The 66,436-nt window shown below is 35.7% G+C and overlaps 2 protein-coding genes and 2 long non-coding RNA genes across 6 annotated transcripts; all 4 read right to left on the bottom strand.

Annotated features, from left to right (window-relative positions):
* Positions 1–7,473: 7,473 nt before the first annotated feature.
* Positions 7,474–8,907, bottom strand: LOC116003054. The gene is made up of 2 exons (XR_004094605.1): positions 8,665–8,907; positions 7,474–7,916 (listed from the first exon to the last, which is right to left on the bottom strand). It is a non-coding gene; the product is annotated as an uncharacterized LOC116003054 (long non-coding RNA).
* A 1,766-nt stretch (positions 8,908–10,673) lies between these two features.
* LOC116001170 lies at positions 10,674–15,794 on the bottom strand. The gene is made up of 4 exons (XM_031241060.1): positions 15,655–15,794; positions 15,479–15,608; positions 12,863–13,139; positions 10,674–11,122 (listed from the first exon to the last, which is right to left on the bottom strand). The coding sequence occupies exons 1-4, from the start codon at positions 15,792–15,794 to the stop codon at positions 11,010–11,012; spliced, it is 660 nt and encodes a 219-aa protein (XP_031096920.1). The 3' UTR covers positions 10,674–11,009.
* Positions 15,795–16,146: 352 nt separating this feature from the next.
* On the bottom strand, positions 16,147–30,651 carry LOC116001169 (probable LRR receptor-like serine/threonine-protein kinase At3g47570). Its single transcript, XM_031241058.1, has 6 exons — positions 30,624–30,651; positions 29,990–30,329; positions 29,895–29,901; positions 29,718–29,728; positions 16,806–19,579; positions 16,147–16,674 (listed from the first exon to the last, which is right to left on the bottom strand). The coding sequence occupies exons 1-6, from the start codon at positions 30,649–30,651 to the stop codon at positions 16,274–16,276; spliced, it is 3,561 nt and encodes a 1,186-aa protein (XP_031096918.1). The 3' UTR covers positions 16,147–16,273.
* An 11,428-nt stretch (positions 30,652–42,079) lies between these two features.
* LOC116002609 lies at positions 42,080–44,131 on the bottom strand. Of its 3 annotated transcripts, none has more exons than XR_004094518.1 (3): positions 43,575–44,131; positions 42,776–42,816; positions 42,080–42,434 (listed from the first exon to the last, which is right to left on the bottom strand). It is a non-coding gene; the product is annotated as an uncharacterized LOC116002609 (long non-coding RNA). The 3 variants fall into 3 exon arrangements; XR_004094519.1 differs by having other exon boundaries at positions 42,080–42,431; XR_004094517.1 differs by having other exon boundaries at positions 42,080–42,421.
* Positions 44,132–66,436: the final 22,305 nt, after the last annotated feature.

Here is a 66,436-nt window from a genome sequence, read left to right as displayed (position 1 = left end):
AAGTTAGCCTAAGAAACTACACTTTGGATTTTTGGTAATTTTTATATACATGTTCATAGCTAATTTATGCATGTATATGTTGAATTTATGCCCATATAGTCTTATACTTGTGAAAATAGTGAAAAGAAATCAGGATAGATTATGGCAGTAACTTCCGAGATTTATTGGGAAAAATTGGTAAGGTATTTTGATCCTTTTTTTTTTAGGCATGTAGTTCTATAAGTGTAGAACCCGCATATAAAATTTCATAATGATCGGAGTAGTATAAGTACGGTTTTCGAATTTGTTTTCCAAAACTGGTCCAGAGAGAGAAATTCTGGACAGCACANCTGCAGAGCGAAGTCTATTCGCTGAGTGATGTGTGAGATTTTGTATGATTGATTCATACTGCAGAGCGAAGTCTATTCGCTGAGTGATGTGTGAGATTTTGTATGATTGATTCATACTGCAGAGCGAAGTCTATTCGCTGAGTGATGTGTGAGATTTTGTATGATTGATTCATACTGCAGAGCGAAGTCTATTCGCTGAGTGATGTGTGAGATTTTGTATGATTGATTCATACTGCAGAGCGAAGTCTATTCGCTGAGTGATGTGTGAGATTTTGTATGATTGATTCATACTGCAGAGCGAAGTCTATTCGCTGAGTGATGTGTGAGATTTTGTATGATTGATTCATACTGCAGAGCGAAGTCTATTCGCTGAGTGATGTGTGAGATTTTGTATGATTGATTCATACTGCAGAGCGAAGTCTATTCGCTGAGTGATGTGTGAGATTTTGTATGATTGCTTCATACTGCAGAGCGAAGTCTATTCGCTGAGTGGAGTTGTGAGAACTAACTGTCGGGTGTCTCGAACAGTAGTGTGGGTGTTGTGTTTCTCACGTGTGAATTAATGGCTGTGTTATGTGTCGAAGTTACTTATATAATGTGGTATTGCTTGTTGTTAGAATGATTGCAGGTAGACTGCGACTGTTGGGTAACGTTTATCTTACCCTATTTATTATTAATTGTTGTTTTTGAAAACCTTTGTTTACTTTCGAGTGACAATGGATTTCCTTACTTAGCCGTCGCGCTAACTACACTTCATTGTGTCCTTTATTAGATGCAGTCTAGCGTGGGCCCCTGTGGCCGATGAGCTCTAAATAGGATGGGAGTCGAGGTTGAAGATTACTCTATCCTAGAATAGACACCCTGGAGGGATTATTTCCATATGTACATATCTGGATATTGATATGGTTATTTGAGGTTGTAAGTTTAGCCTTAGCGTTTAGGTATAGGAAAGATACCTAAGCGTGGCGGTAACACCCAGTTTTCTGCTGGTTAGACGCTTCCGCAATGTATTATATTTTAAGGATTTTGTAATAAATCCAAGATGTGAAAATTGGGGTGTTACATACATAGTCACATACGGCAATTTGAATAAATAAACTAAAATAAATTTGAATTTCATATGGTACTAAGTACATAAATACCATACTTACATATAAGTTCAATTAATTTCATACGGTAAAACATATACGTATAATGCACAATTATTCATATATATAAATATAATATATAAAATCATATATCTTTACTAATACACTCATATATATAAATATAGGGATTTTAATATATAAAATTTATATACATACATACGTACAGTACATGATGACATACATATACACAATCATACATTTACTAATGCACTTATATATATATATAAAGATAGGAATTTTAATATATATAATTTATATACATACGTACGGCATACAATTATATATATGCACATATTTCACATTAAATCCTCTCATCTATACATATATAGTCTATATACGTATATTTACATAAATATATATACATAAAATCACACACATAAGCAAACATGATATATACGTATGAACACAAGAAATTACATATCTTATTTCATACATACTTATACTTGCAATTACCTTCATAGAAATAAGAATTTATTTTAATAAAATAATCCTGGATAGGAATATAATTTCTTGGATCAAAAGATTACTTGATCATCACAAGCATGATATTCATATAACAAATTATACCACTAAACATATTGTACAAAGTTCATAATCTCTACAAGAAACTTTAGGGTAGCAAGTAAGAAAATCAAACCACTTACTCACATTCAATATATAACAATTTACATAATAATAATAATATTATATATTATCACATAAGCACATATTAAATAATTTAATTGGGGTAAATCAATTTTGAATGGGCATAAATCTTACCTCAATATCTCAAAATCAACCTCATGAACCACCTAGAATTGAAGGGTCAACAAGAACGGAAATTTTTTTTTTTTCTCTAGGGACTTCAAAACATGGATATAGCTAAGAGTGATTCTATAATCATAGAGAAAGAGAGAGATGGTGAGAAATGAAGAAGGAGAAGAGCTATATTTATAGGCTCAAGAGGAAGGTATCTCATCATCCACTAATTAATTTCAAATAATTTTAATTCAATGGTGATGGGTGTAACTCCAAATCACCTATCCAATCATCCAATCCAATAATAACAATAATAATAATAATAATAATAATAATAATAATAATAATAATAATAATAATATATACGTACATACTAATAACCCATCCTGCCACATATATATCTATATATATACCCAATATATATTTATATGATTATAATAATAATAAAAATAGTAATAATAATACTAATTACAATAATAATAATAATAATAATAATAATAATAATAACAATAATTAAAAATAGATTTGTAACTCCCAATTACCTCTTAAAAGATATGATATTTATACATATATTAGATATATACATATATAATAAAATATATTTTATTTTTTTTGACATTTGTAACATATGTATAAATATATATACATACCAACCATATATCATTTAGATACCAATAGTAATAATAATACTACTAATAATAATAAAGGAGTATACATATACATACGTACCAAAATAATAATAATAATAATAATAAATGATGATGATAATAAACATTCATATGGATTTCAAAGGGACAAAAGGTTCTGATGGCTTAATGGTTAAGATCTTAAAATTCCAAGATAAGGTTTAGGGTTTGAAACTTCTCATGAACACATTGGTATTATTTTTTTTTCCAATCAGATAATTATTTTCCTAAGCAAAAATCAGGGTGTTACAGTTAACAAGGTAAATTACTTGCACTTGTTAGTGAAAATAGGTGCACAAGTGCATGTAAAGTGTATTACATGTGCAAATAAAATGTACATTGAACATCAATACTAATGGTATAATTAGTTGCACCTAGGTGCACGAATGTTAACCATGTAAATTATTTGCACTTGTAAGTGATGTTTCTTGCACTTTTTACTTGCAAATGTGCACCAACTACTTGCACTTATAACACATTTACTTGCACCAAAGTTCGAGTTATTTACGAAAATGCCACCGAGTCGTTTTTTTTTTAAAATTACATCTGATTCGTTGATCTGGAGTCTGGACACGTGGACGGCTATGGGTAGTTCTTATTTCTCTCCTGGGCACCCGTTCTCATATATATATATATATATATATATATATATATATATATATATATATATAGGCCCTTATTCACATGAGGACACTAATATATAGAGGATTATGAGATCACATCATAACCATTCATAGCATTATAATCAATGGTTGAGATTAAGTAAATATTACACAATGATTCACACTACTTTTATAGATTAAGGGCAAATAAGACATTCAAATTGTAATTAAGGTATGATTATAATTAACAAATAAGGAGTTGGAGATCGTTAATATATATGATAGTGAGATGGCATTGGTGCAGGCTGGTTTGGACAGCAAAAATATCCGAAAATATGGCGGCTATTTTTTTTTTTTTAATCAAAAGGAGGGGGGAAACCCCGACTAGCTAGCTAACTATACTAACAATCCGTTGTCGAGGGAGTCATCAACAAGCAACTCAAGAATCCAGTCTCCGATTGAGACAGCATACTGAGACCTCGGCTTCCAGCAAGAGCTTTTTTAGCCAACCAGTCGGCCACATTGTTCTGCTCCTATGTATAACCCGCACTACCCAATCTCTACCGATCCACCATTTACATTCACTTATAATATTAGCCACGTTCCCAATTGGAAGATTATTCCTTTCTCTAGTTGTAATCCAATCCACCACCTTCTTTGCATCACTTTCAATAATCACTTTCTTGTAACCATGATCCCATGTGAGCTTGAGCCCTTTGAGAATACCCCAGGCCTCTGCTTCCATGATCGATCCTTCCCCAAGGTTGCAACTAAAACCCCAGATCCAGTCCCCGTTGCTATCACGCAGCAAACCCCCACATCCTATCTTTCCCGATTGCGCATCTCTGCTGCCATCAGTGTTAAGTTTGTACCAGCCATCCATCGGCTTAATCCAACGAAGGAAGCTTCTCAAGCTTCTGCCAGCAACGTTACCTGGTTTCTTCCTATTCTGGAAAGCCTCTTTTACTTCTGCAACTTGCAATTTAATCCAATTCCCCTTATTAGGAACATTACTAGCCAATCCTTTGAAGATCTCTTCGTTTCTCCACTTCCAAATCCACCAGATGGCTACAGCAAACAACGTCGGACCATTCTCCACTTCCATGCAAATTCCTTTACCCGCAATGCTTCTATCTAGCCAGGTAGTGAAATCCAGGCTCCATTCCTTATCAATAACATGTTTGGGGATTAAGCTACTCCAAACTTCTAGTGCTCTGGGGCACTTCCTAAAAATATGGTCGATCGTCTCAGTGGAATTACGGCAATGGTGGCAATGGTCGTCAATTTTGATCCACATTCGAATCTGCAAAACCATTCAACATATTATACGCAGAAGAAACCGAAAACTTACCACTACTTTCAGGTGCCCAAAGCAGCTCATTATGCACATCTTTCTCTGTTGACAAAGTAAACGCCATAAGTCTGTCGAGTACAACGTTCGGAAGAATGCCTTGAAAGAGATATTCATCCCACCCTTTCTCCTCGTTCCAGTAATCCTGTACCCTTGCTTCACGTTCTTCCACTGGAATATCCACAAGTGCCAACCACTCTAAGTTCTCCTCCATTAACCAAGGTTCAGTCCAGAATAGGGTGGTATCACCACTTCTAACCCTCTTCCGAGCTCCTTCCTTAATGATGTTTTTTGCCTTGACAATACCCTTCCATGCGTTAGAAGCCCTGTCTCTATGGTCAATCACTTCCATATCCCATTTCCCGTTCATGTACTTGTTGCTTAAGACCTGTGCCCAGAGTGAAGATTTCTCATTTAATAATCGCCAACCCAATTTCGCCATAAATGCAATATTCATCTCTCTCGCCTTCCTAATGCCCAGGCCGCCTGCTTCCTTAGGTTGTGTCACTGTTTCCCAGTTAACCAAGTTGCAGGAACGCTTCTCTTGTGACCCCCTCCAAATGAATTGTCTAATGCGTTTGTCAATATTATCACACACCCCTAGGGGAAACAAAATAGTTTGCATGGAATAATAAGGTATAGAACTTAGCACAGTTTTGGCCAAAATTTGTTGACCAGCAAACGTGAGTTGTTTTGCTTTCCACCCTTCCAGCCTAGAGTTTATTCTTTCCAATATATTGTTAAAATCTCCCTTCGTAACACGACCATGCATGGCTTGTACACCAAGGTAGCGTCCCATATTTTTCGTTAATGGAATGCCTGCTTCATATGAAAGCTGCTCTGCAACACTTTGACACACATTAGGGGAAACATAAATTTGGGATTTAGCAAAACTTACCTTTTGACCAGATGACGCACAGAAAATATCTAGGCAAGATTTAATAACCTCAACCTGCTCCTTTGTTGCTTCTCCAAACAGGACCATATCATCAGCGAAAAATAAATGAGAGATGATAGGTCCTGATCTAGATAACTTAATGCCCTTCCATCTCTTTTTTTTTACTGCTTCATTAATTAGGTGACTTAATCTTTCCATGCAGAGGACAAAGATATAAGGGGACATTGGATCCCCTTGTCGAATTCCTCTACCTGGAGAGAAATAATCTGTTTGTTCGCCATTCCATATAAAGGACAATCTGGTAGACTCAATAATGGCGGCCATTAAAACTAAAGAAACACACAAAACCATGAATGAACAAAGAAAAATAATACGTTAGTCAGAAATAAATATTAATTAATTCCCGAAATAATTGAAGGTTATGAACATGGGTGCGTGCCTATTTACTGCGTATTGTGTGCCAGTAACGAATGAGTTGTGTGCCTACGGTGGAAACTAATAGAAGTAGAAAAATTAATAAAGAGGCTTACTCAGTAATAGCAGAGCATGAACCCACATGGAACTGGATAGCATAGTTTGAACTAATATTTGGTATGAACATGGAAAAATAATAAGTTAGTCAAAAGTAAATATTAATTAATTCTCGGAATAATTGAAGGTTATGAACACGGGTGTGTGTCTATTTACTGTGTATTGTGTGCTAGTAACGAATGAGTTGTGTGCCTACGTCGTATTCAAATGCTTTGTTTTGTATTATTATTATTATTATTTTTTTTTTGGAACAAATTTTTTGCATCAGTTTCATGTAGATATTTGAATTACCCGTGACGTATGAGTTGTATGCATAGCGTGAATAATAATAGAAGTAGATAAAAGAAAAATTAAGGAATATTTTTTTATTAAAAAAAAGTGTTAGATTGATTACTAAATGCTTATTTATTTATTTATTAATTTTTGTAATTGGTAGAAATTTGTGCATCTATTGTACTTATAGCCCGTATGCGCAAGGAAACACAACAGAAATGCAAAAAATGTTGAACTTTAATGTTAATGCACATCGTACGAGCAATGTGACGCGTGCGCTATGCTTTCAACCAACTTCTTCGTGTGGCACTTGATATACCCACGTCATTCATTGCAATTTGTTTTTATGTTCTTTTGGTGATTTGATATGGGATAGCGATACTATTGGTGTGCTCATCTTTTCATTGTACTGTCATGTTTATTCATGCAACTAGTATACTTTTGGTTATACTTTGGTTTCTGTTACTTTATATGTAGTGGATTCGCTTTTTGGTTATAATATTAGTTTTCGTGCCATCACTTATATTTATTATGTGCACTCTTGGTTTATTGTTTGCGTTAGTCATGTTTTTTTTTCCGAGCTTTGGCAGTGAACATGCACTCGATAGTAAAGGGTCAGACACACAACTTCTTATATTATTATTCAGGTTATCCACACAGCTCATATGTCACACGATAGGAAATAACCACACGATATGAAGGGTCGGGCACAAAACTACTTATATTATTATTCACGTTGGGCACATAGCTCATACGTCACAGGCACACAACATTTAGGAAATATGCACATGATATACTATTCAGGATTAGGTACACACTGATGTTCATAATCCTTGATTATCGTTTGCACACACATTAAGGCCCATATAATTTTGTTATTACTTTTGTGCACAAAATTTATTTTTTCAATCACAACATGCAAATAAGAATATAAGTCATTTCATAAATCAAATTGTAGTTGAGATTTAAATAGAACATGTATTTTTGATATAGCACTACATTTCATAAGTCACTTGCTATCCCTTCCCGCTGTTCTTCAGCTTCTTCTTTGTATGTTTTTTCGCGTGCATTCTTTAATCACTTTCCGCTTTCTTTGTTCTTTGATATTTTCTTTTTTGCGTGCACAAACCAGACTTGAAAGGTCACCTACTTGTTTAAAATACTCATGCAACAACAGTTTATAAACAAAGCATAAATATAACAATGTCAAAACTCTAAACCATTAAAGAAAAAAGATAGTAAAGTCAAACGTAATCGAACACACACCAATATTAAGGAACAGGGCCTTCAACAAAATCATCATCATCACCAGGGGATGGGGACAAAGACGCCACCATGTGTGCAACCATAGCCCTTATTGCTGCCACCAATAAACCATACACACATGAAAACCAACCGTGTCACATAATATATTAAATTAAACATTGGCACACAATTAATATCAAAATTCACTAACTTGGTTACAAAAGAAACACAATAGTGGCACACACCCCACTTGGCACACCATCAAATGAACCACGAAACCACCACATTATAAATTTAGGCACACAATATTCGCGCAATAGCACACAAGAACATACCACTTGGCAAAATATAATTTAACAAATAAATAAACAAAAAAAAAAGCTCATACTAAAACGTGTTAGTCATTATATGCATTGGCACACAATATTCCAACATTGGCATACAATTACATACCACTTGGCACACCAAAAAATGAATCTCAAAAACAACAACATTCAACAATAATTAATAAGATAAGTGAAAAATATCTAAATTGATGAAGAATACATATTAAGCACAGAAACTCACAAACTACCATGCATTTACAGAACACCAAAAAAACACTAGAAACCAAATTAATGAAGAATACATATTAAGCACAAACTTTGAATTTTTTTTTAAAAACAAACCGACATGAATATATATATATATATATATATATATATATATATATATATATATATATATATATATAAAGGGAGAAACAACGACACCCTACAACCCTAAAACAGTCGCAACATCCAGTGATTCAAAAAAAAAAAAAAAAGCATCCAAAACACCAAAAAAAAAAGGAACAAAAAACAAGAGAAACGCAAAAATTTGACTTGGTTCTGACGCTGACGCTGAACCTCCAGCCCGTTTGCCCAGTCGCGACCCTCCTCGCTCCACCATTAACGACGACGTCGCCAACACGTGCTATTCAACCGCGAACCTTGCCTTCTACAATGAACTCCCCGTCGCCGATGACTGGCCTTCAACCGCCAACCTTAAGCTTCCAAAATATCAAAAGGAGAGAGAGAAACTATGCTGCAATGAGAGAAGGAAGAGAGACGGTTGGAAAATTGAAAAAGGATACTGAAAAGCCTTAGGAGCCGACACTTGCGTGTTCTACCATAATTAAAACATCTCCTAATTAATCACACGGTTCAAAATACGAAAATACCCACACCAACTTAATTCAGCTTTAAACAAGCCTTTTTAAACTTAAAATAATATAAAATTACAATTAATCTACACCATTAATTTTTATAAATCAATGGCTAAGATGAGTACTAATAATCCTCTATAATCTAATAGTTCTCACCTGAATATAGTTCTATATATATATATATATATATATATGGGCTGGATCCAATGAGATCACCATCTAAGATGAGATCATGAGATTCCATCTGAGCCATTTATTAAATTGGAATAAATTGTTAGGATTAATATTTAAATATGAATTATTTTAGGACATAATTAAAAGTAAATGATAGAGTTGTAATTTGATTAGAATGTATTATAATAGGAAAATAATTGACCATAATAATCCCCATATATTAAGAAATCCTAATCATGGTAACCAAGTAGAAGTTTTATGGGATGCTTTGTCTGATTTGAACACACACCGTGAGAAAAGTGAACAAATTAGTCGTAGTGGTTAACAGAGACTTCCATGGCTAATAGCTTTGCCGGTATGTTTTTAATAATTTCTATTTTAATTTTGGTTTTTTGTTTCTGCTATGGAATGTGTGTGCATTTATAGCGCGGGGTGTGTGCATATTGCTGAGTTTGAGCCATGCCACATACTAATTGCGCGTGCAAACGTTGCCAGGGGTGTGTGCGTTTCACCAGAATGGAGATTACAACATATGACCACAAATTAAATGGGAATTTAATTTGAAAATCGAATAGAAATGATGACGTATGAACTGAGAGTGCGTACCGTTGGTGTTATTTTTTTTTTATACTGCACTGATATAAATGAGTTTCTCACACTTAGTAATTATTTTATTCGTAAATACAGAATGGACCCTGTAAAAATAGTACTGGTGTGTGCAGAATTGATTGGCAGTATGTGCATTTCCCTGATGGACCACTAACCACGTTATGGCCTATAATTGTGTGCAGTGCAGGTCAGTAGCGTGGCCTATAATTAATACAGCAGTTTATGTCAATACACATGCAAATAAAATTAATAGTAACAAAATGAATAACGCATGAAGTGACAGCAATGGAGACTGAAGGGTGTGTGCATTTCACTGCAATGGAGATTACAACATATGACCACAAATTAAATGGGAATTTAATTTGGAAATCGAATAGAAATGACGACGTATGAAGTGAAAGTGCGTACCGTTGGTGTTATTTTTTTAAACTGCACTGATATAAATGAGTTTTTCACACTCAATAATTATTTTATTCTTAAATACAGAATGGACGCTGTAAAAATAGTACTGGGGTGTGCAGAATTGATTGGCAGTGTGTGCATTTCCCTGATGGACCACTAACACTGTTATGGCCTATAATTGTGTGCAGTGCAGGTCAGTAGCGTGGCCTATAATTAATACAGCAGTTTATGCCAATACACATGCAAAATAAAATTAATAGTAACAAAATGAATAACGCACACAGACCGGTGCACATACTATTTGCCTAACGAGTACAAACTGAAATAATAATACAAATAACTACTATAGCAGTTTATGCCAATACAAATTTGAAATAAATTAATATTTACAAAACCAATAACGCACACTGACTGGTGCACACAATAATTGCCTCAAGAGCACATACCCAAAAAACGTAACCATAAAAGCTACATCAGTTAGTGAGAATATGACATATCGATTTGAATCACAACGTGAATTAACTATCCAACAAATGAGACAGTGTACCCATATCCCTGATTTATTCGAAAACATTAAAGACAAAATCTGTTCGGTACAAAGTGAAGAGCATAACAAACCAATATCTAATAAATGAGAAGTTAATTAAGAAAAGCATAAAACTACTGAGTTTCGTCAGCCAACATTAGCAGCAAATTCGTCTATAGAAGTGGCGTTGGAAAGACGATGTGTGTTGCTATGAAACAATAATAGATCTGACAAGAAACACACATGAAGTTCACGCAAACACCGGGCATCACCCCTGCGAATACCACAATCCCACGCAGCCATCGACTGCCCTACAACGGAGGGTCTGGTTGGGCACTAGGGGGCAACACGACCGGGGGAGATACGAAGTCGTCAGATGACGGACTATCCACCAACCCATTTTGATTACCTTGATCAACGTACCCTGTAAATCAATGCATATCAAATTAAATAACACCAATTCACAAATTAAAAATTATTATTAACAGAATGAAAAACGCACACAGACCGGTGGATACATGAATTGCCTAACGAGCACAAACCCAAATACTAAAAAGAATAATTACTAAAGCAGTTTATGCCAATACACATTGAAATAAAATTAATATTTACAAAATGAATAACGCACACAGAATAGTGCACACACTAATTGCCTAAAAAGAGTACATAGCCAAAAAACATATAAATAATAACTACAACAGTTAATACCATACACATTTAAATAGAATCTCTGTTTCAGAATAAATACATATGTGAATTTCACAACGATAGGAACTTCAAAAGTTTAAGATCACAGTTTTCAAACTCATTAATTTTTCCCAATATTAAGAATTCCCAATCCTAATTAGCAATACCATTCAGGTGCACACACTAATTACCTAAAAAGAGCACAAACCCAAAAACATAATAAAGAAACACCATACTGGTGCACACACTAATTGCCTAAAGAGAACAAACCCAAACAGTAATAAAAATGAATACTACATAGGTTTGTACCAATACATTTGTAAGTGAAATTAATATTAACAAAATGAGTGTCGCAGACAGACCGGTGCACACAGTAATTGCCTAACGAGCACAAACTAAAATAACAGACCCAAACAATTAATACAGGATTTTATGCGAATACACATTTAAATAAAATTAATATTAACAAAATGAATAACGCACACAGACCGGTGCACACACTAATTGCCTAACGAGCACAAAATGCAATAATAATAGAAATAATTACTATAGCAGTTTATGCCAATACACATTTAAAATAAAATTAATATTTACGAAACCAATAACGCAAACTAAATGGTGCACACAGTAATTGCCTAAAGAGCACATACCCAAAAAACATACCCATAAAAACTACAGCAGTTTATACCATACACACTTAAATAGAATCTTTGTTTCACAATAAATTTATATGTGAATTTCACAACGGTAGAAACTTTAAAAGTTTAACATCACACTTTTCCAGGGGATTATTTTTTGAAACTATTACGAATTCCAAATCGTAAATAGCTATACCATACTGGTGCACAGACTAAAGGACCAGAAAATACAATGTATTACTTGCTGTGCCATCAGGGATTAAACATAATATCAACAATCAATAGTTTTAACTTTTAAGAGAAAAATCTGAATTAGAAACCTATAGTTTAAATGCTATTTACACTTAATAAACTACATTTTAAATGCAGCAAGATGCAACCTCTTTTTTTCTTTTTTAATCATTGTAAAATTGATTAAGTTCATGAGGCTATTTTACCCCCTCCGTAGACATACAAACACAAACTGCACATGACAACCAACAGCCCAAACCCCAACTCCCATTCTGGGCAATTCACTCATTCTCTGATAGGATTGAGATTGTTAGAAGCATAAAGGATTGAGTCAATACACATATATGTAGTATATAAACACATTTGAACTACTTGACTACTTCCTTCCACTTATAATAAAACATATTAAGAATTGAATATAAAAATTTGAGTTTTTATTAAACCAAAAACACACCCAGCCCACGGACCGAATATGCCAATCGGAACACCACCCACAGCCCCAAAACAGAGTACCCTGGAACACCAAACCACCGAACCAATGCTAACCCTAACCAAAAAAACAGAAAGCAGATAAAGAAATAAGCAACAAAAAATTGAACATGGAATACCTTCAACACCATTAGTAACAACCCTCCTCAGACGCTTCGACCTCCTAATAGAAGAGCCTGCCATGGAAATGCTATCTTGTGCCAATGTCGACAAGCGATAGGGAAGGCGAATACGCGACGGCGACGGATGGACACCGGCGCCAAATCGTGGGAGGATATCACCTAAAATTCGGCCCCAAGGAACTGCTAGCTTGTGCCTATGTCGACAACCGAGAGGGAATGCGAATACGCGACAGTGAGGGATGGAGACCGGCGCCAAAACGTGGGAGGAAATCACCTAAAATCCGGGTAAACGCAATCGCAAAAAGGTAAAAAAGGAGTAAAAAATGGGATACAAAATACGTAAATATGCAAAGAAGGGTTAAAATTACCACCATGCCCTCCTGAACCCAATTCCGGACATTAAATCAAAAATGATTAAAATAAAATCTGAACCGTTAAATAAAAACAATGAATGGTCGAGATGTAATCTCACGATCTCGTCTAAATATGATGATCTCACTGGATCCAAATCCTATATATATATATATATATATATGGGCCGCATCAGATGCGAACAGCCTCCCCAGTACGGCTGTGGGTCGTTCTTATTTCTCTCCACGGCTGTGGGTCGTTCTTATTTCTCTCCTGGCACCCGTTCTCATTAGAGCGCGCCCATATATATATATATATATATAGGCCGCATCCCCCGTGCGGCTGTGTGGCCTGATATGCACCATTAGATTCCATGATTTAAGACTTCATATTAATCCAAACAATATAGGCGCTTGGTCTTTAGTTACGCGAACGGGAAGGATAATGTTGGCAATTCACTACAATTTCAAAACTAGATCAGACGACGACGGAGACTTGAAGTCGACGAGCACTGAACAACGAACACCAGACGAGCGTAGAAGGACTCCATCACCAGCAACGAGCGCTCCGTTCCGAACAAAACGCACAGGTCGACTCCAACAGAGGAACGAGAATGGAGTAATTCGCAATAGTCTGTGTGTTATTAACATTAATCTGGTTCATATTTGAGATAATATTGGTGTAATTCGCAATAGTATGTGTATTTGGTGTGTGGTGGTCAAGTGGTGTGTTTTAATATGAGAATTGGTGCATTTTGTAACGTATAATGGTGTGTTTTAATTTGTCCAGTGGTGCATTTTATACGTAGAATTGTGTGTTTTAATACACATGGTGGTGAATTTTACGAGAGTAGTTGCATTTGGTGTGTGGTGGTTAAGTGGTGTGTTTTAATCTAAGAATTGGTGCATTTTATAACGTAGAATAGTGTTTTTTAATACACATGGTGGTGAATTTTACGAGAGTAGTTACATTTGGTGTGTTTTAATCTGAGAACTGGTGCATTTTACAACGTAGAAGTGTGTTTTAATCTGAGAACTGGTGCATTTTACAACGTAGAATGGTGTGTTAATCTGAGAACTGGTGCATTTTACAACGTAGAATGGTGTGTTTTAATACGTTTGTTGGTGCATTTGAATTGACTAGGTGTATTTGGGTATGGTGGGAAATGGTGTGCTTTAATTTGTGCAGTGGTGCATTTTAATACAAATGTTGGTGAGCTTTACGAGAGTAGTTGCATTTGGTGTGTGGTGGTTAAGTGGTGTGTTTTTATATAAGAACTGGTGCATTTTAGTACGTTGAATGGTGTGCTTTAATACATTTGTTAGTGCATTCTGTACCTTAACATTACCTTCCCCACTTACAATTACCATAAAGCCCCCACTTAAGTTACGCGAATTAAATTTCCTAAATCCTAATATATAACATCAACCGTCAGATCACCTCAATCCAGCTGTATATGTTGGGTCACACGACCGCACCTACTGTGCAGGCCGCATTTGAATTAAATTCTATATATACATATATATATATATATATATATATATATATATATATATATATATATATATATATATATATATATATATATATATATATATATATATATTATTGGCATTATGGTGTTCGCTTTCTGGTATTTATTTATGGTGGCTAAGTGGTGAAACATAACTTTCATATTTGAAAGTTACGAGTTTAATTCTTACCAACTCTCTTGATCGAGTCCGTCATGCAAGATTTTTAGTGCAGTTTTATTTTCTTATGAGCTTATGTTAGGTTAATTAGTTGACTAATTGTGCATATCATACCTTAGGATCGTATTACATCAATTTAATAGAAATAGTTATGCTCTACTTAATATACAAAATTTCAACCAAATCACAACATTTAATATGTAAAGAAGGACTTCTTAATCTTGTGTAATTCCCTGGTCACTTTATTCATGTGCATGTGATCCATTGGTGATCTACTAGAAGCACAAATGAGACCAATTTTAAAAATGGAGATGAAGAATGTGTGGGCCTTGATATCCCAAAGTCTTTATGAAGTAGGATGTTACTCGGTTTAGATAACAATGAATAACCATTGATTTACAATCATCATAGAGATAACACAATGTAGAAGCTATGTCAATTGCAATATTTAACCTTTAAAGAACACTGAGAACATTTGTCTTTGCTCTTGCATCAACAGAATGTGTATGCAACCACATATCTAGATCTCTATTTTCCATAAATTCATAAACTAGAGCTTTGAATTCATTACCTGCAAACAGAACCAATCAAATTTATCGCAGAGATCCTTCAGTTGCTCGATGCAAATCCCTATAAGGGATTTTGGAAAGCTTTTCAACTTTAATTTGGATAATTTAGCACGCTCCCTCCTTTTGTCTTTCCTCCGATTCAGTGCAATGTTAGAAAAGCAATGATTGATGCAAACACCAGAGCCACATAAAGATAACAATCATAGCTTTAAGCTTTAGATGCTTTCTCTGTTTTCTTTGCTTCAGTGCACATGGAGGTAGCTTTAGCTTAGGTATACCACCACAAACTTTTTTGTTTCCAAGCAACCAATGATACATGGTTTGCCTTAGCAAAAATTCCATTTGTTGGCACCTCACCTTCTAGATCATTAAAAGAAAGATTCAAATATTGCAAGAAATTAAAGAGAGTTCTTGGATAATGTTCGATTTGAAAGTCAAGAGTTTAATTCTTACCAACTCGTTTGATCGAGTCCGTCACACAAGATCTTTTTAGTGCAGTTTTATTTTCTTGTGAACTTATGCTAGATTAATTAGTTAACTAATTGTGCATATCATACTTTAGGATCATGTTACGTCAATTTAATAGAAATGGTTATACTCTAATTAATATAAGAACATATAGATAATACTTGGAGCTTGTTCCCCATCGTACAACAAAAGAAGATTCCAATCCAAGAAAAGTTTAAATCAAAATTAAGGAAATTTAGAGCAGCATGTATTTGGCAAATTGGAAAGCAAGCTTTTCTTAATTTCTACCCATGGAAATATTGTATGTCACAAAACATGTTTGCTTAATTTTATGCAAAGAAAGCCTTCTTAATCTTGTGTAATTCCCTGCTCACATCATTCATATGCATGCGATCCATTGGTGATCTTGAAGCACAAGTGAGTCCAATTTTGAAGATGAAGAGGAAGAAGTTTTGCACCTTGCTCTCTTCAATTTCCACCAAATTGCCATCATCCTCCAACTCTACCTCCGGTGTTATTCCACGACTGCTTTCTAGGCATGCTGAAAGCAATGGGTCTACAATCTCTATCACTTCATCTGGCAACGCCATCTCCACATACTCACAAAGACTGCTACACTCACCATTGAATAAGTCATCCGTGGGTCTCTTAGCTGTGAACATTTCTAACAAAAGGATTCCAAAACTATACACATCTCCAAAAGTTGATGCGTTTGCTCCTATTCCGTACTCTAAATCCAAATTATTTGTGAAAACAAACAAAACAAGTAAAAAAAATAAAAATTAATAGAGCATTTTAATTTTTGGGAAAGAACTTCTTCATCAACATAAGATATGATATATGAATATGACTTATTCATACCTGGTGGAACATAACCAATTGACCCCTTTAATCCAGTGGTACTAGTTTGTTCACCAATTGGATCTTCAATTGTACGTGAATAAAGTCTTGATATACCAAAGTCTCCAACATGAGCAGTTAAGTCATTGTCAAGCAGAATGTTACTTGGCTTTAGATCACAATGAATAACCTCCGATTCACAATCATCATGAAGATAATGCAACGCACAAGCTACATCAATTGCAATGTTTAACCTTTGAAGAACACTTAGAACGGTTGTCCTTGCATTAGATGAATGTGTATGCAACCACATATCCAAATTCCCATTTTCCATGAACTCATAAACCAAAGCTTTGAATTCATTACCTGCAAAATCACAGCTCGAGCAGCAAGTCAAAATTGGAACAAGATTTCGGTGGCGTATGTTCCTTAACACTTTACATTCTGCAAGAAAGCTCTTTGTAGCTCCATTTTTTAAAAGGTCAAGTACCTTCACCGCAATTGTATGTTCTCCTCCACTTTGCTCAAATATTCCTTTGTAAACAGAGCCAAAACTTCCCGAACCAATCAAATTTGTCTCAGAGAAACCATCAGTAGCTTGATGCAGGTCTCTATAAGAGATTTTGGAAAGCTTTTCAACTTTGGATGGCTTAGCTGACTCCACCCTCTTTTGTTTCCTCCAACACAATGTTAGAAAAGCAATGAATGATGCAAACACCATAGCCGAGCAGATACATGTGAAGATAACAATCATAAGCTTTAAATGCTTTCCGTGTTTTGTTTTCTTCACAAGACATGGAGGCAGCTTTAGCTCAGGTATACCACCGCATAGCTTTCTGTTTCCAAGCAATGATACATTGGTTGCCACTGCAAACACTCCAATGGTTGGTACCTCCCCCTCTAGATCATTGAAAGAAAGGTTCAAATATTGCAAGAGTGGGAGCTTTTGGAGGTCTCTTGGTATCTCTCCAGTCAACTTGTTCTTTGAGATATCCAAATATGTAATGCTTTTTAAGGAAATCAAAGAAGGTGGGACTTTACCTTCAAAGAGATTATCATGCATATCAAGATACTCAAGGCTCAAACACTCTCCAATTGTATTTGGAATTTCGCCCGACAATTTGTTTCCAGAGACGTCAAAGGCATTTAGTGTTTTCAATTTACCCACGGCGGGAGATAACGGGCCAGTGAATGAATTACGGGAAAGGTCAAGGTACTTAGACAAAGATGGCACATTAAAAACTTGTTGAGGAATGATGCCATCTAGTTTGTTATTGTTCATGTCCAATTCATTCAAATTCTTGAGATTTTCCACATTTGAGGGTATATTGCCATCAAAATTGTTGTTATACAAAATAAGAGAAGCTAGATAAGTAAGGTTAAAAAGAGTGATTGGCATTTTTCCAGATAATTGGTTTTCTTCAAGAATCAAAACTTGTACGTTATGCAATTCACCTAGCTCACTAGGAATAATACCTGATAGTAGATTGCCTCCTATATCGAAAGAGATCAAGCTAACTAGATTTTTTATTCCTCCGGATATGTTACCAAATATCTTATTATCTCCTAGACGTAGGAGCTGGAGTTTGGATGAGAGGTTAGCTATGGTGTTTGGCCATTTACCTTCAAATTTATTTTCATAAATGGAAAACTCCTTTAAATTACTACAATTGGACAGAGATGTTATAAAAGCCAAGTCATTGAAGGGATCATTGCTACCAAGAAGATTGTACCCAAGGTTCAAAAGTAGAAGATCTTTTAACCTTCCAATATTATCTGGAACTTTACCTACAAGATGGTTGTCTACTACCTCAAATTCTTTAAGCTTAGAGGCGTTGGGAAATGAAATAGGGATAGTTCCATGCAATTTGTTGCCACCAAAATAAAATATTTCCAAGTTTGGCATGGTGTCTCCTATGTATCTTGGAATGGTCCCTTCAAGTGAGTTTTCAGATAGTGAAAAAGCTTGTATAGAAGTCATATTGAAGAAAGAAGGAGATAGTGTACCAGTGAAATTGTTGTCACTAAGTGAAAGGAAATTTAAACCCAAACACCGCGTAATCTCATGCGGAATACGTCCCTTCAAATGATTCATCTCCAAGCCCAACAGTTGAAGTGATGACAAATTCCCAAAAGTGGGAGGAATTCCACCTGTCAATCTGTTACTACCCAGAGTTAGTTGTTGTAGCTTCTTCAAATTAGCTAGGACTGTCGGGAGCTTCCCCTGGAGGCCATTTTCAGAAAATTGGAGTTCCATAAGTTGTACGCAGCTGCTGAGATTAAGCTTAGCCAGTTCTCCCGTCAGTGCATTCGTAGCCAGGTCGAGATATCTTAGTCGAAACAAACCACCAATCTCTCCTGGAATTTCACCTTGAAACATATTGCTATGAAGATCAAGAAGCCTGAGGAAAGTAAGATTTCCAATATGAGGGGATATGGTTCCCACCAACCCCTTCTTAGGAAGCCTCAATGCCACAACTCGTGGGTGTCGACGACCACACCTCACTCCTTGCCAACCACAATGGTGCACAGAGTCATTCCAGGAGTTAAGAAGTACTCCATTGGGATCATCAGAAATCCGGTGTTTAAACTCTAAAAGAGCAATTCTATCAGTCTCATTTGAGTAAAGAGTAGCTGATGATGATACAAAGGAGGAGGAGTAAGTGGAAAGGGTAAGAGTACATATTAGGCAAAACAGAAGGTGATGGTGGAGAGCAGATGATGAGAAGTAATTATAAAAGAGTGAGGTGAGGGTTCTGTGATGGCTCATCTTCATCTCCTCAATCTCTACAATTCTATTCAATAATAAGACCACAGATTTAGATAAATAAGCTAAGAGAGTGATCGATCCGATGTGTTTCTCTCACTGATTACTCCACGCAATTTAAATAAAAGAATTTAATGGAGTAGTGAGTCACCCCAATTCACAATTTTATAATAAAGTACTTTTGACAAAATGATGCTAGCTTAGCTTAGTAGACTTGGAAATTCACCACTGCCAATTCCATAGTAGTTTCGTAGTCCACATTGTTCTAGAAGTCATCACAAACGGCATGTTTGTTTGCATTGTTATCTTAGAAAGTATAATATTTTCTTTTATAAGCAATAAACACTTGCTAACATTACTGATGAAGAAGTATAATATTTTTAATAAAAAATGTAATACTTTTAACCATTTGCCAGTATAAACACTAGGCCCTTGTGACAGGCAGAAGATACACAAAATCTTGTACTCAGATCAGAACTATCGGCAATACTACTACTTGTGTTTTTACTTACTCCTAATTACTTTCCTGTAACTTTATTACCTTCATCATCAACCTATAAGGTGAGGATGAGATGGTGTGGATATCTTCTAAACTTTTGCCGCCCTTGAGGTCTTATTTGACACAAACATGCATGATTAATCTCGATGTATGATTGTAATTAATTGATTGGTTGATAAATTAAAACCTAGTAATCAAATGAAAAAAAAAAAAAAAAGCAAAAAACAAACAAAAACAAAGGGGTAACCTAGTGGATTGAGCATTATTTTCATACCTAAAGGTTACGAGTTCATGAATATATACCAATTATATATTTTGTAAAACTTGGACCATAAATACCAAATTATAAATCCATCAATAAATATTCAAATCCATAATCACTTTGTTTTCTTTTAGGGAAATGACTAGCTTAAGTTGACTTGACGTCAAGGAAAAAAGCTAAGATAAATTAAACCACAAAGTGGAAGACTTGGAATTTGGTGGTCAAAACTCAAAAGCACTTTGGAAAAGATAAACCCCATACATGGTGCAAGACTGGAATTTGGTGGTGAGAAATTGGAGGTTAATTTCCCCGAGTTCACTACACTAATTCAAAGATTTGCATTAAACTTGAAAGGCCTAATTATTTTTTCGTATAAAATTCATAAGCATATTTGATGATTTTCCTTGATATATAGACAAGTACATATTATCGCGCATAAAGTTGTCCTCATCCCAGCAAGTTTATAACTTGCTAGATGAGCTGAAAAACCAAAAAGTAATTTTTTTTTTAATGTCACCTATTTAGCAGACTTGCTAAACAGCAACTTTTGCTGTCAAAAGCTGCCATTTGGCAACTTTTTTATTTTTTATTTTACTTTTATTATTATTATTATTATTATTATTATTATTATTATTATATTTATTGAGAGAAATCGTTTTTGAAAGTGAGAGCATTAAAATGATGGAAAAAAATAGTGAGAGAATAACAAATTTGATAATGTGAAAGTAGTGTTCATCTTTGAAAGCAAGAAAGTATTGCAGGGATAAAGATAGTCTAATCTCTACAATGAGTTTTGAAGAATTCTGTACATGTATGTGAGCTTTAATACCATATGTTACAATGTAGTCATAGCATGCATTGCGCTATAATTGGCGTAAAATTTGAAGTTTAAAAGTAATTTAAGTAAGATCTTGAATTTGAATTATGTAGTGCTTGAGCAACGGGTGCTATGAGAGCTCTATCATAATGGAAAGAAAAAAATTTCATTATATTTTTGGTCCCTTGACTATTGTACTTGTATCAAATTTAAAAATATTAATAGTCAAGGACTAAATTTGATACATGTGCAATAGTCAAGGAGTCAAAAGTGAAATTTTTTGCCTTTGAACATAATTTGATGTTTCCAATAAAAATAGAAGTATTTGTTATGAATTTCTTAGCTAGCTTTAGAAATATGTGAAAAAGCTTTTTTTGATAATTTATATCTATATATATACATAAGCAACAACTTTTTGGTAAATAAAAAAATTTTCAATTTCTCGCCCATAGAAAACTACGTCGTTTGGTCAATTAACTAGGTTAGCTGTTTGCATTAAATTCATTTGGTCTTTTGAGGGCTGATATTTGTTACATTTAATTAATTTAATATCAAACTTAATGATTAAACCTTTTTGGATTCCAAGTAACAGGTTGCAATACCTATTTGTAATCGGCGTGACTCCTCGATTACAATACCTATTTGAACATATTGATTTCAACCTATTTCTACAAATATAAATACATGTTAGACCTTTATACTTTCATTTACACATTTTCAAATCGAATACAAAAAACTTCAGAATTTCATTTGCAAGTCGTAGGCCATGGCTCCCTTGTACATTGTTGTTCGAGAGATTAAGAGGAACAAAACCTCTACTGCCCTGAAGTTGAGAGTTGTGCGTACGTACGATGTTCTGCAGAACAGAGGCAGTGAAGAGATCAAATCAAGAGTGTGTTTTTCATGACGAAGAGGTAATATTAGTATTTTTAAACTGGATTGTAAAACAGTAACATAATTGTTTCATTCGTAATACAATGTACAGTAAGTTATATAGACGTCAGTTATAAAACCGACGTCATATAACTATTAATTTCTCTAAAAAAAAATAATATCACAACGTCCTGACGTCGTAACATTAATTTAAAAATAAAAAATAATGTAAATATATAGACGTCAGTTATACAACCAACCCACGTCATGTATTTTGTTAAATTTTTAATTTAAAAATGAGTTATAATGCTGATTTTTCTTAAAAATCAATATTAAAACCCTTTTTAATAAATTTATAAATTTATTTAATATTTTGACTACAAAATCGATATGTTTGATGTTGTAGGTGATTCTGTAGCACTAATGGGCTGTTTGGTTCACGGAATAGGTAGGGAATGACATAGCATTCACAGTAATAACCTATTCCGTTGTTTGGTTCGCATTTGTATTCTAATGTTCCTGGGAATGAGCTATTACCCTTGCAAGGGTAATAGCTATTACCAGGGCCCATGGTGCTCCCCTTTATTTGAATACCCACCTACGGCTTTGTTTGTTATTACTTTTGTAGGAGCTATGATGTCATTCCTTGCGGCAACCACTGGAATATTACAGAACGATCTAAAGAGGGTCATAGCTTATTCAACTTGCAGTCAATTAGGCTATATGATCTTTGCTTGCGGTATCTCTAACTATTTGGTTAGCGTCTTTCACTTAATGAATCACGCGTTTTTCAAAGCATTACTATTCCTGAGTGCAGGTTCGGTGATTCATGCCATGTCGGATGAGCAAGATATGTAGAAGATGGGGGGGCTTGCCTCCTCGTTCCCTTTTACCTATGCCATGATGCTTACCCTTGCAAGGGTAATAGCTATTACCAGGACCCCCTGGTATTAACCTATTCCTGAGAGGTCAGGAATAGGTATTTCATTATAATTTCTTTTTTACCCTTTTTAAAGCTAAAATTTTTTACGCTCATTTTTACAAATTAAATTCATCGCATCACCCTGATTTTAATTATATAATAATTATTGCGACTGCGCGACACCACGCCGCAACAACAAATATATATATACACACATACACACACACACACACACACACTATATTATTTATTTATATATAAAAATTTGTAACTAAGAGCAATTAAGGCTCCTTAAATGATGGAGCTTTTGGCTCTTTAAGGCATCATCATCATGTTGTTAATTTTAAAATAGAAGCAATGATTATCTTATATAGAGAAGCTCAAATGAGTTTCCCTTCTTGAGTTACCAATGTGGGATCAAAAACTCTCATTTGTGTGTTTTTTAAAAATTAATTATTTTATATATAATTTTGTTTTGTATTATTGTTATTATTATTATTATTATTCATTTTTTCTTATTATTGTTTTTAATATTTTTATAAGTTTTATTTTATTATTACATAATAATAATATTAATATTAATAATAACATTATTATTATTATTATTATTATTATTATTATTATTATTACTACTACTACTACTACTACTACTACTACTACATAAGGGTATTTATGTCTTTTAAAACATATGTCATTTCTATTCCTTAAACCAACCAAACACTGTAATATAATTCCTAAAGTCTATTCCTTCCGCGAACCAAACAACAGAATACAATTTCTATTCTATTTCTTACCTATTCCATTCCTTATCGAATAGCATTCCTATTACCTCAAAATTCATTCTGTGAACCAAACGTGCTGTTAAAAGTTGTTGTTTTGCTATCTACACTTATAATAAGAGCCAATAATGTTAGACCCCTAACTGGAACTAAAAAAATGTTGGTGTAATAGTCTGCTATAACATATTGTACTTTGTGTTCTTCTTATTGTGCAACCAACAATTAAATTCCTAATATATCCTAATCTTTTATAATTTTACCAAATTCTTTCCGTTAAATATAACGGAAGTTTAACATTAAATTCTTTAGGCAATTTGTTTTTTTATTGCAGTTTTCAAACAAATTGACAATATTCTATAATACAATTCTGTATAGATTCCTAACTTAAAATTAGAATATTGAAATTTTAATAGGATTCTATAATACAATTTTTTATAGATTCCTAACTAAATCATTATTCTACCCAAAACAACAGTATATAAACCCCTCCCCTTCTCATTGGTATTCACCCAAAACTAAACCTAACATATTCTGCAACACACCATCTACTTGACATTCTATAGGTATTATTGTCAAAATATTATCATGCTAATTCTATTATTTGTATTTGTACTCATAATGATTACAGTTTTTTTTAAAAAAAAATCAATGATGGTATATATACTCATTAATTAGTATAAATTCAATATCGTTATGTAAATATATCTATTGTATAATATGTTCATCTATACTTGTATCCTTGTATGTAATGTTGTGGTTCTCATTATATTCCTCTATAATCTACACATTTTAGATACTCCTAACTCCCTAATCTATGGTTTTTGAATTTGTGTTGTGGTTCCCATTATATTATTTTATAACATCCTTTATGAACATATATATTTCCATGGCACAAGGATATATATTAGTCATGACAAATGCAGTAAAGTTAATTGATATTGACACACAAACTGTGGGCTGGAGTTGTACAGTTCATGTCATTAAGAAAAACGAACCAAAAAACGCTATTAGAACGCTTGAGAAAAAGTATATGCTCATCGTACTTGAGGATAAAACAGTAAGTAAATGGTAAAAAATTTCTCTCTTTATTATTATTATTATTATTATTATTATTATTATATTTTTATCATTATTAGTGTTATTATTATTATTATTATGAAGATGCTCTCATTCACCACCAACATCATTGTAAATGCTATATCTAAATGCAAGGAACTCGAGTTCAATCAATAGTCTTTGATAATGACATTGGAATGTATGATATCACTTTACAAACCAACAAATGGTACATCATCTCAAATGTCATTGTCAAACCTGTCCAGACGAACTATAAAGTACTTGATCACAAATACAATTACACATAGATTTTAAATGGTCGGACCGGTGTCCAAACAAGTAACAATGATGACACGTCATTTGCTCCCATGTAAGTGGTTTATTTGTTTCTACTTACTTTAGTTGCAATTTAGCTATTTACAATTTCGTTATGTTTTATTAAAATATATAAGCATCGAGATGATTTCTTTGATTTTTATTAATTTAGCATTTTTTTTCTTTCATTATTATATGACTACTTTAACCAATTAAGGAACACTAATTTAAAAATACGCATTGAGAATTGGTTTAATCGCGCAACGCGCGTGTGATATCTATATAAGGGTGGGTGTTTAAGTAATTAGTATATAAAAAATTCATAATTTGAGGAAAAAGTCTTCCTTATCAATTGCTTTTATATATTTTAGTATTTAATTTCTTATCAAGAGAAAAAGATAAATCTCATAGTGGAAGACTAGAATATGGTGTTTAGAGAACTATATTCATTTTATGCTAATTATTTGAAGTGGGGCTAGTCGTGATGGACGGAAGGTAAGACAGCAAGAAGACTGAAGACTTTCTATTAATTATTAATATAGCAGACACATTCTTCGGAATTGGAAAATGATAAGTGGATTACCAGAGAGTAAAATTTTGTCATGTATTTTAATTTTATTAGAGGAAGAAAAAAAAAAGTATGAAATAAAAACTTATATTTTTTTTTTTTCGATAAGAGTCAATACCATCTTCACTAGAGACTGAACCCATAATTTTTCATTTGGAAGAATCACTTCGTGCTACTAGGCCACAAGGTTATTAGGACAAAATTAACAACTTAGCTTGCTGCTAATTAAAATGGACTCCGTCTAAGGCGTCAACCATTAATTTTTTTTTTTAATATAGTGCGTTTTCAACAAGTTGGTAATACTTTAGTGGCCTAAGTTGTTATATAATTCATGCTAACGTGGCACTAATTTATTGCATTAAAAATATTTCTTTGAGTGATTAGGAAACTCTCAATCACTATTCGCTATTGTATAATATCTTGCAAAAAAAGTAAAACTCTAATAAGAAAACTGTGTGATAAGTTGAATCGAGAGAGTTTTGGGCAAATTTTTTTTTATTTATCTTTTAATTTGAGTTGATTTCAAATTATACGACTCCGATGAGCTAGCTAGAAGCTTAAAAAAAGGCCTTGTATAAAAATAAGCAAGCATGTTTTGAGACACGGAGGAGCTAGAAGCTTAAAAAATGCATAGATCAGAGTTGCATTTAGTATTCTTGGTTTAAGCTGGTCAGTTATGAACAACTTAAGTTAATTTACCACAGTGAAGAGCAATAAGCTTAAAAAATGCAGATAACTTTTTACTATTTTCTATATTTTTCAATAGCATATTGCACTTTACTATAGTGAGGTTAATTTAGATTTAGACTAATTGACCCACAATGTTTGAGTCTTACTAGCATGGTTCACATATATAAGAATTGATCATCCACTTTGACAATATTGCATACTTGCATTTAGCAAATCGCTGAGTGTGACATTATATATAGAGAAAAATGTCTCTTAAGAGTTCTGAAGATGGATTGGAAAACTCAGATATCCATTTTTCTATCTATGCTTCCATTGGTGAATTATGTATCATCTGCTGATGAAGACTCCCAGCTAAGCCATAATCAAATCACCCCTTCATCATCTGTTTCATCTCACAGTTTGGTTTCTGGGGAGTCTTTGCCCAGAAACTACATTGCGTATAATAATGATATTTTAGTGATGCTATAATGAAACTATATTGTGTATAAAATGAAACTAAATAACAAATCTCACATATTCGTTGTAATGATGAAATTATAGTGTGTATAAAGATAAACTAAATAATGAGAGAAGTTGCTATATGAACCATAACGGAATTTACTGTCTATCATTGTTAATGGGAAAAACATCAAATAAAGTTATTTTTCTACTTGGTTCATGTCGCTAAGGGACCACGGTCCAGAGTAAAATTTGTCCGTTGATGGACAATTTTAATAATGTCATCGTAAGTGCACGAGTCAATTGTAGTTTAGCGTGCAAAGCAAGGGTGGAACCCACAGGGAGTTGATACTTTGCAATTTACAGACTTAAAATTAATTAAATTGAATGCAATAAAATAAAACCGAAACTAGTAAAGTCAGGAGAAATAAAATAATTAAAGACTTAGAAAGAACGAGATAGCAACAATTGAGTAATTAACAAGTAAACCAAAGCTGTAGGAACATAAATCACCTACGATTAATCGCAATGCAAAATCGTAAGATACAATTTAATTTGATTGACAAATTGAACATAAACTAAAGCAATAATTTAGTGGCAATTTCTTCACACTCCTAGAAAAAGCAATTGGCAGTGAATTTTAATTAACAATAAATGAAAGCAAAAATTGACCTCATCTCCCACAAAGTAATATAATAATGAAAAGGAGAAAATTGCCATTTTAGCCCACTGACTATAGGGGTCCTGTTAATTTCAGTCCACGACTTTCAAAACTGTTAATTTCGTATCTTAACTATTCAATTTTTATCAATTTCGATCACTCTGGCCAAATTACCAGCCAAATCTCGTCAGAAATTAGTAAACCCTAAAATAATGAAGGTATTTCAGTCATTCCACCCCTATTTCTTTTTCTCCAGCGAATCTTTATATTTTCCGGCGGTTCTTCATATTTTCCGACGATTTAACTTTTCTACTATTAATTCTGTAATTAGCCTTTTGTTAATTTTTTCCCTCTTTTTACTCCATTGCCTTTTGTTTGTTTTCATCCAACCATGAAGCACAACGTTCCGTGCGTCCTCCATTGCCTTTTGTTTGTTTTCATCCCTCTTTTGTATAATGTACACTCAGTACAAAAATAATGTACATTCAGAACAAAAATAATGTGCATTTAGTACATTAAAAATGTACATTTTATTATGGTCCACACATCTCAATAATTTGCCCTTTAAACGGTATTGGGCCTCAGAACATATAATAAAAATTGGGCCAAATTAAACAAACTAAAATAAAGAAAAGAATTTGCCCAACTCTTATTAACAAAAGTACTCTGTATATTCCTAATGGCTCAAAATAATCTTTAAGCTTAATTATTTAAATAATTATTATATTAGTACATAATATAAAATAAAGTCCAACATAAACATAATGAAAAATAAATAAAACTAATTTATTATAAAAACTAATCTAAATTAAATATAAAAATAGTGCTTATCACTACTTATTAATCATAAAAAGTTTAACGAAACTCATAATACAAATAATGTTTATCAAAATTCCGCACATTTATTTATTTGCTTGTCCAAAAGCAAATGCATTATTAAAAGAAAATCAAATCAAATCAAATATTAGATCGAGCTTTACCCACGTAGTCATCCAAATGTATTGTCTCATCAATGTAAGTTAGTGTCAACTCATAGAGTGTATGAAACATTTGACCAGAAAATAAAAAACATTAACATGTTTATTCACTAAATAAAACTTGTGCTCGTGTATTGATTCCCCTTATATGAACTATGCAAAAACTCAATAAAATAAATATGAAAATATCACCAAATACACCCTAAATCAAATTCAGAAATATTCTATCATAGTGTAGGTGCAAAACATGAAGGTATAAGGATCAATGCATTTATTAAAATTTAAAATGCAAATATTCGTTTCTTCCAAATTTCACTCATTATTTTTCTATTTATGACTTTTTCCAAAAAGAATTTCCCCAAAAAACCTCGCCATTTTACGCTAGGCATATTTGGGTTTTCAATTTTAATTTGTGTGTACTCATGAACCAGACCACAACACTTATTTATTTATTTATGGTACATGTGTAGGTGATTGATTCAGTAGAGTAGAACCCAAATATATGAATAAACACTCTCATTTATTTTTTGAATATTTTTTTTCAAATATTTTAGTTTTTTTTTATATTTTACACCTCACTTATGCCACAAGAATGATCCGTGAACCAACAAACTACACCACAATTTATAGCACTCAAGAATTGTTTAAGACTTTGAAAAAAGGTATATAAAGTGAAACCAAGATATAAACTATCAAAGAAATTGCATAGAACATATAAGGATTTTTGAGAATTTAAATTCTAATTATGTTGTTGTTTCTTTTTTTTTTTTTTTTTTTCTTTAAAAAAAAACAATAAATAACAATAACAACTAGTCACATGCAATATACACACTAAGAGCTGCCAGAACTTTGCATTATTTTCATCATAGGCTATTCAAAAGGCTTATTGGGTAAGAGCTCAAGTTCAAAGCTTTTTTTTTTTTTTTTTTTTTTTTTGGTAAGAATGAATTAAAATAGAAATCTCTTCCCCACACTTATTTCAAGCATTGTCCTCAATGTTGAGAACACAAATTATGAGAAAACAACACCACATAAGCAAGAAGAAAATAAAGAAAAAGGGAAAGAGAATTGGGTTGCCTCCCAATAGCGCTTCAGTTATTGTCTGTAGCTAGACAACATGGGCATTCAAAATCGTGTAACTCTACCTATTCAACAATATGGGTTGATGGTTCACCCTCAAAGTATTGCTTAAGTCTTTGCCCATTTACCTTAAATTGTTCACCTGTTTTTGAATTTTTAATCTCGCAGGCACCATGAGAAAACACTTCAACTACCACAAAAGGCCTTGTTCATCTAGATTTTAACTTACCTGGAAACAATCTTAAACGAGAGTTAAATAACAAAACTTTCATTCCAGGTGCAAAATTCTTCCTCAAAATAGACTTATCATGATAGGCTTTGGTTCTCTCTTTATAAATTTTTGAGTTTTCATAAGTCTCATTTCTTATTTCATCCAATTCATTCAAATTCAATTTTCTTATCTCACCAGCTTTCTGCAAATCAAAATTCAGGAATTTAATAGACCAATAGGCTCTATGTTCTAACTTCACTGGCAAATGACAAGCTTTGCCGAATACTAACATGTACGGGCTCATACCAATCGGGGTTTTGTAGGCTGTCTTGTAAGCCCACAGTGCATCATTCAATTTGACGGCCCAATCCTTCCGGGAAGAATTTGCCGTCTTTTCCAAGATTCCTTTAATTTGTCTGTTACTCACCTCTACTTGGCCAGAGGTTTGTGGATGGTACGGGATAGCCACTCTATGAGTAATGCCATATTTTTTCAGTAGACCTGCAAAAAGTTTATTACAGAAGTGGGTATCTTCATCGCTAATAATGGCTCTGGGCATCCCAAACCTGGCAAAAATATCTTTCAAAAACTTCAAAACAACTTTACTGTCATTTGTCCTAGTAGCTACAGCTTCAATCCATTTTGACACATAATCAACATCCACAAGAATATAATTATAACCAAAGGAAGTAGGAAAAGGCCCAATTGTAACACCCCACTTTTTCCACTTAAGAAAATACGGGTAAAATTTTTTTTTATTATTACAAATAACTTTTACAATAGCGGAAGCTTTCAACAATAAAATGGAAAAAGGGGCGTTATGCCACGTTCAAGTATCTCATACTCAAACGCACAGGCTAACTAACTTACTACCGATTACTAATACAATATTTGATTTGATTTCTAAAGGTATAAAATCTTTACATTTAATCGCTCTCATGCTCAAAGCCATGTAATCCAAACCTGCAAAATAACTAGAGAGGGGAAAAACAATATCAGCACGACGGCTGGTAAGACTTACTCCACCCCGTAAAACATTTTTGCACATAGCATCTTGGAGCACATAGGAGCATATAATTTCATATTAACCCCTTAAAATATTTTATTCTCATAGATATCAATATTCTTTAACCAATTAAAATGTAATTTGAGGAAATCACTCAATAAAGTATATATTAATATCCACAAAATCTCTAGGATACCAATGCATTGCCTAACCATAATCCAAAATTATTCATCCACTCTCTTCTAAATATTCATCAAATAATGTTTTCCTCAACATTTGTATATGACCAACTTCTCAAAACATTTCATAATACCATCATTGCTCAAAATGTCATTAACTTTTCAAATAACCATCCAAGAGATAATTCCAATATCTCATAAAAATAATAATAATACCAAATAGGATAGGGAATTCCAATCTCCCAATTATTTTCTTTCCAAGAGGAAACCTTACAAGAGTACATATTGAATTTCTCAAATTCATCCACACTTGATAGAGAAAATGCCCAAAATGGTCCCTTGACTATGGCCTTTTCTTAATTTAGTGCATTGACTTTTAATTGCACCCAATGTGGTCCCCAGACTATGGAATTTTAAGCCAAACAGGTCTCCGTTTGATTTGGCGTCAACCAGGCATTAAACACAAGGGAATAATAGACAATTCAAGTCTTTTGTCATTGAAACCAGTTGACCAGTCGATTTCATCCCAAATTAGCGAACACAATTCGATTGATTCCTTCCCCAAATTATGCCCTAATTTCCGATGTGTTCGCCGTATCCATAGCCATCAACGGAATTCTCAAGCCATCAACGATTATCCATTGCCGACCACGAATATGCACAGCCATTGACGAGTTTCCCCAACCAAGGACAATATGGTTTGCCAACGAAGAAGTCTGGGTTCCGATTTGCCAAATTACGGTTAGTGCTTTTGTGCTGCTTTATAAGTTTCTTTATAGGTTAGATATGCTTTCTATGTTCGTGTATTTGTAGCTTCCATGCTTTATATATGTTCTTTTGTGCTGCTTTATAAGTGGATGTCCATGTGTTTTTGGTGGGTGCTTTTGTTGAGTAGTGTGTGCTCCCAAATGGATTGGGGACCACTATGTTTGTTTGTTTTATGTGCTTTTGTTCCCTGTATGTGAAAATCAAGAGGGGACCATTGTTTGCACATTTTGAAGAATGTATTGTAAATGAAAATTCTGGCAGTTTCTAATACGGAGTAGCATTTAATTTTTGACTGTAAAAGTATCCTCCTCCTTGCCATGAAACCATATTTTATTCTCCCACAGAATGACAACAACTTTAATGATGTTTTGGTTTTACTTATAAAAAAAAAAAAGAGGGGACCATTGTGTTGGTGTGTATTACATACAAAAGGGTCCCACTATCTTTATCAAAGTTGTTGGTTTTGGACTGCATTACTGCCCATTTTACTGCACTGCTTAACACATATTATTTAATACTACACAATGTCAGTTTTAGTCTTGTTTAACACATATTGTTTAATACTGCAGTTTACTGCACTGCTTTAGTCAGTTTTAGTCCATTTTACTGCACTGCTTTAGTTACTTTTAGCCCATTTTTAGTCTTGTTTAACACATATTGTTTAATACTACACAATGTCAATTTTAGCCCATTTTACTGCATTGCTTTAGTAAGTTTTAGTCCATTTTACTGCATTGCTTTAGTCAGTTTTAGTCTTGTTTAACACATATTGTTTAAAAGAGTAAATGCCCATTTTACTGCACTGCTTAACACATATTGGGCATTTTCTCTTGTTTAAAATACTGGCTAGTTTACTACCTTATTCATTTATCTATTTTTAATTTTTTTAAATCTTTTTTTCATGTCAAAAAATCAGATGACCATGATGAAAGTGACCTATTTACACTTAAAATAAGACATGGTGGTAAAGTACAACAACCTGAATCAGTAACCTATATTGGAGGGCAGATAGAATATTTTGATTATGTTGATGTTGATGAATGGGGTTATATAATTTTGCAAGAAAAACTTGAAGAATTAGGGTACAATAGAAATGAGAACAAGTTATATGGCTTAGGGGGAAATGGGTTGATTGAGATTCTATCTGATCTTGAAGCATGGGATTTAATTGACTTTGAAGGTAAGCCAAGGGAAATAGAAGTTTGGATAGATAATGGTGAAAATGGGAGGGAAGTTAGTGGTGGGGAAGTTAGTGAGAGGGAATTTAGTGGTGAAGAAACTGATGGAGAATTTGATTGTGAGGATGAGTTAGAAGAAGAGGCAAGGATTGATGATATTGCATTTGATAAGGCAGTAGATCCTACTGTAGAGTTTCAGGGGGTTGGATCAAGTGCTAATGTGCAAGATAAGGAAAATCAGTGTGTAGTAAATGAGGAAGTGAACTTTTCTAATGAAGGGACTCCTCATGGCAGTGATGAGGAAGTTGAAGATGACATTTGGCCACAGTTTAGGGCTTGTGATATGGAATGTCCTCAATTTACTGTGGGTATGACATTTGGGACTAAAGCTGAGTTTAAAGAAGCCATTGTAAATTATGCATTCAAAGATGGTAAGGATTTAAAGTTTGTAAGGAATGATAAAATCAGATTTGTAGCCAAGTGCAAACAAAGTGACTGCCCATGGTACATAACCCTTAGGAAGAATGAGAATGATAACTGTTGGAGAATTTCTGTTTTTAATGATAAGCATGAGTGTTCTTGGGTGTATGAGAACACAATGGTTAGCTCAAGAAGACTTGCAAAGAAGTGGAAGAAAGAAATTGGTAGCAATTCTGAATGGAAAGTAAGTGAGTTTAGAAACAGAGTGGCAATAGATCAAGGGTTCCATATATCTCAAAAGGTGGCTTATAAGACTATGAAATTTGCTAGGGCTAACCTAACTGGAGGAATGGAGGACTACTTTAAAAAGTTTTGGAGCTACTACCTTGAAATCCAAAGATCAAATCCTAACACTACTTCTATTGTAAAGACGAGTGAATTTATAGAAGAGGGAGGACAGAAAAGATTCTTAAGATGGTACATATGTTGGGAGGCTTGCAAAATTGGATTTTCACATTGTAGGAAGATTATTGGTGTTGATGGTTGCCACTTGAGGTCTACATATGGGGGTTACTTGCTTACAGCAACAGCAATGGACCCAAATGATGGAATTTTTCCTATAGCTTATGCACTTGCTGAGGGTGAGAGTAAGGAGTCATGGTCCTGGTTTTTAGCACTGCTTAAACATGATCTACGTATTTCTGAGAGTGAAGAACATAGGTACACATTTGTGTCTGACAAGCAGAAGGTTTGATTCCAGCATTTCGTAGTAAGCTCTCCCATAATAGACATTGAATGACAATGTCATAATCTTAGTATTAGGCTGTTTTGGAATGACCATTGACAATTGATTTTTATTTTGGATTGTGTTTTGTGATGGCCATGTAATATGTTTTAGATACTTGACAGTTGATGTTTATTTTGGATTGTGTTTTGTGATGGCCATGTAATATGTTTTGGACTAGTCATGTAATCTGTAACACCCCAATTTTCACATCTTGGATTTATTACAAAATCCCTAATAATACAATACATTGCGGAAGCATCAAACTAGCAGAAAACTGGGTGTTACCGCCATGCTTAGGTATCTCTCCTATACCTAAACGCTAAGGCTAAACTTACAACCTCAAATAACCATATCAACATCCAAATATGTACATATGGAAATAATTTTTCCAGGGTGTCTATTCTAGGATAGAATAGTCCTCAACCTCGACTTCCATCCTATTCAGAGTTCATCGGGCTTCATGAGCCCACACTAGACAACATCTGTAAACACATCGAAGTGTAGTTAGCGCGACGGCTAAGTAAGGAAATCCATTGTCACTCAAAAGTAAACAAAGGTTTCGAAAAACATAATTCTCAGAAAACTGTAGCTTTACCCAAAAGTTGAAAATCTACCTGTAACCAAATTATCAACAAAAGAAAAAGTTGAAAATCTACCTGTAACCAAATTATCAACAAAAGAAAGTATAGTAGAGTATATGAGTTGCATATTATCAACAAAAGAAAGTATAGTAGAGTATATGAGTTGCATCAGCATATAATAAGAAAGTATAGTAGAGTATATGAGTTGCATCAGCATATAATACTTTTCATTTCCGAGAATTTCCATCAGTTAACTCAAAATAGAGAGTTCAACAACAAACTTTACTGTTCAAAACTCGTGACATTTTATTCTTCGACATAGTTACGGAGTAACTAGATTTCAATAATTAGTAAATTTTTTACTTAGTTTCCCCCTGGATAAGTACAAGGCATTCTTGGAATATTTTCAAGAACCTCGGGCCGCGGCACTCATGCCTCCCGCAGGTCAAACATCTCAATAACTTCCGGGCCACGGCTCACAGGCCTCCCGCAAAGTTAAACATCTCAATAACTTCCGGGCCACGGCTCACAGGCCTCCCGCAAAGTTAAACATCTCAATAACTTCCGGGCCACGGCTCACAGGCCTCTCGCAAAGTTAAACATCTCAATAACTTTCGGGCCCCGGCTCACAAGCCTCCCGCAAGTCGATCATCTCAATAACTCCGGGCCCTGGCTCACAAGCCTCCCGCAAGTCGATCATCTCAATAACTTCGGGCTCACAAGCCTCCCGCAAGTCGATCATCTCAATAACTTCGGGCCAACAAGCCTCCCGCAAGTCGATCATCTCAATAACTTCGGGCCACGGCTCACAACGCAAGTCGATCATCTCAATAACTTCGGGCCACGGCTCACAAGCCTCCCGTAAGTCAAACATCTCAACAACTTCCGGGCCCCGGCTCACAAGCCTCCTGCAAGTCGATCATCTCAATATTGACTCGGTTGCCCGTAGGCCTTCCAAACATCACCACATTCAGGAACAAAAACATCGGAAGAAAGTTCGGTCGAAAACGGAACCGCGTCGCGCAGACTCGCGGATGTCCGTAGCGCCAGACAGACGATGGACGCGCGCGTCCGGGCCGCGTCCGCTCGTTCGGCTGTGACGCCGAAATTCTGGGCACCCACGGACGCGCAGCGGACGCGCGTCCGTGGTCGCGTCCGGCCTTTCGGCCGTGACGCCGAAACGTTGGGCGCCGATGGACGCGCGGTGGACGCGCGTCCACGGTCGCGTCCATCCGGATCTGCCAACTTGAGCCAACTAGTAGATCCACAAGCTTAACACATGATTTTCACATAAAAATTCCTAGTCACATAATTTACTAGCATTTGTTCATTTCCAAGTGACTAAACCAACTTAAGGGATTCCTTACCTCCCAAGTAGATTTTAATACCGTAGAAAGATGGTGATCTTCTCCTCCAAACTTTTCACCGAAGATCCTAAACAAAATCACCATAATAACAACATTTTCATGAATCCTTAGCTTAAACTTAAGTTCTAGGAAGGATTCTAGCCATATTAACCGAATAAAACCAAATTTTTACCTATTATGGAAGCACTTGTGTTGAAAAAAATAGCTATGGAGTTCTTGGATCACAAAGTAGAAGAATGAAATTTCCTTCCTCCTCTTTTCCTCTTCTATTAATTTCGAAAATGAGAGAGAGAGAGAGAGAGTGAGTGATGGGAAAGATGGCTTGAGGCTTAAGTTAACAAGTATTATCATCCCATACTTCTTATGACAAAACACTATTTAATCACCATGTGGTAATAAGGGCGACACTTGTCAAAATCCCATAGTATGCCTTGTAGTGTAAGTTTGCTTTGCCAGTTAGGGATTAAATCAGATAAAAGTTCGGAGGAATATAACTTAATTCGGGAGAATTCTAATACCAAAATTATTCTAAAAATAATCCCGTCATTAACCACTAAACTTGGGAATTTTCCGGTATCTCGCGAAATACAGTGGTACGAAGGTTCGTAACAAATTCACTCTTACAGTCCGTTTAATTCTCACTTGAACTAAATAGGAAGTTCAGGCTTAATCGTACCATGCTTAATAATCCATTTCTTAGGGAAATTCGAACTGTATATACATCCTCAAAAATTTTACGGTTCGTGACCGGTACGTAGATCGCAGCTTATTAATAACTAGTCTCACTTATAAAAATCCTTCTGAAGTACCGAGAGATCATCTCACAAATGTCATAGCCTAAAAAAAATATTTTTCGAACCCTAAACTTATCGGAATAGACGAGGGGTTACAGTCTTCCCCCCTTAAAATAGTTTCGTCCCCGAAACTTCCTTCTTGTTATCCATGGATTCAAAGTAGATCATCACTTAATTCTTATCTCCAAAATTATCAACTTAGGCTCTAATATTTTCTTATTTCCAACATCTCATAGCCTAAGCTTCCCAAGGTTCGAATAGCTTTTGATGTCACTTTTGGAGCACATAAATTTCCACATAATACATTTCAACCCCTTAACACGGCATTTTTAATCTCATCAATATAAATCACCTTTAATCCATTAGAAGTATATCTTGAGGAAATCATACACATTCAAATATGTATAAAAATGCATACCAAAAGTATCTATAAAATTTACAGGAGATAAGGTCATTGCCTATTTCATAATCCAAAATCGTTCAACAACTATTTCCTCAAGATTCACCATATACAATCTTTATATCATTATTTCCATATAACAATTTCCTCAATATATATCATAATATCATTACTACTCAAAATTCCTTTAAACCAAAACTTATTCACCAATAGAGAGATTTCCAACTCTCAAAATAAATACCAAAGGAATAACTCCAGTGTCTCAAAATAATTATCAAATAGATAATTCCAATATCTCAAAACATCCAAAGGATAATTCCATTATCTCAAAATAAATACCAAAGAGATAATCTCAATCTCTCAAAATAACCACCAAATAGAGAGTATCCAAACTCTCACAATAACCACCAAAGATAATTCTTCAAATAATTGATTAAACTTTTCATATATCCAAAAATAGGTATTATATAAAATATCAAGGGGGAATGGATCCAAAATGGAAGGTTTCAACTTTCAAACCAATACCGAACCAACCGGACGAATCCACGAACCGGTGGCCAAAACCAAATCAAAATCAAATCCACACCAACCGGACGATTCCATGAACCGGTGGCCAAAACCAAATAGAGAGATCTCAACTCTCATCATCATAATCATAATCATAATAATAATAGTCATAAATGATAGTTCAAAACCTCCAAGTATCACCACCCTTCGGGACAAAATATATAACTAACCATATCCTACAAAATATCATATCTTGCATCTATAACTCAAAATTACTTATTCAATGTCATATCTTATGTCTATAACCTTCATATTCATAATATCCACATACCAATATTTTCCTTTTCATAATCCATATACCAATAATTTCATCACCAAATCTCTTCAACATCATAATTCCATTACTTATCATAATCTCTATAAATCTAATAATTTCACTAACCATCACAAGAACAAACAATATGTATTCACATCAAATAATTTCACAAGACATGTACTCACATTTTCACAAAATCATTTAAACATAATATCACATAAGCACGTATTAAATATTTTGATTTGGGGTAAAATAAATTTTAGATAGACTTTGTAACAGAGCTTATAACTTTAAGCTTTGATTCTAAGATCTTATAACCTTAAGCTCACTCGTAACAGAGCGTACCAAACTTTATTTCCAAGACCTTATAACCTTGAGCTCATAACAAAGATCTCACAACCTAAGCTCTGATCTATCTCCAAGATCTTATAACCTTAAGCTCTGATACCACTTTGTAACACCCCAATTTTCACATCTTGGATTTATTACAAAATCTGTAACACCCCAATTTTCACATCTTGGATTTATTACAAAATCCGTAACACCCCAATTTTCACATCTTGGATTTATTACAAAATCCCTAATAATACAATACATTGCGGAAGCATCAAACTAGCAGAAAACTGGGTGTTACCACCATGCTTAGGTATCTCTCCTATACCCAAACGCTAAGGCTAAACTTACAACCTCAAATAACCATATCAACATCCAAATATGTACATATGGAAATAATTTTTCCAGGGTGTCTATTCTAGGATAGAGTAGTCCTCAACCTCGACTTCCATCCTATTCAGAGTTCATCGGGCTTCAGGAGCCCACAGTAGACAACATCTGTAAACACATTGAAGTGTAGTTAGCGCGACGGCTAAGTAAGGAAATCCATTGTCACTCAAAAGTAAACAAAGGTTTCGAAAAACATAATTCTCAGAAAACTGTAGCTTTACCCATAAGTTGAAAATCTACCTGTAACCAAATTATCAACAAAAGAAAGTATAGTAGAGTATATGAGTTGCATCAGCATATAATACTTTTCATTTCCGAGAATTTCCATCAGTTAACTCAAAATAGAGAGTTCAACAACACACTTTACTGTTCAAAACTCGTGACATTTTATTCTTCGACATAGTTACGGAGTAACTAGATTTCCATAATTAGTAAATTTTTTACTTAGTTTCCCCCTGGATAAGTACAAGGCATTCTTGGAATATTTTCAAGAACCTCGGGCCGCGGCACTCATGCCTCCCGCAGGTCAAACATCTCAATAACTTCCGGGCCACGGCTCACAGGCCTCCCGCAAAGTTAAACATCTCAATAACTTCCGGGCCACGGCTCACAGGCCTCCCGCAAAGTTAAACACCTCAATAACTTCCGGGCCACGGCTCACAGGCCTCTCGCAAAGTTAAACATCTCAATAACTTTCGGGCCCCGGCGCACAAGCCTCCCGCAAGTCGATCATCTCAATAACTCCGGGCCCCGGCTCACAAGCCTCCCGCAAGTCGATCATCTCAATAACTTCGGGCCACGGCTCACAAGCCTCCCGTAAGTCAAACATCTCAACAACTTCCGGGCCCCGGCTCACAAGCCTCCCGCAAGTCGATCATCTCAATAACTTCGGGCCACGGCTCACAAGCCTCCCATAAGTCAAACATCTCAACAACTTCCGGACCCCGGCTCACAAGCCTCCCGCAAGTCGATCGTCTCAATAACTTCGGGCCACGGCTCACAAGCCTCCTGTAAGTCAAACATCTCAACAACTTCCGGGCCCCGGCTCACAAGCCTCCCGTAAGTCGATCATCTCAACAACTTCCAGGCCCCGGCTCACAAGCCTCCCGCAAGTCGATCATCTCAACAACATTATCCAGAACTAAGGTTTTCAAAACATTCTTTCTTTCCTTGAGTTAATTAGTATTCTTCACATGATGTCTCAAAACAATTATTCTCATCCAAATATGTTTCCAAAATGCACATATTTGTCAATGACTTTTCACCATGAAATTCCAAGTGACAAGGGTCAAACTTGTTTCTTAAAAACACAATTTTTCTCCGAATTAATGAACGTAACTTACAAAATAATTTTTGAACTTTCAAAAATATTGACTCGGTTGCCCGTAGGCCTTCCAAACATCACCACATTCAGGAACAAAAACATCGGAAGAAAGTTCGGTCGAAAACGGAACCGCGTCGCGCAGACTCGCGGATGTCCGCAGTGCCAGACGCACGATGGACGCGCGCGTCCGGGCCGCGTCCGCTCGTTCGGCTGTGACGCCGAAATTCTAGGCACCCACGGACGCGCAGCGGACGCGCGTCCGTGGTCGCGTCCGGCCTTTCGGCCGTGACGCCGAAACGTTGGGCGCCGATGGACGCGCGGTGGACGCGCGTCCACGGTCGCGTCCATCCGGATCTGCCAACTTGAGCCAACTAGTAGATCCACAAGCTTAACACATGATTTTCACATAAAAATTCCTAGTCACATAATTTACTAGCATTTGTTCATTTCCAAGTGACTAAACCAACTTAAGGGATTCCTTACCTCCCAAGTAGATTTTAATACCGTAGAAAGATGGTGATCTTCTCCTCCAAACTTTTCACTGAAGATCCTAAACAAAATCACCATAATAACAACATTTTCATGAATCCTTAGCTTAAACTTAAGTTCTAGGAAGGATTCTAGCCATATTAACCGAATAAAACCAAAGTTTTACCTATTATGGAAGCACTTGTGTTGAAGAAAATAGCTATGGAGTTCTTGGATCACAAAGTAGAAGAATGAAATTTCCTTCCTCCTCTTTTCCTCTTCTATTAATTTCGAAAATGAGAGAGAGAGAGAGAGTGAGTGATGGGAAAGATGGCTTGAGGCTTAAGTTAACAAGTATTATCATCCCATACTTCTTATGACAAAATACTATTTAATCACCATGTGGTAACAAGGGCGACACTTGTCAAAATCCCATGGTATGCCTTGTAGAGTATGTTTGCTTTGCTAGTTAGGGATTAAATCAGATAAAAGTTCGGAGGAATATAACTTAATTCGGGAGAATTCTAATACCAAAATTATTCTAAAAATAATCCCGTCATTAACCACTAAACTTGGGAATTTTCCGGTATCTCGCGAAATACAGTGGTACGAAGGTTCGTAACAAATTCACTCTTACAGTCCGTTTAATTCTCACTTGAACTAAATAGGAAGTTCAGGCTTAATCGTACCATGCTTAATAATCCATTTCTTAGGGAAATTCGAACTGTATATACATCATCAAAAATTTACGGTTCGTGATCGGTACGTAGATCGCAGCTTATTAATAACTAGTCTCACTTATAAAAATCCTTCTGAAGTACCGAGAGATCATCTCATAAATGTCATAGCCTAAAAAAAATATTTTTCGAACCCTAAACTTATCGGAATAGACGAGGGGTTACATAATCTGCCCATTTATATATAAGAATGAGCATGCTAGAAGTTGATATGAGCAGCTTAGTTCTATTTTGGATTGTGTTTTGTGAACTTGGTAACTAACCATTAAGGTTTCTTAATGGGTAAACATTCTGACCAACCAACATACTGACAAACCAACATTAACAACATTAAACATTAAGGTTTCTTTTATTCATTACATACTGAAAATACATAATTTACACTACAAGAAAACTGTTCATTAGTGAGAGGTAAAACCGTCACTAAAAGATCAAAAACCATCATAAAAGACTTTTAATGACGGGAAATTTACCGTCGCCACCCGTCGTTATTTCTTCCGTAGATAAAAACAAATAGTGACGGGATATGATACCATCATTAATAAGCATATTGTGATGGTATATTTACCGTCACTAAAATATTCTTTTTGTGACAAAAATTCCCGTCACTAATACAACTACTCACTAACATAATTTACTCTCATTATATTCTTGTAATGATGGAAAATCCCGTCACTAAAAATTATAATGTATTGTCAAATATTATTTTTTTTAATTTTGTATATATTGTTACTTCTCATTAAATATTAATTTTTGTAATACATTTTTTTTTATCTATATCGATATTATATTATGTTGTAGCTATAGATATTGCGTTGGTAAAAATTTTGCAATCAAAGTAAGCTTCATCGATATATTAAAAGAGTTCATCATCACTACCAAAATAAAATGTTTCATACAAATTTGTAAAGACTAAAGTCAACAAAACTGATTATAACAAATAGCCATAGTAATGTATTTGTTGGCTATTTTGAAAGATGAGACTATACAAATAAACATGTTGGCTATTTTGAAAGATGAGACTATACAAATAAACATGTTTCCTAATGGAGAACCGTTCAACAATCAATAATGGAGAATCCATCTCTTCATTTTAAGGGAAGTTCCTGATCACTAGTCTGAGCCTCAAAATGACAAATGCCTTTGTTCTTTTCACACTGATCTTCCCTATCAAGACCTGCTATATTAGAAAGGAATAACATAGAAACATATCTAATATGTCTTCTTATTGAAAGTAAACAAACAACTCTGATATGCCCAGTTCTAAAGTGCTAATTAATTCATGTGAAAACAATTTAAGCAATGATCTATACCTAAGCAGCATCTTAAGAATGAAACCCAATGAAGCAGCAAAAAGCATATATTTAGGCACACAAGAAATTCTAAAACAAGTCAGGAGCTGCTAGAGAAAAATAAGATCTTTAACCCTCTATCAAATAAATCCAAGTTCATCTGAGCTAAACAAATGCATGTGCTAATCCATTTCAGATGATCAAAGAGTATAACAAATAGAATGGCTACCTTTATATCCATATGGAATGCAGTGATGCCATCAGTATTTCCTGCAACCAAAACATAATAACAAAATCTGAATAAGTTTAACACATTCAACAAAATTCACTAAATTTTCTGGTTCATAATGGTAGACATTATATACTCTTTAAATTAATAAGGATTAATTCACTAAATCAACATTGTGGTAGACATTATATACTCTTTAAATTAATAAGGATTAATTCACTAAATCAAAATCAAAGTGGAGGATTCAAATGGGAGGGCAGCAGTGCAGAGACCAAAGTTACTACTGCTATAATAGTATTGTAGTTGCCATTTAATCTTTCTTCTCTATATTCAAAATACTCTGCACAGTGAGGGTGCAAAATTGCATATATGGCATACCTTTACTTTGGAAATTTTCTATAAGGGTTTAGTTTTATTATCTACTTATCTCCAAAAATATAAGGAGTAAATAAGTTCAATCCAATACATTAAAAACAAGAAGCAAGAAAAAATTGGAGCACAAGGATTAAGTTATAGAGCATTTGTTTGCAAGATATGTCATTCTCCCTTTGTTTCTAGCAAATACAGAAAATAAAAGGAATACAACAGCAATGACAACAAGCAGGCAGAAGCATTAGGAATCAAACAGAAAAATAATAATAATAACCCAAAAGAAGAAATTTAAATAGTGGAAATAAGAAACACATAGCAGAATGCAGTGAAGTCAGAAAACATTTATCAAAATAATAATAACACACAAATATATTATTAACCATGGAAAAAAGAAAAAATAATAATAATAAAAAAAATAAAAACGAACTTGCAACTGCAGTACGCGGACGGCAGTGGCTGGGGGCGGAGGCGGTGACGGTGGCTGGTAGTTGTGGCGTCGCAGGGGAGCCGGAGGAGGGAACAACGAAGCAGATCGGAAGGGTAGGCAGTGGAGATCGACGACGCGCTGTTCCGAACGACGAAGCTGTGGCGTGGCGGCTCTGGCGTCGTCGCAGGGGAGGCAGATTTGTCGGCAGCTGCTTGTTCTCCCATCAGATTCGTCAGCGGCAGCTTATTCTCCCCCATCGGATTCGTCTGCAGATAGACAATAAAAAAAATAGAAAATAAGAATAAGAAACACTTACCGGCGGTAGTGGGCGGTTATCGTAGGGGAGACAGAGCCCTCATCGGCGACTATCACAGGGGAGGCGGAGCCCTCGTCGGCAGCAGGTTCGTCGCTCTTCGTCGGATTTGCTTGTTGGAATCGACTGGAGTATGGAGGAAGCGAGAAGCAGAGTAGCAGACTTAGACTTGGAGACTTTAGGGTTTCATTTTTTTCAGAATCAGATTAGACTTGGGCGCCCAAAAACAAAATTTTGGTGGGAATGAAATTTTAGTGATCAACAGTGAGAGTAACATCATCCTTCCTACTAATAGTGAGAGTATAGTTTTAAAATAAAATTAAAATTAAAATTTCGTCGCTAAATCATAAACCTTTAGCTAGAGTAACTCTTAACCGTCACAAAAACTATACAAATAATACATTTAGTGAGGGATTTTTCTACCCGTCACTAATTTTTTGTCACTAAAAATTGTTTTTCTTGTAGTGTTATGGCATCAATCTAGGGAATTTACTAGCCAATTCCACAGTACTAGACAGGGAAAACACAAAGATTATTACTATAATTACAGTGAAACATATGAACCTAAGCCTAAACCAAAACCATCTTCTACTGCCACAGTTGCAAGTTCTTGGGAGAGTAACATCACCACTGTTGACAATTGCCCGTAACCGCTCAATTTCTTCCTCATTTCGGTTAATTCTTCTTAATAGTCCAGGAATTATCTTCTTTGATCTATAACACATTGGAGGGTCAAACCATTCTTGAAATCCACAACCAACCCTACCCTGTAAAGATAATTTCTCAACATTATACCGTAAAATTAATAATAAAAATAAATAAATAAATAGATAATAGTTTTGACTAACATTACTTCCTCCACAAACCCAGAATCTCCGACCGGGATTTTCATTGGTCCATGATGTTTGGATACTCCATTCTGACCCACAGTGACAAAAACGAATAGGAACATCTCCATAGCGAAATCTTTGCCTTGGGAAGTTTGTAGATGAAGTTGAAGATGATCTCTTTTGGCCTTCTAAATTATTTTTCGACATTTTGAATGCAACTTGAGAGAGAAATAACCTAATTTGAAGAGAAAATTGCGCAATAAGCTGAGTTGGGGACGCAGGTCGTTTAAATTGGGGAACAACACTTGATTTACCCATTTTGCCCCTCTTTTTAACACCCAATTCACGCCACAACTAACGGCTGACCAGTTTGGCTTAAATTTGAATAGTCTGGGGACCACATTGGGTGCAATTAAAAGTCGAGGCACTAAATTAAGAAAAGGCCATAGTCGGGGGACCATTTTGGGCATTTACTCCACTTGATATATATAGTGTCAATGAGAAATGGGTACTAAATGAATAATTTTTAAGTTCTCAAAAATAAATTTTCATAAACAGAGAGTTTTCTGGCTCCCTAGTGAGTCAGCTTTTACGTCACTGCTCACTCCTCAAAATAACAGGGAAGTTATAAAAACCTAGTGAGTCAGTTTTTACATCACTACTCACTCCTCAAGATAAAAATATCAAATGGTACCATCCTCATGACAAAATATATATGCATAACCAAATCCTTCAAATTTCACATCTTACAATTATACCTCAAAAATCATTTATTCAATTTCATACCTTAGGTCGATAAAACCTTCATATTCTAAATATCCATATACCAATAATTTCCCTTTCATAAACCATATACTAAAAATTTCAATCCTTTCACCATTCAAAACTTAATATGCCAATATATATATGACACTTTCAAACTACTACACATACAAATAATATGTATAAACATCCAAAACATGTCACAAATTTCATAACAATCTATATAATTGCACAAATCACATAAGTCCATAATAATCAATTTAAATATTACAAATCATTCAATAATCACATAATCATTCAAAAATTATATTAAAATAAATATGGCACATAATCACGTATTAAAATGATTTTAATTAATTTGGGGTAAATAAATTTTAGGTAGACATAAATCTTACCTAAGGAGTCATTATCCATCGTCTATCAGAACTTGCTCACAATTGGAATTGAACTTGCAACCTTCTAAGCATTAGCCCACACTTTAACCATTAAGCTACCAACACCTTTGATATAAAATTTATAAATTAATCAAATATTCATTTACACTACTAATACCATGCATTATTATTATTATTATATTTATTTATTAATTACCGTAGCCTCATCATCCATCCATTATCAATCCAGAACCTTATGATCATCACCTTCAACCAGGACGAAATCATTTTCTCCATCAACTTCATCCACTCATCAGTATCCTCATCATCACCTTATCAAACTTCCATCATCTTCTAGTCATCAACATATAAGTATTATTATTAATATAATTAGTAATATTATAATTTTATACCATGGGCAGTAGTGGTCTCCATCGTAATACTAACATCACCATCATCGCCGGTCAAAAAGCTTGCCGGAAAAGAACCAAAGATTGCCAGCCACGAAGCTGCTTCGTCGGAGGAGATCCAATTGCATTGCCCATAGTCCAGTTTGCTGGAGTTGCTGGTCACCACCATCGGCCGCTGAGGTCGCAGCCGGAGACACCATCGAAGGAACTCGCCAACCACAGTCTCTATTCACCGCCACTGCTCGTCAAAGGTCGCTAGAGATGGAGGAGAACACCGCTGTCAATGACCATCTCCGCTCTTCCTCACTCTCTCTCTCTCTCTCTTCTTTGGCTTGGCCAAAATGAAGAAGAAGGTGACGGATGAAGGTTATAAACGAAGGGTTATATAGCAAAGAAGAAGGAAATGTTCAGCCCGTCACTAAGCTCACCGGAATCTATGGTTGAAACTGCGTTCTCTCTCTCTCTCGGCTCTCTCTCTCTACTGCGTTATTCCCGTCAAAGAAGAAGAAAGAAGATGAAGGACGCAGGCTGGTATTCTGGTAAGCTTCCTCTCATTTATTCACATACTATTGTTATTGTTATTATATTAATATATTAATATTAATATTAATTATCATTATTATAGCATATGTAACCCCTTTCAATTTAATTATAATTATTAATATTATTTCTAATTTATCATTATAATTGGAGACAATCACTCTTAATATATATATATATGTATACACTACACGCCACATGCCACATATTTTATTCCATAACAAATAGACTATACAAACCCCTGTGAAAACTCTTCACCACATTATATATATATATTTAAATATATACGAATTCCAATATATGGATTTAAAAAAAAAAAAAATTTGTTGCTATATAGATTCGAAACAAGGACCTTTTATAGAAATCTTAAAGTTTAGTCCAGAAAGCCAAATCAATTCTTGTAGACCATTTTCGAAATAAATATATATATACATATAGGTTCGAAAAAATATATATTATCTCATAAATAATAATTTTCAAAAATACTTTTGGGCAACACAAATATTTTGAAAATAATAATAGTATTTTCTCAAAAATACTTACAAAATTTCAGGGTGTTACACTCTACCCCCGTTAAGAAAAATACTTCGTCCTCGAAGTATAAAGCACATCTTCCAAAAATGGTCACAAAACCAAAAGCATATATAGCACAACCAAAAGTCAAACCATATAAGAGCACTTAGTCATCCAAAACAAATAATCCATATAATTTTAACACAATAGATATATAATCAATAAATATACAAATGATATGCAATATCACACTTCATCACCGTGGATTATTAAATATTTAAATCCTAGCAAATTTTTACTTATAACCAAATTCCTAACTTAGCCTTTATTACCACTTGGTAACGCCTATCCCAACGGAGCGTACCGCTCTGATACCAACTGTAACACCCCACTTTTTCCACTTAAGAAAATACGGGTAAATTTTTTTTTATTACAAATAACTTTTACAATAGCGGAAGCTTTCAACAATAAAAAGGAAAAAGGGGCGTTATGCCACGTTCAAGTATCTCATACTTAAACGCACAGGCTAACTAACTTACTACCGATTACTAATACAATATTTGATTTGATTTCTAAAGGTATAAAATCTTTACATTTAATCGCTCTCATGCTCAAAGCCATGTAATCCAAACCTGCAAAATAACTAGAGAGGGGAAAAACAATATCAGCACGACGGCTGGTAAGACTTACTCCACCCCGTAAAACATTTTTGCACATAGCATCTCGGAGCACATAGGAGCATAAAATTTCATATTAACCCCTTAAAATATTTTATTCTCATAGATATCAATATTCTTTAACCAATTAAAATGTAATTTGAGGAAATCACTCAATAAAGTATATATTAATATCCACAAAATCTCTAGGATACCAATGCATTGCCTAACCATAATCCAAAATTATTCATCCACTCTCTTCTAAATATTCATCAAATAATGTTTTCCTCAACATTTGTATATGACCAACTTCTCAAAACATTTCATAATACCATCATTGCTCAAAATTTCATTAACTTTTCAAATAACCATCCAAGAGATAATTCCAATATCTCATAAAAATAATAATAATACCAAATAGGATAGGGAATTCCAATCTCCCAATTATTTTCTTTCCAAGAGGAAACCTTACAAGAGTACATATTGAATTTCTCAAATTCATCCACACTTGATATATATAGTGTCAATGAGAAATGGGTACCAAATGAATAATTTTTAAGTTCTCAAAAATAAATTTTCATAAACAGGGAGTTTTCTGGCTCCCTAGTGAGTCAGCTTTTACGTCACTGCTCACTCCTCAAAATAACAGGGAAGTTATAAAAACCCCCTAGTGAGTCAGCTTCACCACATTATATATATATATTTAAATATATACGAATTCCAATATATGGATTTAAAAAAAAAAATAATAATTTGTTGTTATGTAGATTTGAAACAAGGACCTTTTATAGAAATCTTAAAGTTTAGTCTAAAAAGCCAAATCAATTCTTGTAGACCTTTTTCGAAATAAATATATATATACATATAGGTTCGAAAAAAATATATATTATCTCATAAATAATAATTTCCAAAAATACTTTTGGGCAACACAAATATTTTGAAAATAATAATAGTATTTTCTCAAAAATACTTACAAAATTTCGGGGTGTTACACCAATGAAATCAATTCCCCAAACATCAAACAAATCAACAACCAGAATATTTGAAAGGGGCATTTCATGACGTTTACTTATATTACCAGTCCTATGGCATCTATCACACTTAACACAAAATTCAAATGAATCCTTCACAAAATTCAAATGAATCCTTGAACAAAGTGGGCCAATAAAAACCAGACTGCAAAATTTTCAGTGCAGTTTTCTTCCCACTAAAATGTCCTCCGCAACTTAAAGTGTGGCTATGATTCAAAATATTTTGTTGTTCAAACTCAAGAATACACCTTCTAATAATTTGATCAGGATAAATTTTAAACAAATAAAGCTCATCCTAAAAGAAATGTTTTGCTTTGGAAAGAAAATGATTTTTTCCTTGTGAATTCAAGTCTGGGTGAATTTGACCCGAGACTAAATAATTCACAATATCTGTATACCAAGGTTTATTTTGTAACGAAAGCAACTGTTCATCAGGGAACCTGTCATTTATAGGAATATCAGACTTAGGAAAATTATTAACTGCATCAGGTAAACAAGACAAATGGTCAGCTACCACATTCTCGCATCCTTTCTTATCCCTGATAGTCAAATCAAACTCTTGGTGCAATAAAATCGATCTTATTAGTCTGGGCTTAGCGTCTTTTTTAGCTAACAAAAATTTCAAAGTAGAATGATCAGAATAAACAATCACCTTAGAACCAATCAAGTAAGAACGAAATTTTTCTAATGCAAAGACGGCTAACAACTCCTTTTCAGTAGTTGTATAGTTAACCTAAGCATTATCCAGAGTTTTACTTGCATAATGAATCACATAAGGCAGTTTATTAATTCTTTAGCTTAAAACAGCACCTATGGCATAATCATATGCATCACACATTATTTAAAAAGGATGCTCCCAATTAGGTGCAGCAAGAATGGGAGCAGAAGTTAATTTTTCTTTCAAAAAGTTGAAAGCAGACAAACTTTATCATCAAACTTGAAAACAACATCTTTTGCTAACAAGTTACACATAGGTCTACAAATTTTTGAAAAGTCTTTTATGAAGCGCCTGTAAAAACCTGCATAACCAAGAAAACTTTGCACTTCTTTTACAAATTTAAGGGGAGGTAATTTAGAAATAACTTCAATTTTTGCCCTGTCAACTCTATTCCCCTATAAGAAATTATATGGCCCAAAATAATGCCCTCTTTAACCATGAAATTACTTTTTTTCCCAACTCAAGGTTAAGTTCATTTTAACACATCTTTCAAGCACAGAAGATAAATGAGTAAGACAATCATCAAAAGAATCACCAAACAAAGAGAAATCATCCATAAATACTTCAACGTATCTCTCAATCATATTAGAAAATATCGACATCATACACCTTTGAAAAGTCGCAGGTGCACTGCATAACCCATATGACATTCTGTGATACGCAAAAGTGTCAAAATGGCATGTAAATGTCATTTTTTCCTGATCTTCAGGTGTAATAGGAATCTGAAAATAACTTTGAAAGCCATCTAGAAAACACTAATAAGCATTCCAGCTAATCTTTCTAACATTTGGTCAATAAAGGGCAAAGGAAAATGATCCTTTTTAGTGGCAGCATTCAATTGTAAGTTTGAACTTAAGCATAAAAGATCTTCAGAACACATGATTTTCACATATGCTTTAATTAGCGTTTAAAGAACATACCTGGCTCCATGGCTTTTCTGCATATGCTTCAACTGGAGACTTGGTTTCTCCCTCCAGGCCCTAAGTAATTCCCTTTAGTCTAAAGAACTCTGATGGAGAGAGAGTTTTTAGTTTTGCAGAAGGTTGGAGAGAGGACCAGAGTCCTGAGTGGTTGATAAACCATCTCACAGTTCCATCAACGTGAGATGGTTATCTGAGCAGTTGAAACTGCTCCTTATATTATCTAACCAATAAAAGAATTATTATTATTATTAAATATAAATAAATATTTATGAGCCATAGAAAATAATAATGAACCATATAATAATAATGATAATTATTCTAACATTCTCTCACTTGGCTCATAAATCATAAATTTAATAATGAACGTAAAACATAATATGCATAGTATAAGCTAATTCCTTCGTTACATTGGTCAGAACATAAGTCATTATTCAGTTAGAAACTAATAACAATCATGGCGGTAATACGTCACTAATTTAACGCAGTCCCTTCCATGTATCACAATATTAATTTCAAACTTAATACGATTCATAATGATATTTTCAATGATGGTCCACGATAATGTCTTTGTCAAAGAGAAATCCTGTTCATATTGACATAAAACATTCATGTATATATACTTCAAACTAAAACATGATACTTAATATAGAAACGTAACTATATTGAGCTCCAAGTATCAAATATATCAAAAACACAAACCTTAACATAATGTTAACAGTTTTCAATAACGCCCATTCTCTCAACATGCTCATCAAATGCCTTTGGTGGCAAGGCTTTAGTTAATGAGTATGTAATCATTAATCTAGTGCTAATATGTTCAATTGATACTCTTCGTTCCCGAACATCTTCTTTAACGGCAAGATACTTCAAATCAATATGTTTAGCACTACTTGTATACTTGTCGTTTTTAGAAAAGAAGACTGCTGCGGCATTATCACAATAAATTTTCAGCGGCTTGGCAATACTGTCGACAATTCCAAGTCCTGAAATAAAATTCCGCAGCCACAACCCATGATTTGTGGCCATAAAACATGCCACAAACTCAGGTTCCATAGTGGATGCAGCAATGACAGTCTGCTTCGCACTTTTCCAAGAATAGATATCCAAATGTGGACTTCCTTGTGTCCAAACACCCGACAAAATCTGAATCCGTGTATCCTATCACCTCAAGGCGATCGAACCGCTTATAAGTAAGTATGTACTCCTTTGTGCCTTGTAAGTATCTTAACACCTTCTTTGCAGCCTTCCAGTGATCCATACCAGGATTGCTTTGATATCTACCAAGCATCCCGACAGCAAAGCTAATGTCTGGTCAGGTACATGTTTGAGCATACATCAAACTCCCAACGACAAATGCATAAGGAATATTTTCCAGTTCCTTTTGCTCCAATTCATTCTTAGGGCATTGCATAAGACTGAACTTATCCCTTTCTAAATTGGAGCAACAGATGTAGATCACTTTTCCATTCTAAATCTTTCTAAGACTTTGTTAATATATGCTTTCTGAGACAATCCTAACACTCCTTGTGATCTTTAAGATACCGTTGTCGAGAAGCTTGTCTAAGTCCATATATAAATCTGTTGAGTTTACACACCATGTGTTCCTTCCCTTCAACTGAAAACCCTCAAGTTGGTTGATAAGCACCAAGAATAGCTCATTTTAAGGGTCATTTAAGGGCTAGTATTGTAGAGTTTATTACCCATTTCATAAGAATTTCATGCATTAAGACTCGAATGTGACCAAAACCGCTAACAAGAGCTTGGAAGATGCTTTTAAGCTATTTTGCAGCCAAACGGAGGACCTAAGGCCGAAACTAAGCAGAAAATGGAGAAACCATGAAGCAGGAGCCTCCCACGCAGTCTCACACGCGTGTGGAGAGGCGTGGAAACATTCCAGTAACCCCCCACGACCTCCACCACTCGTGTGGAAGAAACGCGGAAAAAGAGTCTTCAAGGCTCGACGCGTCGAGACCCCCAAATCAGCCCTAAAATCCTGCTGCGGGAAAATTACTATGTTGCCCCTATTTTGTTTCCCCTATATAAGTCTCCTTATTTCAGACCTTTGAGGCATTAGTTTTAGGTAGTAGATAGCTTAGGTAGGGGAGGAGACTCCCAATAGTTTAGATCTAATTTTCCTTTCCAATTTCTCATTAGAATAGATTTAGGATTTGAAGATGAAGATGTAGATCCAAGACTTCTTTAGGTATAATTTCTCTTTTATTAATATAAAGTTTGTTCTTTTATGTTTTTGCTTTGTTTCTGTTGCTTTGATTTAATGTTTATTATGTTAGAGTAGATTTGTTTGGGTGTGTGTGCCCTTGTTGATCTATGGATTGATGCTTATAATTTGATATTATGATCTTGGTGTTGTGGGAGTATGATTGATGTTTTGTATGGATGATGTTGTTTAATCTTTGCTTCTATTTCCGGCCGGGGTAGTTAGTAAACCGAGTGGAAGTGAGAGTGTGCGCGATAGCGGCCTCTCACATGCCCAACTCATCTATATCTTCGCTCTTAGTCCGAAAGGACGAGATCCGAGATGAGTGGTAGGCTACGTGTTCGATAAAATGCCTCAACCGAATGAGGATTGAGAGTTTGAGTGTGACGCCACTCAATACAAAGACCGTGACTCCCTAGATCAATCCCGAAACCCAATTCCAAGATACCTACGATAATCAATCCTTTGGCTTAACTTTGGCAGGCACCCCTTCCTTTTACCTTTTGTATTTTCTATCCCTTTTTACCTTCAAAACCAACCATGAACAACACCTCTCCCTTTGATTCTTGTAACTCTTACATAATCAACCTCTTAAATGCCAACATAAATTCGGTTCCCATTCGCCATCCTTGAGAGACACGACACTCGGGGAGTCTTGACTCTTCGTTTTACCACTTCACCTTCACTCCCACTATACAACACAACATCAAAATGGCGCCGTTGCCGGGGATGGCAAACGGTTCTTGAGTTTTGTTGACATTTTCGAAGTAGATTTTTAAGAGTTCTTGAATTTCTTTCTTTTTTGTTTATATTGTGTTCTTATTTTTGTTACTTGTTTGAGAAGTGAGCTATTTGTTATTGTATATCTTGTGCTCACTTGCAACTACTTTTAGTTGCAAATATTTTTGTTGGCTAAGCTATTGTGCAGGAAAATTTTGTTGAAAAATCAATTGAAGCTTGCCAATATGTGCTCAAATGAATCCCCATGATTACCCAGATCATGGAGGACAATCCTATAGAAATCCTCAACCCCAACCATATCCTTATTACCCCCATTCCACCTATACTTACCCTCCACCAACATACCACTACCCACCTCCATACCCTTACCCATTTCCACACCACCACTTACCACCTCCATATCACTATCCATTTCATACACATAATCTTCACCCATACCCATATGACAAACATCAATCCTACTACCACAATTCTCATAGGCATAAGAAAAGATTTAATCATCAATCAAAGGATTATCATGGGCACACACACCCTTAACTACACTACTCAAGCATAGGAAACATCAAGAACAACAAAATAAACAAAGCAATAATGTAAAAGAACAACCTTTATAATGAAAAGAGTATTTATACCTAAGGAAATCTTGAATCTACATCTTCTTCTTTATATTCTAAGCTAATCTATTCAAGGGAGAAGTGTTTGTTTCCTCCCCAAAGGGGAAGAAAATAGAAAGAAAACTAGATCTAGAAATTATTGGGTGTCTCCTCCTTTCCCAAAGGTCTTGGAATAATGAGCCTTATATAGTGGGAGCAAGATAGGGGCAAGATAGACAATTTTCCCGCAGCTGAATTTTAGGGCTGTCATAGGGCTCTCGACGCGTCGAGCAAGGGCTCGACGCGTCGAGCCCTGACGAATTTTCTCGTGGCCTATCCACACACGTGGTGGTGGGCGTGGTGAGCTATTGGAATTATTCCACATCCATCCACATGCGTGTGGGGCTGCGTGGGAGGCTCATGCTTCATGGCTTCTTCGCTTTTTGCTCGGTTTTGGCCTTGAATCCTTCTTGTGGCTGTAGAATAGCTTAAAAACATCTTCCATAATCGTGTTAGAGGTTTTTGGTCACATCCGAGTTTTAATGCATGAAATCCTTATGAAATGGGTAGTAAACTATGCAATTTTAACCCGTAAATGACCCTTAAAGTAGACTATTTTTTGTGCTTATCAAAGTTTCCACACTTAAACCTTGCTTGTCCTTAAGCAGGCATACTATCAAATCCTTATCATATAAGCACCAAGGATAGTTCGTTTTCTCATTGTTAATTGATCAAGCGATGTATGGGTGTTCGGAGTTGAGCGGGTGAAATTCTGTAACACCCCGTAAATTCGTTCAAGCCTTGAGACCGGTAATCGTTTCCGCCGGGTAATTTATTTGATTTAATTGGGCTTAGTCTTTCCAATTGATATATATATATATATATATATATATATATATATATATATTTCTTGAACCCGAAATTAATTATTTTATTCAAAAGCCCAACTCTTGATTTAATTCTTGTAAGGGATTTATTCTAATTTGGATCCTTACAATTCTTATAAGTAAGAGTATTTATATGATGGCCCAATTCCTTATGCTAGTATATATATATTGTCTCTAAGACATTTAATCCCTAATATTATGGGCTTTCTCCTTATTCTATGTATTCATCTATTTAAGAGATGAATTATTTGGCCCAATAATTATTCTTGTACATAGAATTGTTATATATATATATATAAAGATTTGAGCCCATTCCTTATTAAATCTTCCACCCTAATATATATACATATATGTATATATGTATTATGGTATATATATTCAAGACTTAGCATTTTCTAGAGATTTCCACTCTCACTCTTCCCTACTCATTCTTCACGCCATTTTCATCTTCTTCTCCTTCAAAGATTGGTCTTCATTTCATCTTCAATATTCAAGTCAAGATTGCTCTTTTAGGATTGTTGAGGCTTGGGTAAGTGTCTATCTCTAGGAGTATACCTTGCATCATGTTATTTTCATAATCTTTATACAAGTTCTTATGTTGTTCTTTTGGGGATCTTTTGGGGAAAAGATGATCAAGGTGGAGGTGAAGCTTTGTGAAGAGGTTTGAGAGTTCTTGGGTGGAGTGTGCTTCAAGAGGTAGCCACTATGTCCACCAAAATCTATTTTCACACTCTCAATCTATGATATTATTTGGTGTATTGGAATCCTGATAATTTCTTTGCTGTAAGCCTATTTCTTGTTGTCTGTGGAGTCATTCTTGATGGATTATGAACTTGTGTTCTTGATCCTTTGTGTATTGATGTTATGGATATTTGTTGGTATGGATTCCTTGTTTATTTGGCTTCTGGGAGTTATAATCTGAGTAATCTGATCCTATGTTTGTATTCTGATCTGAACATTGCGTATTCTGTCTGAGTCTGTTGGGATCTGAGGTTGGGTTTGCCCTTGCGGAATACCCCAGCGGTATAATGTGTCCCGTTGGAGTCTTCCGTAAGTAGGCTACGGTGAGGGTTGGCGGAAGAGAGGGATCCGCTGAGGTGATCCGCCTCCTCCTTGCGGAGGGGTGCGGCGGAGGACGGTGACCCGCTTGGTTGTTCCGTTAGTTATGCTGGGAGTTCTGTTCCAGTGAGCTATTCTGTGGTCTGTTTGCCTGGTTGTTTCCCCTTTTGTTCTGAACTCTGTTGGAGTATTTTGTTGGGTATTTTACCATGTCTTTGGAGTATTTATTCATATCTCTTGGTCCATCTTTTGAATCTCTTGCTTTGTTGAATCCTTGATTATATTATCTGGGAGTTGGTTTGTGTTCATAATCTGAGATGAACACTCTGAGTGGTTGTTCTTGGGCTGAGGTTGAGGTTGGATGTGGAGGGTGAATCTTTGAGTATCTTTGTGTATTCTTGAGGCTTTATTTGCCATTTGTGTATATTAGCATTATTTGCCATTTGTGTATATGGGCATTATTTGCCATTCGAGTAGTTGAGGAATATTTGCCTCTATGTATTTAGGCACGATTTGCCTTTGTGCATTTAGGCACCATTTGCCTCTATGTATTTGGGCACCATTTGCCTTTATGATTCGGGTATTATTTACCTCCGTGCACTGAGTTTGGGTTTGATGATTGGTATGAGGATTGGTGTTGGTTGGAGTTTGGGTTTGATGATTGGTATGAGGATTGGTGTTGGTTGGAGGGTAAGGGTTATGATTGGTATGAGGATTGGTGTTGGTTGGAGGGTAAGGGTTAGTACTTATCCTTAGGTTGAGGTCTGTTTGGTCTCTTACTTGATTCTTGAGTTATCTCATATATCGTTCGTTGTTGATTATTCTTGGATATAATTTTGTTGATCGTTTCTTATGAGTATTCTATTGTATTCTTGATTCGGTTGATATTCCGTTATAGACTTGTTGTCTTGTGCACTTATGTTGGATATTGATATTGTTGAGAAGTCTTGGTTTATCCTTTATTCAGCGTGTTGTTGTTGAGTATCCGATTTCAAGTATTGAACAGTTCGTTGGTGTATATATTCTATATGGGTGTGTAAACCTATTTACAACTTATTATATATATCTATATTTCCTTGCGGGTGTGAGTGGTGGTTGCTTAGCAGTCTTTTGCTAATGGTTTCTTGTATGTTTTCCAGGAATGCAATAAGTCTAAGCGAGAGCGCGCTAGAGCTTATCTATATGAGGCAGCTTAGACATAGTTATGTTGTTTTAGACTTGTGTTTTGGGCCTGTGTGCCAATGATGAGACTATATGTACTCTTGTTTAGATTTTAGATGTTTTAGACATGTTTGAGGATTTATTATCTATGCAGTTCAGTTCTTTTGATTAGCCTGTGCATCTAGGNTGCAGTTCAGTTCTTTTGATTAGCCTGTGCATCTAGGCCGTGCTTTTCTTACCTAGATGTGGCATGATACCCCTTTAGGTTTTTAATCGCTTCCGCTATGTATGTTGATAGTTGAGATAGACAGCTTTTGGTGTTAAAGTTTTAGCTATCTCAGCTTGTGAAAAGTTGGGGTGTCACAAATTCCCTACTCTATCCACTAAGACCACTAAACTCATGCCGACCAAACGTAAGAAATATGCTAAGGGAGTTAAAGTCTCAAGAGATGGATATTAGCATAAAAAGTTTTGTTCACATCTTTCAAGCATGCAAATGACAAAAGGGTTTCACCGTGTATTTTCTAGGGGCCTCTAGCCGATCTGACTAGTGGGAACGATGTGCACCCCCTAGCCAATTTCCAACCAAAACGCCAAAGCCCCTTTACGCAATATAAGTGAGGGCAGGGACATGGACCGCTCATCGCCATGACTTGGGCGATCACCCTATTTTCTCACCTCCTAGGATAACATCATCGGGCGACCCGACTTCACATGGAGCCCCATGCTTTTTCGAAGACAGTGCAATTGGTGCCCGAATCCTAGCGAGGCGGCTCACCTTCTCTCTATTCTTCTCATCTTCCAAGATCTCTTCGGGATAACCGACTTCACATAGAGCCCCATGCTTTTTCGAAGACGGTGTATCCATCCTTGGATTGGCTTCCAGAATTGGGAGATTTTCTTCAAGTGGATAACCTATCCGTGATGAACTTGTCCTCATGAACTCCTTCATCATGGCTAGCATTTTTGTTTCAATCTCCTCTAATGGAAGTCCTTCTTCCCGGAGAGTAGCGAGATAATCTTTTAATTTGCTCATAATTTCGGCTTTCAAGTTAGCCGTATCCTCCTTGGCCATTCTTGTGAATACTTCTATTTTCTCTTTAAGAATTTTGATTTCGTCCTTGGCAGGTGGGATATAATCACAAGGATCAGGTATGGTAAAATACGAATTGGAAGGTGGTGTTTCAAGGAAATGGGTAGGATTGTTTACTTTAAGAATTTGTGATGGAGATGGGTAATGGTTGTTTGGGTGGGGTGGGAATTATGGAACGAAAATGGCTCGGGAGTATAGCTTGGGTCAATTGTTCTCATCATTTGTGCAAGCTTACTCTCTATATTTTGGGATATTTCTTTAGAGCTTAACAAGTCATTTTGATAAGTGGAGTATTGTGGGGGGAATTCGTTTTGATACGGTGGGATAGGGTGTGTGTATGGTGGTGGGTGATGGTTATGTATATAAGATGGATAAGAGGTTGGATGCGGTAAGTAGTGATATGGAAATGGATAAGGGTTTGGAGGTGGGTAATGATATGTTGGTGGAGGGTAAGCATAGGTAGAATGGAGGTAATAGGGATATGGTTGGGGTGGAGTATAGTTCAAAGGAGTTCCCTCATGGTGTGGGTGACCATGGGGATACATTTGAGCTCTCATTGGCAAGCTTACAAATGATTTTTCAACAAAAATTTCCTGCACAAAGCTTAGCCAACAACAATTCTTTTGCAACTAAAAGTAGTTGCAAGTGAGCACAAGATATACAAGGCAATGTAAGCTCACTTCTTCAGTCAAGTAACAAAAATAAGAAAATAAAACAAACAAAAAGAAAGCAATTCAAGAACTCTTAAAATCCAACTTCAAAAATGTCAACACAATTTAAGAACCGTTTGCCATCCCCTGCAACGACGCTATTTTGACAAGCTGTGAGTATGGGGTGGGGTGGATGTAGGTGGTATGGAAGTGGTAAAACGAAGAGTCAAGACTCCCCGAGTGTCGTGTCTCTCAAGGATGGCGAATGGGAATCGAATTAGTGTTGGCCTTTAGGAGGTTGAAAAGAAAGAGTTACGGGAATGGCTAAGGGTAGGATTCATTTGTAAGAAGGTAGAAAGGTTGATAGAGGTTGTGTAAATAAATAGAAAGGAGGAGATTGGGGCTTTAGGCTTCTCTATGTGGTCTATCTTTGTATGGACTTGCGAGCAAAAGATGTGAATAGACTAGGGAGTTCGTGGCACTTTACCAAGTGGCGTCACACATTGGACTCCCACATCCTCATTCGGTTGAGGCATTTCATCGAACACTTTGTCTACCACTCCTCTCGGACCTCGTCCTTTCGAACTAAGGGCGAAGATGTGGGTGAGTTAGACTCGTGAGTGGCCGCTATCGCGCACACACTCACTTCCTTTGGGTTTGCTACCTAATGTGGCCACAGTAGGCACAAAGCTTGAAGAACATCATCCACACAAGTTCATTATCCAACAATCAAGAAACTCACAATTCAACTAGCAATTATATCAAACATCCACATAGATTAACCTTGGGGCTACCAATCCCCTATCTAATCTACTCTAACATGCTAAAGAAACAAGAAAAAGAAAGGAAATCTCAAAGAAACAAATAGTAGATTAAGAGTTGGAGAGAATAGTTACCACCCTCAAGAGGAGAGTCTTTTACACTTTGTTCTTGAAATAACAATCTTCATCCTTGCCCTTGAATCTAATCTAACCTAGAAGAAAAGGAATTTCCCCCAAAAGTGGAGAAAAACCCTAAGAGACCTAATCTAATTCTTAATATATGCTAATATATGCTGCCTAGGGCTTGGGATATTGAGCCTTATATAGTGGGAACAAAATAGGGGCAAAATAGACATTTTTCCCGAAGCTGATTTTTGCAGTGTCATAGGGCTCTCGACGCGTCGAGCCCTCAAGGAATTTATGAGAAAATGCTACGGCACATTCTCGACGCGTCGAGCCTTGAGTCTTCGACAGCTATTGCCACGCGTGGTGAGTTTCTGGAATTATTCCACGCCCCTCCACACGCGTGTTGGGCTGCGTGGGAGGCCCTGCTTCATGGTTTCTTCGCTTTTTGCTCGGTTTTGGCCTTGAGTCCTCCTTATGGCTATAGAATGGCTTAAAAACATCTTCCATAATCACGTTAAAGGGTTTTGGTCACATCTGAGTCTTAATGCATGAAATCATTATTGAATGGGTAGCAAATTATGTAATATTAGCCCGTAAATGACCCTTAAAACTGACTATTCTTGGTGCTTATCAAACTTTCCACACTTAAACCTTGCTTGTCCTCAAGCAGGCATACTATTAAATCCTAATCATATAAGCACCAAGGATAGTTCGTTTTCTCATTGTTAATTGATCAAGCGATGTGTGGGGTGTTTGGAGTTGAGCGGGTGAAATCCCCTATACTATCTGATGTTGTGTGTATAGTGGGAGCGAATGTGAAGTGGTAAAACGAAGAGTCAAGACTCTCTGAGTGTCGTGTCTCTCAAGGATGGCGAATGGGAACCGAATATGTGTGGCATTTAGGAAGTTGAAAGGTAAGAGTTACAAGAATCAAAGGGGAATGTTTTGTTCATGGTTGGTTGGGTAAAGGTTTTAAAGGTAAAATAAGATGGGAAATACAAAAGATAAAAGGAAGGGGTGCATGCCAAAGTTAAGCCAAAGGATTGATTATCGTAGGTAGCTTGAAATTGGGTTTCGGGATTGATCTAGGGAGTCACGGTATTAATACCGAGTGGCGTCACACTCAGACTCTCAATCTTCATTCGGTTGAGGCATTTTATCGAACACCTTGCCTACCACTCCTCTCGGATCTCATCCTTTCGCATTAAGAGCGGAGATATAGATGAGTTGGGCTCGTGAGAGGCCGCTATCGCGCACTCTCTCACTTCCACTCGGTTCACTAACTATCCCGGCCGGAAATAGAAGCAAAGATTGAACAACATCATCCATACAAACATCAATCATACTCCCACAAATCTCAAGATCATAAGATAAATTCTTAGCATCAATCCATAGATTAACAAGGGCACACACACCCAAACTACTCTACTCTAGCATGATAAATATAAAATCAACAAAAAAAGCAAAGCAATAAAATAAAAGAGAAAAATTTATATTAAAAGAAGAGTATTACCTAAGGAAAGCTTTGGATCTACAAGATCTTCATCTTCTACACTAAGCTAAATCTAATCTAAGGAGATGTGATTGTTTTCCTCCCCAAAGGGGAAGAAATGGAAGGGAAATCAGATCTAAAGCTTATTGGGGCTGCTGGGAACTTATCTAAAAGACCTATAAAGGGCATATATATAGCCCCCAAAATCTCGCCCTAATTATTTCCGCGCTGTGTCGCGTCCACGCGGCTCACACGCGTGTGAGCGTGCGTGGGAGCAATCCAGTAAGCAACCACGCCGCTCACACGTGTGAGCGTGCGTGGTGAAGTTTGCTTCTTCTGTCTTCTTCTATGTTTTAGCTCTCGACGATACGGTTCCATAGCCACCTGCCTCGCCTCATTCGGACATTCTTAGCTCCGGTTACGTCCGTTTTACTGAAGTGTCGCCGGAATGCTCTGCGAAGTGCAAGAATTGTGCAAATTATAATGAAACACACAAGATTAGTCCCTAGACCTATATTTAATGAAATTACCCTATCTTAGCATGTTTCTAGGCCTAATGGACATCTATTATAGCATATTTCACACCTAAATGACCCCTAAAATATGACTACTTTTGGCACTTATCACTATCCACTAAGACCACTAAACTTATGCCGACCAAACGTAAGAAATATGCTAAGGAAGTTAAAGTCTCAAGAGATGGATACAACATAAAAAGTTTTACTCACACCTTCCAAGCATGCAAATGACAAAAGGGTTTCACCTTGTATTTTCTAGGGGCCTCTAGCCGATCCGACTAGTGGGAACGATGTGCACCCCCTAGCCAATTTCCAACCAAAACGCCAAAGCCCCTTTATGTTATATAAGTGAGGGCAGGGACATGGACCGCTCATCCCCATGGCTTGGGCAATCACTCTATTTTTTCACCTCCTAGGATAACATCTTCGGGCGACCCGACTTCACATGGAGCCCCATGCTTTTTCGAAGACAGTGCAATGGGTGCCCGAATCCTAGCGAGGCGGCTCACCTTCTCTCTATTCTTCTCATCTTCTAGGATCTCTTCCTGATAACCGACTTCACATGGAGCCCCATGTTTTTCCGAAGACGGTGCAATGGTTACCCCGTATCCTGGCAAGATGGCTCACATCTGGTTTTATCTCTAGGAGTGGCCTTTGCCTTTTTACTTTTCACCATATCATCCCCTCATGCCTTTTTCCAGGGAGTAGGGATTTTTCACTCTAAGCTCACTTAGGCTCACCTTTTGCCCCATGTCCTGCTAAGATTAATTTAATTTCTGGGCTTCGTAATTTTTATCTTTCTAAAACTCAGGGGGTTCACAGTCCCACTTTGAGAGATCCCTGACTGAGGTCCAAACAAAATACAAGGTGAAGAACATGCAAGCACACATAAAAAATTTTCAATTTTGGGTCAAATTGTGCAAATTGGTGCAAAGTGTAACTTCCAAAGCATATTTAAAACATTCGTATTTGTCACAAGGTTAGGAGCCTTCTTAGATAGTATTGGCAATAACACGCCCTCTAGTTCCTATACCTTATCAGTCAGTCAATCGACTTATTTCAAGAAACATAAATCCTTTCCACACTTAAAAGTGAACATCGTCCTCGATGTTTCCATGAGGAACGGAGGAAAAAGGATTAGGGTCTTAAAAGATTATACACTAAGGCATTTTTCCACACTTAAAAAGTGTGCTCTGGGCTTTAAATAAGTTTTCTAAAAAATATTATACCCATTATAACAAAATCATGCAACTCATCCTTTGTGATCTAAGAAAGATTTGCTCATAAAAATTGGAAGAAAATTTAGAAAGATATACCATACAGTGTGTTTCTACAACCTTATCTTCAGCTTCCTGCCCATCTATTCTAAGCTTGTCGGCTCTTCATCTCCTTTTCTTTGGTATTAAGCAAATTAAAAGTAAATCTGCTTTTCCTGCATTTGTTAGCTTAAACGGCTGCATAGAAATAGACTTAAAACAACTAAAAGAAACAAAATAATAACTGTAAATAAAATTTGCTTAAAAAAAATAAAAGATAGCGTTGGGATTGCCTCCCAAGTGCGCCATGGTTTAACGTCGCCTGGCCAGACGTTGTGTGCTCTATCCTTCGAAGCACACAGATTTTGGGACCTTACCAAGCGTCCCATGTACTTTTGCTTCAAGGTATGCCCCAAGATGGGGAACATCCTTGAATTCCCACGCAAATAAAGGAAGAACAAGGTGTATAATTGGAAGGTTTATGGCTTCAAACACTCCCCTTGATTTCTCAAAGGTAGTGTGATCTTCCCCTATTTTCTCATGCTCTCTTCCACCCCTGATATTCTTATCAATTTTATCATAAGGTTGAGACCATATCCCTTCACTGGAAGTCATATCACCCCCCTCAATTCCCTCGAATAGATCAAACGTGAAAATTCCCACCTTATCCATCATCTCTTTCTCACACTCTCTATTCTCATTTCCCCACTCTAATTGTCTAAAAGAATCACCATTTTCTTTCTCTGAATATAACAAATTAATGTCCCCCTCACCTATCAACTCATTTCGTCCCAAATCATAGGATTCATTTTCCAAGAATTTAAAACTATCATATTCATCTTCAAACAAACTAGAATCCCTATGATTTCCAACCAATATATCACGATTTACTATAGAGTCATCCTCCCAAAAATTAAAGCAATCATATTTGCAAGTAATAGAAATATCGATGCGTAGGGAGTCGTCTTTACAAGGAGCATGAGTATCTTTATCAAGACTTTCGCACTCATTGATAAAATTGTCAACAAAGCCTATGGAATCATTCTCCCGGAAATAAAAACATTCAGTATCATAAGAATATAAATCATTGTTGCATTTCGAAAGGGAGTCATCCAAACAAGTGTCAAAAGTAAATCTATCAAGAGAACATGGAGTTTCAAAAGCATTAATGCAAGAAGGTTTAGGAATGTTACCATATGTAGGCTCTTTATCTTCCCACACTACTTCAATGTTCTCATCATCGCTCTCCATCTCGACCTCTTTTGGATTTTCCAATTCGAAAATTGGAACTTCTTCTAGCACCGGAGCATAACAATCTACCATCCCTTCACTGCCTACTACTTTTCCAGCGTTTTGTGTATCCATCCTTGGATTGGCTTCCAGAATTAGGAGATTTTCTTCAAGTGGATGACCTATCCGTGATGAAATTGCCCTCATGAACTCCTCCATCATGGCTAGCATTTTTGTTTCAATATCTTCCAATGGAAGTCCTTCTTCCCTGAGAGTAGCGAGATAATCTTTTAATTCGCTCCTAATTTCGGCTTTCAAGTTAGCCGTATCCTCCTTGGCCATTCTTGTGAATAGTTCTATTTTCTCTTTAAGAATTTTGATTTCGTCCTTGGCCGGTGGGATATAATCACAAGGATCGGGTATGGTAAAATACGAATTGGAAGGTGGTGTTTCAAGGAAATGAGTAGGATTGTTTACTTTAAGAATTTGTGATGGAGATGTGTAATGGTTGTTTGGGTGGGAATTATGGAACGAAAATGGCTCGGGAGTATAGCTTGGGTCAATTGTTCTCATCATTTGTGCAAGCTTACTCTTTATATTTTGGGATATTTCTTTAGAGTTTAACGAGTCATTTTGATAAGTGGAGTATTGTGGGGGGAATTCGTTTTGATACGGTGGGATAGGGTGTGTGTATGGTGGTGGGTGATGGTTATGTATATAAGATGGATAAGAGGTTGGATGCGGTAAGTAGTGATATGGAAATGGATAAGGGTTTGGAGGTGGGTAATGATATGTTGGTAGAGGGTAAGCATAGGTGGAATGGGGGAATAGGGATATGGTTGGGGTGGAGTATAGTTCAAAGGAGTTCCCTCATGGTGTGGGTGACCATGGGATACATTTGAGCTCTCATTGGCAAGCTTACAAATGATTTTTCAACAAAAATTTCCTACACAAAGCTTAGCTAACAACAAATCTTTTGCAACTAAAAGTAGTTGCAAGTGAGCACAAGATATACAAGGCAATCTAAGCTCACTTCGTCAGTCAAGTAACAAAAATAAGAAAATAAAACAAACAAAAAGAAAGCAATTCAAGAACTCTTAAAATCCAAACTTCAAAAATGTCAACACAATTCAAGAACCGTTTGCCATCCCCGGCAACGGCGCCATTTTGACAAGCTAGGAGTATGGGGTGAGGTGGATGTAGGTGGTATGGAAGTGGTAAAACGAAGAGTCAAGACTCCCCGAGTGTCGTGTCTCTCAAGGATGGCGAATGGGAATCGAATTAGTGTTGGCTTTTAGGAGGTTGAAAAGAAAGGGTTACGGGAATGGCTAAGGGTAGGATTCATTTGTAAGAAGGTAGAAAGGTTGATAGAGGTTGTGTAAAATAAAAAGAAAGGAGGAGATTGGGGCTTTAGGCTTCTCTATGTGGTCTATCTTTGTATGGACTTGCGAGCAAAAGATGTGAATAGACTAGGGAGTTCGTGGCACTTTATCAAGTGGCGTCACACTTTGGACTCCCACATCCTCATTCGGTTGAGGCATTTCATCGAACACTTTGTCTACCACTCCTCTCGGACCTCGTCCTTTCGAACTAAGGGCGAAGATGTGGGTGAGTTAGACTCGTGAGTGGCCGCTATCGCTTACACACTCACTTCCTTTGGGTTTGCTACCTAATGTGGCCACAGTAGGCACAAAGCTTGAAGAACATCATCCACACAAGTTCATTATCCAACAATCAAGAAACTCACAATTCAACTAGCAATTATATCAAACATCCACATAGATTAACCTTGGGGCCACCAAGAAAAAGAAAGGAAATCTCAAAGAAACAAATATTAGATTAAGAGTTGGAGAGAATAGTTACCACCCTCAAGAGGGGAGTCTTTTACACTTTGTTCTTCAAATTCCAATCTTCATCCTTGCCCTTGAATCTAATCTAACCTAGAGGAAAAGGAATTTCCCCCAAAAGGGGAGAAAAACCCTAAGAGACCTAATCTAATTCTTAATA

The sequence above is a fragment of the Ipomoea triloba genome, chromosome 13 (assembly GCF_003576645.1).
Source record: "Ipomoea triloba cultivar NCNSP0323 chromosome 13, ASM357664v1".
Lineage (NCBI taxonomy): Eukaryota > Viridiplantae > Streptophyta > Magnoliopsida > Solanales > Convolvulaceae > Ipomoea > Ipomoea triloba.
This window is presented reverse-complemented; position numbering and strand designations above follow the sequence as displayed.

Coding starts and splice junctions, on each gene's coding strand:
- LOC116001170 (XM_031241060.1), bottom strand. CDS start 15,794: ATGTATCATTGGTTGCTTGGAAACAAAAAAGTTTGTGGTGGTATACCT. Junction 15,609..15,654: donor GTTATCTTTATGTGGCTCTG/GTGTTTGCATCA, acceptor ACTGAATCGGAG/GAAAGACAAAAGGAGGGAGC. Junction 11,123..12,862: donor TGTTACTAATGGTGTTGAAG/GTATTCCATGTT, acceptor ATTGATTTACAG/GGTACGTTGATCAAGGTAAT.
- LOC116001169 (XM_031241058.1), bottom strand. CDS start 30,651: ATGGCTTTGAGCATGAGAGCGATTAAAT. Junction 30,330..30,623: donor GAGCATGAGAGCGATTAAAT/GTAAAGATTTTA, acceptor AATGGATTGAAG/CTGTAGCTACTAGGACAAAT. Junction 16,675..16,805: donor AATTGGTTATGTTCCACCAG/GTATGAATAAGT, acceptor ATTTGGATTTAG/AGTACGGAATAGGAGCAAAC.